Source organism: Mustela nivalis, assembly GCF_964662115.1.
Source record: "Mustela nivalis genome assembly, chromosome: 1".
Classification (NCBI taxonomy): Eukaryota; Metazoa; Chordata; class Mammalia; order Carnivora; family Mustelidae; genus Mustela; species Mustela nivalis.
Genome location: NC_139020.1, coordinates 110,546,872 through 110,618,960, shown reverse-complemented (window position 1 = coordinate 110,618,960; position 72,089 = coordinate 110,546,872). Strand labels below are relative to the sequence as shown.

Genomic DNA, 72,089 nt, shown 5'->3' with positions numbered 1-72,089 from the left:
TTTGACACAGAGAGAGAGGGACATAGAGACAGAGAGAGAGAGAGCAAAACAAACAGCAGGAGCTACAGACTCCCCACTGAGCAGGGAGCCCAATGGAGGGTTCAACCCCAAGACTCTGGGATGATGACCTGAGCTGAAAGCAGACACTTACCCTACTGACCTACCCAGGTGCCCTGTTTGGTTTCATTCTTAACTATACATATTATTGTCAAGTTTTAATTTTTGCATGATGTATATTATCTTGTTAAGTATAAATTATCCTATTTTCTAAGAAACATGAACTTTCTGTATTTTTTGACCAAATAGCTGTCCTCCGATAGGATCTTTATCATCTTCTCTTAGATTGTTTTTATTTTTCTTATAAATTTCTAAGATATAAATATATTCTGAGTAAAATATTGAGTGGCAACAAAAGCTAATAGACTTTTGGGAATAAATATACAGAAGTGTGCAAATCTTTTGTGATAAATATAAAACCTTAAATACATTAAATAAGGCAAATATATATGGAAAGATAATTCTTTGAACTGTATGAAAGACTAAGCATCATAAAAGTGTCAATTTTCTCTAGAGAATCTATCAATTCAATGTAATTCCAATCAAAATCTAAATATTACTTTTTTTAAAAATTTTTTTATTTTTTTTAAACATATATTTTTATCCCCAGGGGTACAGGTCTGTGAATCACCAGGTTTACACACTTCACAGCACTCACCAAAGCACATGCCCTCCCCAATGTCCATAACCCCACCCCCCTTCTCCCAACCCCCCTCCCCCCAGCAACCCTCAGTTTGTTTTGTAAGATTAAGAGTCACTTATTATACCACCTCTTCTTTATCCATTCATCTGTTGATGGACATCTAGGTTCTTTCCATAGTTTAGCTATTGCAGACATTGCTGCTATAAACATTCGGGTGCATGTGCCCCTTTGGATCACTACGTTTGTATCTTTAGGGTAAATACCTAGTAGTGCAATTGCTGGGTCATTTTCAACATTTTGAGGAACCTCCATGCTGTTTTCCAGAGTGGTTGCACCAGCTTACATTCCCACCAACAGTGTAGGAGGGTTCCCCTTTCTCCACATCCTCGCCAGCATCTGTCATTTCCTGACTTGTTAATTTTAGCCATTCTGACTGGTGTGAGGTGATATCTCATTGTGGTTTTGATTTGTATTTCCCTGATGCCAAGTGATATGGAGCACTTTTTCATGTGTCTGTTGGCCATCTGGATGTCTTCTTTGCAGAAATGTCTGTTCATGTCCTCTGCCCATTTCTTGATTGGATTATTTGTTCTTTGGGTGTTGAGTTTGCTAAGTTCTTTATAGATTTTGGACACTACTCCTTTATCTGATATGTTGTTTGCAAATATCTTCTCCCATTCTGTCAGTTGTCTTTTGGTTCTGTTAACTGTTTCCTTTGCTGTACAAAAGCTTTTGATCTTGATAAAATCTCAATAGTTCATTTTTGCCCTTGATTCCCTTGCCTTTGGCGATGTTCCTAGGAAGATGTTGCTGTGGCTGAGGTCGAAGAGGTTGCTGCCTGTGTTCTCCTCAAGGATTTTGATGGATTCCTTTCTCACATTGAGGTCCTTCATGCATTTTGAGTCTATTTTCATGTGTGGTGTAAGGAAATGGTCCAATTTCATTTTTCTGCATGTGGCTGTCCAATTTTCCCAACAACATTTATTGAAGAGGCTGTCTTTTTTCCATTGGACATTCTTTTCTGCTTTGTTGAAGATTAGTTGACCATAGAGTTGAGGGTCTATTTCTGGGCTTTCTATTCTATTCAATGTTCCATTGATCTATGTGTCTGTTTTTGTGCCAGTACCATGCTGTCTTGATGATGACAGCTTTGTAATAGAGCTTGAAGTCCGGAATTGTGATGCCACCTACTTTGGCTTTCTTTTTCAATATTCCTTTGGCTATTCGAGGTCTTTTCTGATTCCATATAAATTTGAGGATTATTTGTTCCATTTCTTTGAAAAAAAAAATGGATGGTACTTTGATAGGAATTGCATTAAATGTGTAGATTGCTTTAGGTAGCATAGACATTTTCACAATATTTATTCTTCCAATCCAGGAGCATGGAACATTTTCCATTTCTTTGTGTCTTCCTCAATTTCTTTCATGAGTACTTTTTAGTTTTCTGAGTATAGATTCTGTGCCTCTTTGGTTAGGTTTATTCCTAGGTATCTTATGGTTTTGGGTACAATTGAAAATGGGATGGACTCCTTAATTTCTCTTTCTTCTGTCTTGTTGTTGCTGTAGAGAAATGCAACTGATTTCTGTGCATTGATTTTATATCCTCACACTTTACTGAATTCCTGTACACGTTCTAGCAGTTTTGGAGTGGAGTCTTTTGGGTTTTCCACATATAGTATCATATCATCTTTGAAGAGTAATAGTTTGACTTCTTCTTTGCCAATTTGGATGCCTTTAATTTCCTTTTGTTGTCTGATTGCTGAGGCTAGTACGTCTAGTACTATGTTGAATAGCAGTGGTGATAATGGACATCCCTGCCGTGTTCCTGACCTTAGCAGAAAAGCTTTCAGTTTTTCTCCATTGAGAATTATATTTGCGGTGGTTTTTTCATAGATGGCTTTGATAATATTGAGGTATGTGCCCTCTATCCTTACACTTTGAAGAGTTTTGATCAGGAAGGGATGCTGTACTATGTCAAATGCTTTTTCAGCATCTATTGAGAGTATCATGTGATTATGAGGAAGTGGTGATGCAACATGGGGGCTTAAGGGGGTAGGAGAAGAATTAATGAAACAAGATGGGATTGGGAGGGAGACAAATCATAAGTGACTCAATCTCACAAAACAAACTGAGGGTTGCTGGGGGGAGGGGGTTTGGGAGAAGGGGCGTGTGGTTATGGACAGGGTATGTGCTTTGGTGAGTGCTATGAAGTGTGTAAACCTGGTGATTCACAGACCTGTACCCCTGGGGATAAAAATATATTATATGTTTATAAAAAATTAAAAATTTAAAATTAAAAAAAAAGTAGAATTCACACACACACACACACACACACACACACACACACACACACAAATGCAAACCCAAAAGAAAAGATTGATAACCTTGCCTAAATTGAAATAAATATTCTTACATTTGACTGGAATGATCAAGTTTCATTTATTTTGTTTCTCTCCATCCATATAACTTTCTGGAAGTTATATTTTAGATATATAAAATATATGTTATACATAACTAGGATTTTTACTTAAAATTTACTGAGCACAACAATCTGGGGGTTTTGGAGGGGCAGGGGTGTGGGAGGTTGTGTGAGCCTGGTGGTTGGTATTAAGGAGGGCACGTATGGCATGGAGCACTGAGTGTGGTGCATAAACAATGAATTCTGGAACACTAAAAAAAATTTTTTTTAAATAAATAAAAATTTAAAAAAGTTTATGGAGCGCTTTGATTTGATGAATTCTAAGTCAATATCAGTATCTCTCACTTTATCCTACAATAAAAGACCTTAGTAAACCATAAATCTGATTGTCTCTACCATCTTAGTACTTTTTGTTTTCTTGTATTCAATACAACCTATTTTTATATTTCTAAAGTGAATGTGCACACACACTCACACACACATTGATTTATATTTATTTACATGGCTACCAGTTTCTTTTCTCCCTAATGTCTCTTGCTTTTCCCTTTTCTGAAACCAATTTCCTTCTTCTCAAAGAACTAACTTTTTTCAGTAAGAATTATCATAGTGGGTTAAGTGTAGGGACTGGTCTCTTCTCTTTGACTCCGGGGTGGTGACTTCTTCTTTGTCAAATATGTTTTTTTTGTTTTTTTTGTTTTTTTTTTTTGCAAAACTTTCTTTTGCAATGCTATTTACCTACTCCTGAACAATGCCACACAAGTTACTGTAGCTTTAACATGTTTTGATATTGGATAGGAACTTTTCATGTGCTTGTAACGTGTATATATACAAAATATATAATATTTATTATTCTTACTGGGTTATTTTCTCAAATACATTTTGGACTTATTTGATTGATCCTGTTTGGACTTGTACTTAATAAACAAAGTTGGAGAGAGTTAACACTTTCAAATTTTAATCAGCTTTTATGTTTATTTTAAGAAAAAAATGACTTATAGTTAAAGTCATATTGATTTCAAATGATTTGTTCTTGAGTTTATTCAGATAGTTTATATATTTGATTCTTAGAGTGAATTAAATCTTCCGTTGTCTATTCTCCAACCTCTTATTGATTGGATAGAAAGTTTTGAATTTTTGAATGCTTAGTTCTAATTGTTTTATCATATAGTTCCACAAACTTTTCATGTGAACAATCAACATTTGGAAAAGGTGCTGATTTTGCCACCTCTTTTCCAATACGTAGATCTCTCCTTTTCCTTGCATTATTTATAATTGCCAGAGCAAATTTAATTAAGTGTAGACATGTCATTCTATTTGACCTCCTCCTGACTTTAAAGAAAATGCTGTGAGAAACGCATCATCAAAAGTAATGTTATATAAATTATATATATATGAATAAATATAGATTTTATAGATTATAGTTTTTTTAAAGATTTTATTTATTTATTTGGGTTTGGGTTACACACTCACCTGAATTGTATTCTGGGTATTTTTTATCTGACTTTCAAATATATATATAAATATACATATATTTAACAGTGTGGAGAGTAAGGCTCCAAAATATTTTAGATGAAATAATTGGCTAAATATGCAGAAAAAACTTATTAAATTTATGTCTCTAAAATTGGTAGATGATAGAGCATTTATCATATAATAGATTGTTACATGTACTAGTGTTACTTGTTTAGTAAGTAATTCTGTAGTTCTTGTGCCACTCCAGTCATGTGCCACACTGAGATTCATCTAAATATATTTCTGAAGTTTGGGGTGTTTGAACACTAATAATAATAATAACAACGAATATCATTGAATAGGCATTAGTTTGACTTAGATTCTGAGCTGAGTATTTTATATGTATCATCTTAAGTAATACTCAAAACAATCTTATTTATGTAGTAAGGCAGATGAGTAGAATGTGATTCAGCAATTTAAGGAATTCTCAATGGTCATTTGGCTAATAAGTGTGAAGAGTAGAATTCAAACATAGGTCTCTTAGATTCAAGGTCAAATAGAAAAGGTAACCAACCATTGCTATTCATCACTTCATAGGTTATTTAAAACATAAGAGAAAATATAGAGCATCACAGGGTTGCCTTACCTATAAAGTACAGCAAATCATAAATTTTCTTTTAATATACTTCACAATATTTTACAGCATTAATGAGGTCTTACATATTTTTTCAAAACTTTTTAGAAACATAGACATAATTTTTATGTACAAAACACATGTAGCAAGTACAGTAACACAATCCAGGCTGTTACTCGGGCATTTGCCTAAGCTCTGTCCATGGACAAGAATGAGTTTTCTATTTCTGTACTACATGCTCTGGCTTTGGTCCTATAAAATAAGAGGGGTAGGCTATATAATTTACATATCTCTCTAAACTTACACTTGGACAGCAGCTTACAAAGGAAAGAGGTGGCACAACACATCAGATAGTAAGGAACAGGCTATCGGAAACTGATCCTCAGTCAAATGGCTCTCTACATATAAAACAGTAATTCCTATTTTACACTATACACAACATTAATTCAAGAGTAAAGCCTTGAAAAGGAAGCCTTAACATTTTATAGTTTTTTTTAAGATTTTATTTATTTATTTGACAGACAGAGATCACAAGTAGGCAGAGAGGCAGGCAGAGAGGGGGAAGAAGGCTCCGCGCCGAGCAGACAGCCCAATGTGGGGCTCGATCCCAGGACCCTGGGATCATGACCTGAGCCAAAGGCAGAGACTTTAACCCTCTGAGCCACCCAGGAGCCCCAAGCTTAACATTTTAGAAGAAAATGTTTTCTATTATCTCAATAAGAGAAGAGATTTTTTAAAATGGAAATTGGAGAAATCTAGAACTTAAAAAAAGGTGGATTTGTCTAAAATTACAATTGAAAACATAATATATTAATATATTCAGATATAAATATATAAAACATTAAAGTATCTTAAATTAAATAGAATATAAATATATAAATATATTAATAGGTATCCATGGCATACATATCATACACACACACAACAAATTTTTAAAATGTCAGAGATTAGGGGAATAGACTAGTGTCAATAAATAAAAGACAAAAACCAATGCAGAATGAGAGACGTTTTTGATGGATTTCAAAAAACAACTAGGATTTGGGGTGCCTGGTTGGCTTAGTTAGCTAAGTGTATGACTCTTCATCCCAGCTCAGGTCTTATGCTCAGAGTAGCCCTGAGTTGGGCTCCACTCTGAGCATGGAGCTACTTAAAAACAATGACAATAACAACAACAACAACATCCACACACAATTTTTTTTTAATTAAGAAAATAGTTACTCTGCTTAATAAATATGAGGTTTCTTTTTGTGGTGATAAAACTGTTTGGGAACTACATAAGGATAGTTGTGGTATATCATTGTAAATGTACTAAATGCCAATGAATTGTTCACTTTAAAATGGTTAATTTGGGGGCACCTGGGTGGCTCAGCTAAGCATCTGCCTTTGGCTCAAGTCATGATCCTGGAGTCCTGGGATCCAGTCCTTCATGGAGCTCCCAGCTTAGCGGGGAGTCTGCTTCTCCCTCTCTCTCTTCCCCTCTCCCTCCCCCTGCTCAGCTCTCTCGTTCATGCTCTCTCTCTCTCAAATAATACATTTTCTAAATGGTTAATTTTATGTTATATAAAATGTTCCTCAATAAAAAATTCAAATATACTAGATGAAAAAATCCTATTGATTTGATCACTGAAACTATTATTCTCTTAAGTTAAATTCTACCACAAAACCAGAAAACAATTTGATTATAAGTTTAAATATAGGTTATGATCATTTTATTATACTAAATATGGAATGAAAATTGATGACTCTGAAATTCTGGTAAGACCAAGGACAACAAAAGTTAGAACATAGCATCTTTTGCCAGATGTCTGGCACACTAAGCAGGAGTGTTATTTGATAAAATACTATGCACACTGGAGGAAAGGTTTGATTTCCCCCAAGACAGTAGATGACTATCAAAGTGGTTCAAAACAGCTGTGTGTTCACAGTACAAGAGTTGCTCCCACTTCCTCCTCTTTTACATCTTTTCCTTTCCTTTTACCACCAATTTACCAGAATCCCTAAACCCAGTTAACTAGACAGATAATTCCATTATCTTACTTCCCCATCCTTTATCCCACTATCAGACACACAGGTGAATCAGATCAGATCATTCATAATGAGCTTCATTTAGAGAGTTGGACAAACAGCCCCATACCACAATAGTTAGAGCAGGTCCTTTATGCCCTACTCTGGGCCTCTGATCACACAATACAGATGCCATATATCTCAGTTGTCTGATTTGTATAAAAAGAATGATGATAGGGAAAGTACCTATCTCCAAGGCTATTGTGATATCATAAAAAAAAAAAGCTAGTCTTATCACACTGTAAGGACATAGTAAATTTTAGCTATTGTTATGATCACCATTATTAGCCACAGCCTCAAAGAAAAGACTCCTGCCCATTAAAGTACAGTATCTGTTTGTATGAATCTAACAGTGTTTGAGTCATAAATCAGTGCAGTTTGAAGAAGAAACTGTACCACCAGGAATCTCATTCACACACACGCACACATGCGCAAATTGACTGATGGTAAGTATATAAGTATTTCATAGTATATAAACTTGTGGGAGCTGATTCAATGTGCATGGAAGGCTGTCTGTCACCTTTGTGTTGGGGCCAGAGCCTAAGCTGGGAAAGGGAAGTGATGCAAGAGACATATTTGTTAGACTGGGAAGGTTGGCACAGGGCCCCCATGTAGGTTTGAAGCTGGCTCACACTGCTGCTGATGGCCAGTCCTACCTTGTAAATATAGGTCAGGAGCTGGCCAACGGCTGCCATCGTTCTCACCAGGTCCTCCTGCAGTTTTTCTGATTTCTGTCTCAGGTACTGTTTACTTACCTGGGAAAGAACAGCCGTATCACTCGGCTTGGAAATTGGAAGGTAGTAAGAGACCAGACCAGTGCAGTCTCAGTCCATCCTAGATCCAGTCACTACTCATGGTTTGCCCTCACTGTCACCACTTCCCATCCATCTTCCATTGCCAACTGCCTGTTGATTCACTAAGTTTAATACAAATAACTTTTTTGTCCCACTAACTTGGAATTCTACAGTGAAGGGGATTCTTGGAAATGAAATTTCAGCTTTGCTAAATTGAAAGAATACACAAATCTGCCATAGTCCGCCCCTGGTCAAGTTGGCATCCATTTACAGTTCTTTTAGCCATACTGAACTGAACTTACAAACAAAGACAATCATGCTTCCACCTAACATAATGCAACAATTCCACACAAAGCCAAAAACATGCTAACTATCTCCTTAAAATAGACTATAAATTGCCTTAATCTATTTTGGAGTGATGCTTATCCATACCTCTTCTAGCTGAGTCACATTCCCCCTTTGATATTCTGAAATGTAAACACTGAGATATAAAATTTACTACTACTAATACATTTTACCATAGATGGTAGGGAAATGGAGCAGGTGAAGAGAAAAAACAGTTAATATGTATACAAATCTGTATCAAAGTAAAGAAGAAATGTGCATGGGTAATACAGTGACCATTTCTATAACTGGTCACATCATCCTAACTGGTATCTACAACTGCCTTTTTCCACTAGCTGTTCCATGTTCCCTTTATCCTCAGCAAGCATGTCAGCTGGTCACAGTTACTTGCTGGATAGGTCCCATACCTTCATTCTCAAAGGGTCTGAACCATTAGCAGAACTGCCTGTGTCAGGAAATCAAAGTTTTTCAGAATTTAATCACAGGATATGCAAGTATAGAGAGGCATCCCAGCAGATTGCTCTAGATTATTATAGACATATTCTTCTCATCCCCATGGTGTAGTAGCAACATATAAAATCATATATGTGTATATATAATTTTATCATATATAATGAATACACATGCATACATACATACATGCCATCAAACAAAGGATTAGGTATAGGAATTTGTGGGAGTTGGTTAAATAGTCAATGAAAGGGCTGTTTATACAATAGGCAGCAAGGAAGGGCAGGTGGATGTGAGGTTAGTGAAAACAGCGACAAAGTGGAACCCACGAACACAAGCTAGATCCCATGAGGATAAAGGGGAACTCACATTAGCCCCTCACCATCTCCTAGCCACCAGCGTTGACACTGCAGGTCTTCTCCAAGACATGCAGATGCCCTTCAAACTGGAGCTAAATACACACCTGACTGAGGAGTTAAAGAAACCAAAGGATGATCCAGGTGAGCTGTGCTAGCTGGGAACTATGCATAGAAGGGAATTCTGGAAAACATACTCTGGGCTTAACTAAACTGGTACATATGAATTCACCACATATTCTAAGGCAGGCAGAAAAGAAAAATTCATTCTGGATTAGAATGTAAGAGATTTCTTATCTTCTAGAATTCTATCCCAGTGTTGTTTTTTCCTCCCAAATCAGAGATAGTCTTCCTATTTAGAAAGGAAGGACACTTTCTTAGAAGTGAAAATTTGGCACTCTGGACTTAGCTTTGCAAGTCAGTGAGTTTGTGAAATTTAGTAACTTACTTCAGAACTCTAAGGTTCTGCTTCTCTACCTGTAATTGGGACAAGTAAATGTAATCTCTCTTCATTCACTGATTTGTTGATATAAGTGAGATAATCAGATATCTCTAATGAGATAACAGATGTTGAAATATTCTCTAATTTATAAAGAGTAACATACACAGAAAATAATTCTTAGCTATGTTTTCATTTTTGTGAATAAAGACAGATGATGTCATCAGAACTGCAGATTATACAATTGTTCTTAATTCCTATGTAGCCTCAATCCATGTCCTTACAACATTTTTCCAACATTTCAACAAGCTGTTGGCTTTACTTGTGAGGCACTTTCTTTCCATGTGACAAGCAGGAGAAAATGAAATCCATTATAGCCCCATGTAGGTGGCTAATTTGTTTGAACTGTCATTTAGCTGGGCCTTTGCTACCCTCTTAATGATCTCCCTGGTGCAATGCAGTGTGACTCTTGCATGTTACCTGTCACCAAAGCAGCTGTTTCCAAAGAGGCTATTTGCTTTTATTTTATTGATTAGTATCCTCCTATACTTTAATGAAAAAAATCATAAAATAAAGAAAAATCCTAGGAAAAAACATACAGGAGGTAAACTCCTTGATATCAATCTTGGCAATTATTTTTTGGATTTATACCAAAAGCAAAGACAACAATAGCAAAAACAAACAAGTGGGACTACATCAAACTAAAAATCATCCATGCAACAAAGGAAAGCCTCAACGAAGTGAAAAAGCAACCTATAAAGGGGGAAATATTTGTAAATCAAAAATCTGAAAAGAAGTTAATATCCAAAATGTATAAAAAATACATAACTCAATAGCAAAACAAACAAACAAAAAAAGAAATACAAAAAATGTTAAAAAATGGGCAGAGGAACCAAATAGACACTTCCCCAAAGAAGACATGTGGTCAACAGGTACACAAAAAGATGTTTGACATCACTAATCATCAAGGAAATGCAAATCAAAACCACAGTGAGATATCACTTTATCCCTGTCAGGATAGCTATCATCAAAAAGACAAGAGACAACCCAGTGTTGGTGAGGATGTAGAAGAAAGAACTCTCGGGCACTGCTGGTAGGAATGTAAATTGGTGGCCACTATGGAAAACAGTATGCAGGTTCCTCAAAATATTAAAAAAAGAACTACCATGTGATCTAGCAATCCCACTTTTGGAGCACTCTCATGTTCAATAGCCAAGACATGGAAACAACCTGAGTATCTGTCAACAGGTGAATGGATAAAGAAGATTCAGGGTGTGTGTGTGTGTGGAGAGAGAGAGAGGGAGACAGGGACAGAGACAGGGAGAGTATTCATCCTTGAGAAAAAAGAAAATACTGATCTTTAAGACAATAGGAGTGGACCTTGAAGGCATTATGCTAAGTGAAATAAGTCAGAGAAAGACAAATACTGTCTTGTGTCACTAGCATGTGGAATCTTTAAAAAAAAAAAAGAAAGAAAGAAAGAAGTCAAGCTCATAGAAAGGGAATAGAAAAAATGGGTTGCCAGGGAGGCGGGGGGTGCAAGGGAGAGGTTAGCAAAAGTTAAAAACTTTCAGCTTTAAGATTAATTAAGTCTTGAGAATCTAATTTATAATGTGGTGACTATAGTTGACAATATTTTATTATATAATTGAAATTTGCTAAAAGAGTAAAACTTAAATATACTTACTAAAAATATATATGAGGGGCACCTGGGTGGCTCAGTGGGTTAAGCCTCTGCCTTCAGCTCAGGTCATGATCCCAGGGTCCTGGGATCGAGCCCCTCATCAGGCTCTCTGCTTGACGAGGAGCCTGCTTCCCCCTATCTCTCTGCCTGCCTCTCTGCCTACTTGTGGTCTCTGTCAAATAAATAAATAAAATCTTAAAAAAATATATATATATATATATATGAGGTGATATATATTAATTAACTAGATGAGGGTGTGGAGGGAATTCTTTCACAAATTTGAAAGCATACACACACACACCAGGCACTAGGCCAACCACTGTGGATGAAGTCTGAAGTGAAGATGACTGTCGTTATGAGAAGAAACAAAGAGGGCCACATAATTTGCTGTCTATAAAACTCAGAGTCTAGTAAGAAAAAAACACACAATACCACAAATGAGATAAGAGAAAGAAATTGTTACTAGAGCCTATACCATGCTGTCTTGGTGATCACAGCTTTATAGTAAAGCTTAACATTTCCTTAGCAATTCAGGGTCTCTTCTGGTTCCATCCAAATTTTAGGAATGCAAGTTGGTGCAGTCAACAGTGTGGAGATTCCTTAAGAAATTAAAAATAGAGGTACCCTATGACCCTGAAATTGCACTACTGAGTATTTGCCCCAAAGATACAGATGTAGTGAAAGGAAGGGCGATCTGTACCCCAATGTTCATAGCAGCAAGTTGCCAAACTGTGGAAAGAACCAAGATGCTCTTCAAGAGACAAATAGATAAGATATGGTCCATATATACAATGGAATATTATGCCTCTGTCAGAAAGAATGAATACCCAACTTTAGTATCAAAATGGATGAGACTGAAGGAGATTATGCTGAGTGAAATAAGTCAAGCAGAGAGAGTCAATTATCATATGGTTTCACTTACTTGTGGAGCATAAGGAAATAACGCAGAGGACATTGGGAGTTGGAGAGGAGAAGTGAGTTGGGGAAAATTGGAGGAGGAGATGAACCATGAGAGACTCAGAAACAAACAGGGTTTTGGAGGGGTGGGGACGGGAGGTTGGGTAAGCCTGGTGGTGGGTACTAAGGAGGGCATGTACTGAATGGAGCACGGGGTATGGTGCATAAAAAATGGATCTTGGAGCACTGAAAAAACAAAACAAACAAACAAACAAAAAATTGTTATTGAACCCAAAATAATGAGGATTTTGGTTCCAGGGCAATGAGGATTAAAGGCATGATGAAGAAAGATAAGCTTTACCTGGACCTTGAAAAATGTTCAGAATTTCATTAAGTAGGAGTGAGATATGTGTGTTAGAGATATGACACAGGGCAGAGGAGAGAGATTATGTCTGAAAGAACCCTGAGATTAGGGACCAGGATAGCTTTAGAACTTGGCTTGTGGACATCCCAGGTAGTGCAAGGCTGTCAATGTCCACCTACTCAGTGAAAACTTACCTAATGAGCAAAAGTGAGTCATGTGACCAGGACTAATGATACAGAGTAGAGCTTAAAGGATTGTTCTATCAACCATGGGGCCAGAGGAAGACACCTGGCTTGTGGTAATGCCATACAAGGGGAAAAGACTCACCTTGGGTGGAAACCATGGCCCAATAAAGGAATGGATGTGAGATGCAGACAACATAGAATAAAATAAAGACACTGTTGTCGGGCCTCTGTCCTTCTTAAATCATTACTGGTTCCCATCTGACCGGAAGTATGTTTCCCTGCCCCCCCCCCCCAAAAAAAAAAGAAGAAGTAAGGTGTCAGGAATATTTGTGTGGCAGCATCTTTTTGAAATATTGCTGCTGAGAAAAAATGTTTAAGGCAACCACAAAAGAAATGGGATTCTGTAAGTACCCTTTGAGCCTTAGCCCCATCATTTCGGCTCCAAAGGATTTGCATTTGGAGGATCACTTCCTGATCCTCACACAGAGTACACACAGCTCTGCTGGGAATACCTTCCTTTTATCCACAGGTGAGCACAGCTGAACCATCAGCTCACCTCTCTGGCCAACAGTCAACATGACAGCATACTTAAAAATTGAATGAGTAACAACATCTCCTCCTCAAAAAACAACGGAACCACCATCCAAAACTGTGTTCACTGAGGTGCTCCATAACCTGTGTTTTTCTGACACCAAATTAATGCAGCATAAGAACTGGCTGGAAGCCATCCTTCCATTTTACCCTCATCACTGGCTTCTCCCATTTCATTTTTATCCTTATAATTTCCCAAACGTCCCATGCTGTTTTAATTATGCATGCTTCTATAATTTTGCACATGCCACATGCTCTTCTCTTTGCCTAGAGTACTGGTAATCCCCCACTCAATCTGTCTGAACAATTATTATTCCTCCTCAGGAATTCAGGCTTTCCATTAATTCTAGGGCATCTTCTCTGATTCATCAAAATCTCCTGAGAAATATTTAGACAGTTGTTCATTCCCTTATCTGTTAAAACTGTACCATGTACATACTTACAGTGTACACTTATTCACACACTGAGTCATAATTATCCATTCATATACATCCCTCAGCAAGGATATAATATTCCATAGCCATATTTTATTGTCCTCTCCTTATTTATTCTTCATCTTATATTTCTGTCATGCTTCCAACTCCTATTGTTTCGTAGCATATAACCATTTTTTTATAAGATTTTATTTATTTATTTGTCAGAAAGAGAGAACAAGCACAAGCATGGGGGATATAAGGCAGAGGGACAAGGAAAAGAAGCTCCCTGCTGAGCAAGGAGCCTGATGTAGGACTCGGTTCCAAGACCCTGGGTTTATGACCTGAGCTGAAGGCAGACCTTAACCAACTGATCTACCCAGGCATCCCAGCATTTAACCTTTTATAGATTAGCGTAAATCATTTTCATAGCAAGATGAAGTATATATAAATCAATAAATGTGTGAATAAACAAAGAAATAATCTCTCACGTTGTTCTGTGCAATCCTTGAGAGAGCCCCCATCATGGGGTGACCTCTGCTGTCCCAGAAGGTAGCAGAAGAGATGGCATATGGCAAGTGCTCAATCCAGCTCAGTTTAAAAATCAAACTGTAGGGGCGCCTGGGTGGTTCAGTGGGTTAAAGCCTCTGCCTTTGGCTCAGATCATGATCCCAAGGTCCTGGGATCGAGCCCCACATCGGGCTCTCTGCTCAGCAGGGAACCTGCTTCCTCCTCTCTCTCTCTGCCTGCTTCTCTGACTACTTGTGATCTCTGTCTATCAAATAAATAAATAAAATCTTTAAAATAAATAAATAAAATAAATAAAAAATAAAAATCAAACTGTAACTTTTCTTTCAGAGTACTTTTCGACACTCTGACACAACTAAATTGGCATTTCCATCTTAACTGAAACACTTATTGAAAAGAAAATTTATATGCATTTCAATATCAATAAAATGTTATTCTGACTATACAGATAAACAAGAACATTTCTCAAGGTTCTTCTCAGTGTCATCAAATAGACCAACTGCAGGTATTCTATATATCAAATATATTATAAGTTCTCATGCTAGAGAAAAAGGGTAAAAATAAGAGGAGCATGTTATGCTAATGGCAACTGACCATCTCTTGCTCTAAAACCACTTCCCTGAATACTGTTGCCCTCCTGTCTCCATTTCTTTGTCACTAAAAACAAAACAAAACAAAACAAACAACATATTTTAAATTTATTAAATTTATTAATTAAATTTAAATATAATAAATTAAATTAATTGAATTGAAATAAAGTTAGATAAAGGATGTTGTTTTCCAATTGACTTCTTGGCTTAACCATGTTGTATTGTTTGTTTTTTTATAACTTGTTACTTGTGCAAATATATCTGATGAACTAGAGTATATACTTGTACAAATGTGCTGGAACTTCAAGAAAGACGGAAGATTGGATATTCATCATGATGGTGTAATCACAAAGTGCATAGTCCTAAAATAAAATAATCCTTTGTACAGGACCCATATTTTACTAATTAATAATTTCAACAAATAATTACTGAGAACCTGCTTTGTGCCAGACCTCTGTCTTAGGCTCTGAGAATAGAGCCATGAACAAAAGGGATGACATCCTTGCCCTCATTTAATTAATGTGCTAAGTAGATAATCTACAGAGAAATGTATGACTCATATGTAGGTGACAATGATTATGATGAAAAATAGATCAATGCAAGGGAAGAAAGAGAACTACTGTGCTACTTTAGATCAGTTAGCCAAAAGAAAAATGTCTCTGAAGAGGTAACACAAGAGCAGAGGAACATCTGGGGAAGAGCTTTCCTGGCAAAGGGAATAGCCCACGTAAAGACTTTTATACTGTTTTACCAGAAATTCCCTACAAATTACCTCAATTCACCTGATGGGGAAAAATTGTCAAAAGAGTTGGTGCACAATAACAGCTTCTGTCTCAAGTAATCAGAATCTCCATGTTTTCATCATGAAAGAAACCCTTTCTTTTTTCTTTTTTTCTTTTTTTGTTTGTTTGTTGGTTGTTGCTGTTGTTCTGAAAGTCTCCAAGAAGACATTTGTTGAGACCAGTAATACTGTACTGTTAGTAAGAGCTTTGAAAAGAGTAAACTTCCTTTTTGGCATCTTGCTCACTCACTGTTAGCTATCTTCCTCTTAAACAATATAGCAGTCTAACGTGAAATTGTAGAAAAATGAAATAATAAAATAAAAAAAGAACCAAGTGCTATATGATGAGAGAGTTAATAGTGGCCCAGAACACTGATTATTTGCCAGTTCCAAGTGAGCAAATCCTCCCTTAAGTGAGGGATGAAACTAGTTAATGGAGTCAGGCCAGTAGCTGTCCCTCAGAATCAAACTCCTGCCTGCCTCAAACTCCAGCAAGCGGCATCCAAAATTACTGATTTTAAAGGAGTCAGTGCTGAATAGGGTTTCACTATTTACGAGGATGATGGCAAAGTTAAAATAATAAAGAAACTGAAAGTTGCACCTTTGATGGGAAAATATGCAGGATTAAAACTGTCATCGTATTAGGACTAACTGGAAACAAAAATCATTTTGGAGATTGATGACATTCTTTATAGGCTTGAAATATCTGCCTTGTTCCTTTAAATTTATATTTTGATCAGCCACTTAGGCTGGTGATATATTAAAGTCTATTAACCTCAGTTATTTTGTCCTCTAAGTAACTTTGGGTAATGCAAGAACAAATTTAAAATTGAATGAATTTCTTCAGCAATTTAAAATATGCTATTTGACCTTATATGTTTTTAACAGAAATGCTTAGTTACTCTAAAAGTGGTTTGCTATGCCATTATATTGGTCATAAAATATTTCTGCCTGTAATGTCCCTTTTGCCCTTTCTTTTCATCATTAGCATATATTTTATACTTTCAGTTCAATGCCTGAGATCATTTCCATGGAGAGATACTCCTAGATCATTTGTGAAATTGAAATTGAAATACTATGCCCAGGATAAATTCATTGATAAGAAAAACATTTAAAAACTTGAAACATCTTTTTATTGATCTTCCCAAGCTCAAGGTACAGATATAAATAATGGGGGGGATAGGAAGGGAAAGGCATTAGAGGCACAGGGAAAACGTAACTGCAGACCTACTGACTAGAAAAGACAGTGAGAAGAAAAGCCCGGTACTGTGATGTGTAACTGGGTTGCAGGACAGAGACAGAGAACAGGAGCCAGAGTAAGCCCCGGGGTGGCAGGTGGGCAGCCATGCTTTTGGCCAGTGTGAGCCTTCTCTGTGTCTCACCAACTGAATGGGTATCACATCACATTACCTAGAAAAAGAATTTTAAAAGATCCCTTAACAAGAAAGTGAACAATTGTTTCTTACTTCTCTGTGGCTACACTTGTTGCTACTTCTGAAGGCAGGAGGTCAACTAATGAGCCTTGAAAGCTAACTATCAAATAAATGTCAGGAGAGACAAGAAAACCAGTTTTCTAACTAGTCCAAAGAACAAGTGCTAAAGGCCTGAAGGATGGCAGAGACAAAAGGGAAGAAAAAAGTAGGATTGAAGAATCCTGGGTACGTACATACAGACAAAAAGCTTGAGAATGAATATCTGAAATTCAAAGTCCCACTGGTAACAGAAAGGTCACATAACGTGAGATTGGCAGGTTGAACTGCAGAGCACATACCTCAGCAAAACCTCAGCTACTGCTTCTGTTCAGACACAGGAAACAAGCACCCAGAAAACAAGGTCTTATGTAAAAACTCCCATTTTTTTAATTTAATAATTTGAATGAATTAACACTTATTTAACATTTAATACAAATATATATGTATTTTTTTTATTTTTTGAGGATGTCATTTCCTAGCTTTATGGAAGTATACTTCATATGCAAAAAATTATACCTTTTTACTGTATATGCCTTTTGATGGGTTTGGATGTATTCATATACCTGTCATACCATCACCACACTCAAGGTTATAAATGCACCCATCATCTCCAAAGGATTTATGTCTCCTTGCTTCTTTTTCCTTTTCCTTTTTTTTTTCTTCTAAAGAATACTTAACATGAGATCTACCCTCTTAAAAAGTTCTTAAGTGCACAACATTGCATCCTACACTATGTTGTAGAGCGGATGCAAGGCTGTATAGCGAATCCTTGTCGATATGAGATCAGACTTCAATGTGAGGTAAGTCTATATTTGTAAAATTCATCCCTTTACATCAGGAAGGATTAAGATAAAATTATCAGGTGGGAGAAGGTCATGAAAACTGTATTTTTAATTCTAGTAAGACTATCTTTAAACTGCCCTGTGACCTTGAACAATTTAACTCCCGTTTCCTCACTTCAGTGTCCTTATCCATAAAATAGAAGGTAGACTAGGTGATCTCTAAGGTCCCATAAAGTTCTCACATTTTATTATTTATATGGGCTCAGCAGATCTTTCACTTTGGAATTGAAGAACAAAAAGTTGATATCAATTGTGTACCAAAGCTGGGAACATAGTAAGCAATAAATAAATATTTATTATATTATTATTATTATTATTATTATTTCACTTTGGCTCATTGCTTTCTTTCTCTCAAACAGTCTAAAATGATCACTGCTTTAGCTATTTGTCTGTCATTTCTCTTAGGTAAAATGTTGTTAAAGATTAAAATTAAATTTACTCAGTCATTTCTCTGAATTAGGAAATGGAAAAATAGTGTGTGCATTTTTGTCTATGTTTCATTTAGCCTACAGTACACTTTGCATATAAATTTCAGGAAGGAAAATAACCTTCAAGACCTTCAATGCATGTGTGAAAGTGTATCTCTGTAGGACTATTTAAAGAAATTTTCAGGGGTGCCTGAGTGGCTCAGTCATTAAGCGTCTGCCTTCAGCTCAGGGCATGATCCCAGTGTCCTGGGATGGAGCCCAGCATCAGGCTTGCTGCTCAGCACAAAGCCTGCTTCTCCCTCTCTCTCTCCCCCTGCTTGTGTTCCCTCTCTTGTGTCTCTTTCTGTCAAATAAATATATAAAATCTTTTTAAAAAAATAAAGAAATTTTCAGATGGCAAAGACCCTTGCAAAGCACTAAGCTCAGGTCCTTGCCTTTGGAGAAATAACAGCCAAGACTGCAGAGTCAGATAATAACTTATGACATAATCAAAAGGAGTGATGTGACTTCTGATTTAATGTGAAACTTATTCATAAACAATGTCTTACAGGACCACGTAGCTTGAAAATAACAGATTCCTTATTGATTTATGTCTCTTTTTCCATACTTAGGAGAATTGACTACTTGTTAAGCAATGTTCAGAGTACACTGTTACTCTAAAGAACTAAAATTTATATGGTTACATTTTTCTACTTTTGAAAATATTTAAGAAATTAGGTTTAAAATTTTATCTATGTATATGGTTAAAATTGCTTATCAACTACAATTATTTGGTACATTTTACCATTTTAAAGTAGTCTGGTGGTGGCAACACTGAGAAATATAAAACAAGTCCTGTTCCAGTCATGAGCACAGGAAGAGAAAGTGGTGCATATGTCTGCGTGCTCAAGTGCACAGACATTATACAGTAAGTACAAAGGGCTAAATGGTATGAAACTAACAATCTATGCAGTCAGAGGTTAGAACAGAAAAATAGTGAAAATTAGGGACTTCTCCTGTAAAATAGGCAGGACTTGAACTAAAGCCTGAAAGATGGCTAGGATTTGGAGAGGCAGAAGAGAGAGTGGAAGGACGTTCTTGGGAAAAACAAGCAGAATATGCTCGGATCATTTGTTGCCTGGATTAAGTACTTATTAATAATTATTAAATACTGGGAAGAGGATCCATCAGGAAAATTAATTTTACTCTTGATGACAGAGTATAGCAAATGCACTGAACAATAAAGCATGTGTCAGAGGGCCATCATAGTGGGTAAGGGGCTTCACCCAAGAAATAATATGGACTTAGGAGTACAGGAATAATCCATTAATTGTAAAATATGGCAATGCCATGAAGGCTGGACTCACTGTGAAGAAGAGCTAGAGGCCAGGAGACCAGCTAGAAGGATCTTACAGAAATCCCACCACAAAGTGAAGATGGTCCAAAAAAATGACTAAACATAGCATTTTAAGAGAAACACTGTTGACATTTAATTGCAGAACTACTGGAAAAGGGTAAAGTAGAGAGAACCATCAACGTTTATTATAAGGTGTGTACCTTGAAAGACTAAGGGGAAAATAATACCACAGAGAAAAAATACAGTCTTTAGAAAGAGAAGCCAATTTGGGGCAGGTGTTGAGACAGGAGATATGAAAGGATTAGCGGTATTACATAAGGGGGAGAGTGTATACACCATATTGCACATAATTTTAGGAGATGCTCAGACTTCATTGATTCTATCTAAACTGAGGGAAGCAAAACTTACTTTGGATAACTAATGGCATGAAGAAATGCCAGTAGAAAAAAAGCGTGGGTGGCTCAATGGCTTAAAGCCTCTGCCTTCGGCTCATGTCATGATCTTAGGGTCCTGGGATCGAGCCCCACATCGGGTTCTCTGCTCAACAAGGAGCCTGCTTCCCCTTCTCTCTCTTCCTGCCTCTCTTCCTACTTGTGATCTCTCTCTGTCAAATAAATAAATAAAATCTTTAAAAAAAAAAAGATGGTATCTACTACTTATTTCACATCTATTATATGCCTAGCATTATTTTAATATTTTGCATAATCACTTTCATACAGTATTTCCTTTAATCTCCATAATAATCCATGTTATTAAAAAATGTCTTCTTTTGCAGAAAAACTGCCAAAGAACAGGAGGAAAGTAAATGAACTAAGGGTGCTTATATCTCAGCCTTCATAGTATATTTACTCTTGTTAAAGACAAATTATTCTGACACTTGTTCAAATGTTAACCATTTTACTTGAGACTGTTGCAGTGAGGGACAGAGGTTAAACTTAATCCCAAACCCAGCAAAGACAGCTGTGGATTTATATCCAATGAGCAGAGAAGGGGGAGGAGGAGAGGTCAGTGAAGGAAAAATTAAGAGGAATTTGATTATTTATCAAGGATAGGAGGATTCCTGCTAAATTGGATTCCTGATAAAGACAAGTTAAGATCATTAGATACCAAGGATAGGGGTATTCTCAATAAACTGGCTTTTTCTTGCTAAAACTGCACTCAGTAAGCCAAGTGCTAGGCCCATGGATGAAGCCTAGCCAAAAAGAGAGGGCTCAAGGGAACCTGAATCAAGTTTGATCAAAGAAGGAGTCTCTCTCAACTTCTTCACTTTGCATTCATCTCTTCATTCAAAAATATTTACAGAATTCTAAATATATGGCAACACTCTGTTAAGATCAATTAGACATGTCTGTCCCTGCCATTATGGAACTTGGATGACTGCTACTCCTCCTTTATGATTCATCTCAGAGATCTCCCTTATGAAGACTTCTCTGGATCCACTTCACCTGGGTCTACATCCCCCATCATAGACTTACCTCCCTAAGTGATAGCTTCCTGTTTAATTGAGTGTCTTGTTAAACTACAAGCCCTGTGATGATGTTAACTATGCCAGTCTGCTACACTCATCCCCAGTAACTTGCACTAAACCTAACCAAGTAGTAATTCAGAAAATAGTTAACAAGGTTTGGTTTACAAAATATAGATAATAAAAGCAAGAAATAGATACGTGATGCCAAAAGCTAACCAGGAGAGATGCCAAGGATATGTGGTTTCCCAGAAACAAGACTAAAGAAAAAGTCAAGTGAATAAGAAATTGGAAAAAAAAAAAAAACAACACTATCAAAAGTAGAAGTTCCGAAATCCTTTTGAGTTTCTGAAATCTGGAATTCTCAGAGATCCAAACAGCAAAAGAGGTGGGATTTCAGATACAGTTCACTAGAACACAGAACATGGATGTGATCTTGGAGCAAAGGACACTTGACTCTGTGAGTGGCTGTAACACTTTAAGCTAATAGAAGCTCCTAGAGCTCTGTTTAATTTACAATTTGGTACATTTCTTTCTCTGGACCTTATTTTCCTCATTAGTAACATGTGGACCAGGGATGGGGTGAGGGATTGGCAGCAAAATATGTGAATCAAGAAAGGATAGTGTGTTTACTGGAAAGCATCTGGACTCTAGAGACCCAGGGACTGCCTGGGCTCAAGTCCTAGCTCTGTCACCTGTTAGCTATGTGACTATAGGCAAATGCTTAAACACTGTACTTGAATTTCCCCATAAAATAAATGGAAATGATTATATGTTCTTCATGTAGTTTTTATAACTATCACACAAACCAATACCTCTGAAGAGCTAAGAGCATTACCTGGCACATAATAAAAGCTCAAAAATGCTTGACCTATTACTATAGGGAAAGAATCCCAAAATGGGTTGCATAACAAGTGTCAAGCACAATGCAATGGATTTTTACGCAAATTATATCATTTGATTCTATCTAGAAAATGGTTGTAGATCAGAAGTCTAACGTTCAAGTCTTTTCTCATACCCCTGATTGGGCACCTCAGTGATTCCAGTCATTTGAGTAAATGTGGGCTATACAGTATGTCATTCTTATTCTGACTATCCTTTGAATCTTATAATTAGCAGAATAAGAAAAGTGTTGAATCAAAAGCAAAAAGAAATTAAGAAGACTCTCCACCATGAATCTGTAGCATCTTTCCCACATTTTATATTGTTTTTCTATGAATTCAATGTCATGAGTGACTTTTCTACGTCTGACTAAGCAGTTGAAATGACAACTTAGTACATAATTACCTACTATGGATAATTCAAGTGCATACCTTTATTTCTTTTAGTCGCTCTGAGACTTTATAATGATATTTCAAGGTTAAATACTTCTTATGTTTGTTAAATCTGAGTCCAGATGGATTTCCTAGTCAGTCTGTGTCGACATTCATAAACAACTTAGGATTTAAGTTTTAACCTACCTATTCAGTATAAATAGCACAGATTTGCTCTTGCTAACCCATGTTTGAATAATAACTTCAGTTTTTTATTATTAATGACACAATGATGTCCTATAGCCCTAAAAATAACATCATCTTATGTTGTCTAAAAAATAAAGTTGGATCAGGACAGGAATTTTTTTCCCAACTTTTCTTTTTTGTTTCTCATTTCCTCCCAAATGATCATTTCATGTTGAGAACTGTTCATCAAACCCCAAACAAACATTGAGAGTTTTAAGTGCCAATACAGAGCACCTGCATGCTTGAGAGCAATAATTCCAGGGGGAAAAAGAATTGAACAACACGAATGTTATTCATCCTTATTCCTGTGGTTCTGGAGATATTGTGCCTTTCATTATTGACATTTGGTTGTACATTTCAGTTTACAGCAAAATACTTGTGTTATTACGGCCTTATAATAACCCCATAAATAGGTATCAGTTTTTTCCAGTCGGTGAACTGTGAAGCTGAGGTGCTCATAACAGAGCCAGTAATAGGGCTAGGGCCAAACCCTCTGAGTCCCCTTCTGCACATTTTTACCCTTCCCCCTCTCTGCCTAGTCCTGTCCTGCTAATCAAACACCACTTTTGTTTCACCACTTTACAGTGATTTTATGTGTCTCTTCTGAGTTTTCAGTGAGACTATCTGGAGCCATGTGTTAATAATGCAGACCTGCACAGTCAGAGACCCCTGCACTAAGCCCACTGGCTCTTGACAAAGTAATGGGCTCAACTCCTCATTGTTCTATTTATTCCTCAACATTTTTCATTTCAGAAAAAATCAGCTTTGTTTCTTCACCCCCAAACTAAGATCTCTAGACAACTGGTCTTATTTGCATTAATGAGCTACATACAGATGGTAAATACTTGATAGATTTAACAACAGATTATCATGTGCTCTTTGCTCTATAAACAGCAACAGAGGCTCAGGCTTCTGGCCAGGGATAGAGGAGAGAAATTCCTATATTCCTCCAGGTCATTCATTGATTTTGAACCTTGTGCACCTCAGAATCACCTAGGGAGCTTTGGGAAAGTACCAATGCCCAGGTCCCTCCCCCAGAGAGTCAGATTTAATTGGTCTGGCGTCCTGCCTGAATACTGGGATTTTTAAAACCTCCTTGGGTGATTCTAATGTGCAGCCAGGGTTGAGAAACCCTAACTTAAGATGTAGCCTAGAGCAGTACTCCTCAATAGAGGCCTCACATTAGAATTCCCTGGAGGACTTTTAACAATACTGAAGCCAAGACCCCATCTAAGACCCAATTAAATCAGAATCTTTGTAAGTAGGGCCCAGGCATTGGGTAGTTTTTAAGGCTCCACAGGTGATTTTGCTGTGTAGCCCAGTTTGGGTGTTCACTGGTCTGAAATCTTCACAACTCGATATGTGGTCTATAGAGTTGCCTCCTCCCCACAAGAAACAAAAACAAAACAAAAACTGAACAGATCCTAATACCTGAAAGTTTGCTAAAATTTAGTTTCAGACTCCATACATATACCATTCCAAAATCCACATTTTAACAAGATTTCAGGTAATCAGCATGTGCACCAAAGTGTGAGGAGCCTGGTTGTAGATTGCTCTTCTAAAGACTGGAGGGCATTGTTAACTATCCCCAATTCTTCATTTCTTCATTGCTCTCAAGTTTCACGTGAAAAGCACCAGAGTAAAACCAGAGTAAATTGCCTACCATGTATGCTTAATTGTTACACAGAGAGAAAAAAAAAAAAATTGTTTTTTTAGACCTAATTTTCATTAAATTACTTTCTCCTAAGCCAACTCCTGAGCTTGAAATTTAGGACTCTTTGCATAAAATTGAAAATAATATAACCACTTTCTTGCTAACACTTCACCATCTATTTCCACCCCCAACCATGGTCCAAGCCTTCTAGCCTCCTACCTCTGTACTCATTCCCACATTCCATTTTAAAGTACATCCTTTAATGCTATCAGTTAAGGCCATTGCTCCATGAAGATTTCTGTAATTCCATTCTATCCCCAGGTAGTAATAATCTCTACTAGCACAGAATATCCATAGTATCCTGTACCTCTCTTGTGGCCCATTTTACACACTTCGTGTCCCTTTCCAGACATGTTTTATATCTTCTATTAGATGATAAGTTATGTAAGAAAAGACTGCATGTATAATTCACTTCCATAAAATTCACACTACCTTTCTCAGAGCTATATGTATAGTAGGAACTTTTTTTGTCTTTCTCCTGACAATTTTTTTATGCTTAACCAATTCAGGCCAGTTTTCTAGTACAGACAGTGTCATCTGCCTTTCCCTCTGAACTTAAAAAGCATTTGCTTCACTTTGCTCACCAGGTCTGCCGTGAATGGATTAGCATTTCACAGTGCGGTCTTTGCAGAATGTGAATTTGGATTTATGAATCTCTACGAAAGATAATGTATAAGGGCGGTCTGAGAATTTTATTCACTCAACCACCTTTCTAAAAAAAAAAAAAAAAAGATTTTAGTTATTTGTCAGAGAGAGAGTCAGGCTGAGGGAGAAGCAGGCTTCCTGCTGAGCAAGTAGCCCTGCACTGGGTCTGTCCCAGGACCCCGAGATCATGACCCAAGCTGAAGGCAGATGCTTAACCAACTGAGCCACCCAGGCATATGCACCCAAACATCTTCTTTAAGGAACTTCTTCTTATGAGCATTCTTTGCTCTACACGACACATTATGGGATATATTTTATATTTTTAAAATTTTTTTATAAATATATAGGGTATTTTTATCCCCAGGGGTACAGGTCTGTGTACATTATGGGATATTTTTAATAACAGCGAATGAATCCTGTGCCATCCAAGATAAATTTAGGACTATTCAGGCTTTCAATGTTTACGTAGACATAGCAATATTTCTTCCTTTCCAGGGAGAACATGGAAGTCCTGGCCAGAAGATCAGAATATCACAACAGTATGACCTCAGGATGATTGGGTGAAAATTTGAGACCAGACATCATCACAGGAAGAAAACAAGAAAATAACAACAAAAAGGCTGGAATACATATTACTCAGGAGGCTCCTGTGCTCCAGGTGGATTAACTAAGAAGTTAAGGAGCATACTATCAGTTATATCTGAGAAATAAAAAAGAAATAAAAGAAATAAAAAAGTACTTATTGAATTTAAACTATCCTAGGAAAAACTTGCATTCATCATGGTCTTGAATGTAATGTATCTTACTCTTCTTCCTTGAGAAATATGAAATAAAAGAGAAAAGAGGAAGTAATTAGAAAAATACTTTCATCACCTCCAAAGTCTTAGAAGCTTCTGTTTATGAGAAACAACAACAAAGAAAGCTGCAGAGCTTGCAGTAACAGATGGTACTAATTAGTGTCTCAGAATTCATTAGAAACCATGTCAAAGTTGACTGGCTATTTGCAAAGATACTTCTGATCAGTTGTTCTAAAACTACTTTCATAAATATGTTAGGATATTCCATACTATTTTAATAAATGTTGAAAAATCCAAAAGAAAAAGACATAGAGATGTAGACACTATTTTGTTATTATTTCCCAGCAATGACAGGCCTTTGTCAAAGCTATTGAAAAAGTGTCCCTCCATTTCCTATTAGATGACTTTAGAATGGAGGACAAAGGGAATGGAGGGAATAAGCAGCTTAGTCTCTATAGCTAAAGGTTATGAAAAAGAGGTCAGATATATTTATGTCTTTCTGATATCTACATTTATCTCTATTGACTGCATATTCCAGACAATCCCAATGACTATATCCTTTGTTCCTGCTCCCCATGAAAGGCTAAAAAGATATTTCTGGAAGCTTTTATATTGATGATTCCAGAAACACATGGACTAAAATGATAAAGATTCTTAGTATAGAAATGTTTCATACTGTCTTACTTTGTCTTTTCAGATGTTTTTGAAATAAGACTTCACTACCTCTAAATCATTGGTTACAATGACACTGAAAAATTTCACCTATCATACAACTTTCACTAGCCATAAGCCTTTATTTTTCATTTGTTTTAATTACTCATAAATATCTTTGCCAATTGAACTGTCAGAGGATTTAACAACATTTTTGTTATCATTTAGACCAGCGTTTCAAGATATACACTGAAATTACCTTATAAAATATCAATGCCTAGATCCCACTGTCAAAGATGTAATTAGTCTTGTATGTCACCTGGGAATCAATAATTTTTTTAAATTTTCTTACGTATTTTTAAGATGCAGACAAGGTTGAACAATAGCAATTTCAGTCAAATGGCTCAACAATGAATTTCAATATACCTTTTAAACCTTGGTGTACTATTGTCACAAAGCCTAATCTCTGCTTCACCATTTTTTTTTTTATTTCAGGTTTTTCTATTAGATATTCTCCAAGTTCAGGAAATTCTCCTGGACATCAGACACTAAATCTTCATACAGATGACCTACTTAACAGGGCACTGATACATAATAGTTAATAAATGTCCTATAAAAGCCCATTCCAGGGATGCCTGGGTGGCTCAGTCAGCTAAGCATCTGCCTTTGGCTCAGGTCATGATCCCAGGGTCCTGAAATAGAGTCCCACATTGGGTTCTCTGCTCAGGAGGGAGCCTGCTTCTCCATCTGTCTGCCACTCCCCCTGCTTATGCTTGCTCTCTCTCTCTCTCTCTGGCAAATTAAAACAAACAAAACATTTCAAGAAGGGAAGGAAACAAATACACAGTTACCACCACTTAAGGTGCTACCCCCATTACCTCTTACAGCCATCTGGAATGCTGACTGTTTGTTCCCTGCCTCAGTGAATACAGTTATTTTATTTTATTTTATTTTATTTTATTTTATTTTATTTTATTTGTCAGAGAAAGAGCACAAGCAGGCAGAGAGGCAGGCAGAGGTAGAGGGAGAAGTGGACTCCCCACTGAGCAAGGAGCCCAATGTGGGACTTGATTCCAGGACCCTGGGATCACGACCTGAGCTAAAGGCAGCGGCTTAACCAACTGAATCACCCAGGTGTCTGAATACAGTTCTAATAGCCACTTTTACCCTCCACTAATTGCAGACACTACTACTTGTCCTATAACATACAAAGACTGATTCACATTTTCTTTTTTCTTTGTCATGGTTTATTTCTATGGAAGTCACAATAATAGCTGATTTTAAATAAATTATGATCAATGAGAGCATGAGCTTGTGACTCAAATTGTAAAAACTTTTTAGAAGTCTTATGAATAAAAATTACTGTATAAGCAATGTAAATTAATGCCAACATTGATTTGTTCAATGTGACATTCATGTAGCTTCTCCTTTTGGACTCCATGTGCTCTCCAATGAAATATTGGCTGTATTATATACTACATGGAAAATATCTAAGGTGGATAGCCTTATAAGAAACAATTGTATTTGCCAGGAAATAACTTTCAATTGTTGAAAAACATCTCAAAAAGGGAGAAAAGCCATCAATCAGGGATAGGTTCTGTACTGAAATAGATACATAATTATGAACTATGGTAATCACTGCTGCCAATATAGATCCTCTATTCCTATGCTTAATTGTCCCCTCTTTCTAGCTGTACAAGATGCTTTTTGTGCAGTATCCTAAGGCTGTCACACCTAAGTCCAGGTAGGTGAGGAGATGGAACTTAAATGATGACCAATGGGTATTGTATGGAAGTGTTGAATCACTAGATTGCATACTTGAAAGTAATATACACTGTACATTAACTAACTGAAATTTAAATAAAAACTCAAAAAATTATGACTTGATATTTTTGTCCAACAAAAGGGAAAATCTAGGCAGAACTGGTCATTAAGTTCTCGGTAGCCATCAGACTTCAGAAATTAAATGATCATTCTGTCATATTTTTTTAAAGAAAAAACACTGCAAGTGACCTACATGAATCAACAAGCCAGTACAGAACACATTTTCTACACCAAGACCATACAGCTGTCACCACTAACAAACAGCTCCATGGTAATCTCAAATTCCAGGCACTTATTTTGTGAGAGAAAAGATAAATGGGAAAGAGGCAATCATCATTACTCATCTACCTTGCTGGGATTTCCATCTTATTTGCTCCAGTTTCTTCCTCACAGGCAAGGCGGAAGATAGATGGGAGGTGGTTTGCCAGACTCATTTTGAGAAATCACTGATTGGGAGATTAAAACTGACATTTATTTTTGCCTCCATAAAGGCTCTGAATCCTGAGATACCTAATCATTAAAGTATTTTAAGAGTGAATAAGTCTTAAAAGCCCCTGACAATTTGTGAAGCTAATTGTACCTCCCACAGTTTTGTCCATCATCTGGACTGGGTAGATTTCTCTCTCAGCAGAGAGCCTGTTCCTTGGAAACACTATAGATGGACACAGAGTGTGGATCATTAAATCCCCCTGTGTGGTTATCAGAGTTTGTCCATGGGCTGGAGTTGTTAGGCAAAGGATGTGGGCCGGGTTTTGACGCTGCAGTTCCTGCAGTCTCTAGATATATTTCCTGTTAAAGCAGTTTTTTTTTTTTTCCTTCAGAGTTGGATTTCAAAGTCACCTTCTCAGCGATGTACACTGTTTTGTCTCCCCTGAAGAAGAATGCACTGACTACAGAAAAAGACATTATTTTCTGGCTCAGTTCTTGCATTGTTTTACATCTTGAAATTCGGGCTACTAGATCTATCCTTGAAGGATGAATGAGCCAAATTTCCACTGTGAGTAAATACACAGGCAACTTAACAGCTAGATAAGTTAACAAAATGATGAAAACTATCCAATTTATGAAATTTTTAATTTTTCTGGAGTTTTGAATCATTCCGCTGTACTAAAGAGAAAGGTTTCAGCTTTTGTGTAAGGAACAATACCTTTGACTGGATGTGAGTCTCTGGTAAATTCTCAATGCCTGATTGACCTTCCTGGATAATCTTCCATCTACCGACTTTTGAATACTATGAAATGAAGGTTACTATGTAGGAGACTATAAGAGGAAAAGTGATAAAATAAATAGGTTCTTCCTATAGGGAGAATGAATATAAAGAAGAGGTGGTTGACCTAAGCAGTTGTAATAATATGTAGAAAAAACAAAACATTTAAAATAGGGAAATTTTTAAAAGTTCACAATTAATGCGAGTGTGTTAACCATGGAGGAAACATCCTCAAATATGATTATAAGAATTAGAAAAGGAAAGAGATCTTACTGGATAATCAAAGTAATTACTAGAATGTTCTAAAAAGAATAATAGAGGGAAGTGAGTAAACCATTAAAGCAGCTTTCAACCACTGAGTCTTGACACATTCCTGATTTTTGATCAGTTGTGAAGTACATTACAAATAATTTAGGCACAATAATAAAGTATAAGTAGTCTTTAATGATGTGCTTCTTTTTTTTATATATATACAAATTGGAACAGATATCAAGTGCTCCTTTCAATAACCCAGTCACACTTTCTAGCCTTTCTGCTTATTCTGTTGTGTAGGAGACAAATTGCTTCCTAGGAGTCACACAGGCTCATCTATCAGATGTACCAGAGCAAAACCCAGGAAGCAAACAAACCAATGATCCAACAGAAAAGATGAAGAACTTTTCCATGATCAACATGCATGGAGATAGAGGGTTCCTGGGTGGCTCAGCTGGTTAAACATCTGCCTTCAGCTCAGGTCCTGATCCTGCGGACCTGGGATCAAACCTCTTGTCAGGCTCCCTGCTTAGTGGGAAGTCTTCTACTCTCTATGCTCCCCACCCCCCCAACTTGTGCTCACTTGCTCACTCTCTCAAATAAATAAATAAAATCTTTAACCATAATACTCATGGAGACAGAGAGAGTAGATGTCATAGAGGGCAGTTAACAAGTTCTTTTTATAATGTGTGCCTATGATTCAGGAATGTTCTTTTACGAAACCGTGTCAGTATTATTTCTTCACTTTCTCCAATATTATTGTGCAGAAAAAGATTGACTCTCAAGAAGCTAAAAGTCAGTAAAAGAAATAAGAAAAGTGTATGCTTACAGTTCATTGAGCATGTACTCCTTTTCAGGTCTCCGCTAAACACTTTCCGTATATTGTTTTATGTAATCCTCATGAAAACATAGGAGTTCTGGTATCTCTATTTTATTAATGAGAAATATTCTGATTTTATATGATTTCACATAATATAAATATTAATCAGAGGATTGAGGCCATATGATATCCAACTATTAGCAAAGTTGATGTCTTCCCTATTGCCTTGCACAAGAATAATGGCAGTCAGAACATGATAAGCACCATAAGAATGTGGAAAATTAAGAACTGTTGGATCACAAGATGAGAGAGACCTCTTTGGTACAGATTCATAGAAGTCTTTAAAAACAAGTAGTATCTCAGACGATGTAAACCAAACTATTATAAAAGTACCATCAAGTCCCTGTGTCTTAGGGGTTTTTTGGTCAATCTCCTCAAGCTCTCTCTTATGCTAGTCAAATTACCAATTGAATTATGAGTGTGGCACTGCCTTTGGGACTTACACACACTTAGTGAGAAGAAAAGAAGTTACTGTGGGAATTGCCATCCTCTCATTTTCTCCAAGAACTGCAAAAATCTGCAGATTCCAGCGGAAACTCGAGACATCATTTATAGTGTGCTATCTTCCTACTCTCGAGCTTGAAAAGAAACACTTGATTTGCATTATTGATTAAAAATGCAATTTAAATTGCCTTTGTGCTGAAGTGGTTTGTGAGATGAGAATCATCTCACAAGAGATGATTTCATGAGAAATCTTTTTTTAAGGACATCTTGAAAGAAACAAAACAAAAGTTCCAGGTCTCATTAGCTTCATCCAACAACACAACAGTTCAAGTATTCTACATCCATCTTGAGGTCTTCTTTAGTTCTCCAGAAGCTAAAGGGATAGGGGCATGTGGGGCTTCCAAACCCATGTGTGTCATCAGAGCACCTCAGGGTAGCTTCATCCACACACTGTGAATCTCAAGGATGCTCTCGGTCCAGAAGAATTCTAAAACCCTTATATTTTTGTTGTTGTTGCTGTTTTAACTCTTATGATTTTAATAGCTTCTTTTATTCAGAGATTGCCACTTACCTAATGACTAAAATAAAACCAGAGCTGTTTCCTGTATATTCTTAGTTTCTAGAGGGCAAAGCTGAAGTTTATTTATTACATATACATAGTTATGACAGAAATTAGGAAAAACCTATTGTAGTTTTATTTCCTCAGTTCTGAAATTCCTCTTTTTTCTTTGTTTTCTATATCTTGCCTAACAAAGATGATCTTAACTTAGTTATAATTAAAGTACACAAACTGTTTTGTAATTTGCATGTCAGTCATAGCAAAAGCATTTTCCATATTACTTCAAAGCCTTCATAATTAGGATTTTAATGACAAAAATAATTATTTATTATTACCATTTATTATTATCCATGAAGCTTGCCCTTAAATTTTAATCAAAAGAAAATATAATATACAGTTTTAAAACCACTGTACCACAGATTATGGGAGTATTTACTATTTTGTTTTATTTCTCTGCATGAATTCTGAAAACTATATTGATATCTATACCTCATTCTTATTAATATGTGCTAATTTAAGTATTAAGATAATTAAGTATTATCCCTCAAAGTATGGAGGATGCATATAATTAAATGAGATAAGCAAGCAAATGGACATATCCTAAAGATCACATGCTTGGAGTTTGTTCTAGGTGAGGGACAAAGGCGGTGACAGGCAGAAATGAGTGAATCATTATTCATTCTATTGTCCTTATCTGACGGTGGTACACCTCCCTGTTCTCCCATACTTTCATTTTATTCTAGTGACATGTGCTTTGCTCTCAAAATATGCATGGTCTTTGGTGGTACACCATCCTGTTCTACCTTATTCTCATTTTATTCTAGTGACATGTGCTTTGCTTTCAAAATATGGTACAAAAGAAAGCAGCTTTTTAGAGTTACTTTCTTTTTTTTTTTAAAGATTTTATTTTATTATTTATTTGACACACAGAGAGAGAGATCACAAGTAGACAGAGAGGCAGGCAGAGAAAGAGAGGGAAGCAGGCTCCCTGCTGAGCAGAGAGCCAGATGCGGGCAGATCCCAAGACCCTGAGATCATGACCTGAGGCAAAGGAGCCCCTAGAATTATTTTGCTAATGGTGACATTTCCAACAGTGGATTTCATTAGGAAACACTCAAGAATTTCTTCTACCATTGAAATTGGGCTACAACTTTGTCCGCACTGTTTTGTAGGCATACTGGAGTAAGTCTGAGAGGTTTTATAGTTACTAGGTCTTCTAGGCATTTCTGAAAACATAATTCTCAAGTCTACTCTGCTCTGTTCTCATCTAGTCTACTCTGTTCTCATCGTATTTTGGGTCTGTCCCCCACTACAGGATGAAGTGCATAATGACTAGTTCAAGAATCTCCATTGGTCCTTTCTTAGAACTTCTTTTTCTCCACTGAGATATCCTATCTTTTCATTTATTATGAGTATATTTTCCTACATTTCATTAAGCATAGTTTATTAATTGACAGAAGGACTTATCTACTTATAACATTCGGGTCTTCTCAGATTTGGCCTCCATTGCTTTTTCTCTTGACAATGGGTCACATTTGTTCTTATAAAGAATGGTGAGTAGGCAATATTTTTGGTTAGTAGGCAATAATTTGTTGACTACAAACAGCAACCTTGTCTCCTAGGCAGTAGGTCAAATTTCAGTTTGGTTTTTTGTTTGTTTATTTATTTTGTCCTATCTAGATAAGGTTGCTTAGAGTTTTCCCACATGTAAACAGTTCAGGGCCAGCCAGAGATTTGAGAAAAGTTTATACAAAGATTTGGGGTCCTCTTCTCTGGCTGTATCTGTTTCAAGGTTCAGTCCTTACCGTTTTGAACCAGTAATCACCTTGAACTCTCTTCTCTAATTCTTCAGGTCAGAAAGTCTGCAAATTATTAGAGCTTTATTTCTGATGAGTGACACCAAATGTCAGCTGCCCTGTTCTCAAGTTAAACTAGCAAAAACTCACCAAGTGCAAACCCCTTCCTCCAAGTTTTGATTCTCCTCATTCTCACTCTCCTTTAAGTTGTTACATTTTTGTATTTTTTTTCCAGATTTTGTAGTTGCTATCTCTGGAAAAGTAAATCTGTTAATGCACTCAGTTGGCCACAGAAGCAAAATCATGCCGATAAATCTCTTTAAAACTAATAATAGAAACAAATTAAAATACTCAGAAAATGCCACAAGTCTATCAATCACATGAAGAACCTTGGATCTGTGCCCAACTTTGACCTGATGAATAAAGAGCAAACTTCTGAGGGTACCTTCAGATTCTTTCAGGAGTCAGCCATCCATAGCCTGGCCATGCTAGAGGTTTTTCTAGAACAGCTCGAATACAGATCTCATCCACAAAAACCTTGACTTTTGTAATGGCTTTCTAAATCATTTCTTCTATTATTTCTCTCTTTTTTTCCAATTTTGCCTGAACCTAGCTTTGAGCATCTTTCTGTTCAAAAATTTTAATGCCTCATTCATGGTCTGATTTATTTCCAGTTTCTGAGCCTAACTTTTTTTTTTTCCACTTTCTCCCCTCAGAAATGGTAAGAAGTAAACAGTAAATACAGACTGGGAAAGCCAGTGCTCAGTTTATGATGAGTAGGTCTGTAACTCTGGATAAATTTTTTAACTTCTCTGTATCTAAGCTCCCCAGCAGTAAAGGGAAGTTACTAGAGCACTACCTCATAAGGCTGTTTTACAGATGAAGTGAAGGAACCCTTGGAAAGCGTCTGAGAACAGTGTCTGGCACATGATGCCCCAGCAGAGTGTTAATTACAGTTTTTAATATCTGCATTGTCAGTTCCACTTTCTGTGAAATGGGGAATATAGTTCTATTTGAAAGATGAATGGTTTCCATGCAACAATTTTTTTTAAACTCTTCCAATTTGAAGGTTTCAGCTATATAGAACTATATGCCATGTCTTGCTCTGTACATTATACCTTCCCCAGTCAAGCTGACTTTCATGAATATGAAATGACCTTCTCTCCCATCTCTATCTGTTGAAATTCTTACCATCTTTTAAGGCTGAGCAGACTTAATACAATTCACCCAAAACTATTCCTGATATCACTCAACTAACCATCTCTCCATCCTCTTACCTTCCAAAGAGGCACTTCATGCATTTCTTATACAGTTTTTTCCATTCATGCCATATTCCTTCCCAAGAACTGTGGGATGCTGGGAAATGGTAACTGTAACTTTCCCATCACAGAATCCTTAGTAGTTCTTTAAGCATTACCTATATATAGTAAGATATCCACAAATATCTAATGGGTTGAAATAAAACACATTACTCGAGAATTACATTAGCAAATAAGAAAAAGAAATTTTAAAAATATTCATATTTCTACCAAGAGAATTAAAATGTGTAAGTTGTCATATTTTTTATATGATAAGCCAAGTTGGTGATATCATCTTTAAAAAAGAGCAAAATTTCTCCCTGGAGCATATTTTAGGAGTTTGGTTAACATGCAGTTTAATTTCATGGTATAAGTAATGACGTTATTTTACATTCCAAAGTCCAGCCACATGGCCTCTTTGGCTCAATGCAATTCACAGCTAGCAAAAACTGCTTAGTGCTGGATTTCACACCTGGTCTCCTGGGACCGGATGGAGGAGCAGTAAATAGTATGGAGAAAGATCATATAGATGCCTGAGAGCCATCTGTGCACAGTGGCATAAATGACAAACCAAAGCATTTCATCTGTCATCCCCAAAGTTAAGCTTCTACCTAGGGGACTAAAACATAAACAGAGGCAGAGTTTTGTTCTGTTGGGCTGACAGAAACTTCGCCTTCTCATCTGATTGAAAGCAAATGCAGAGTGTGCAGGCAAATAAAGCCTGTCCCATTATCAAGTGCTTGTTCCTGCTGCAGAGGTGTGATTCTATAAGGCTGCCCTTCAAGCTGTTTTCCTGAGATCCATCTGGAATTGTTTACACAGTGCATCTTATTTGTTTACTTCTAGACATCACTTTTTGTCCTCTACCTAGCCTAAGTGCTGCTTTGTAGATTCAGATATTAAAAGGCAGACTGATTTGGTGGGTTATAGAAAAGTCAGATAATTTGTTTGTACTCCTTATAAACTCCCATATTAAAGTAGAGGTGCTTCGAGAGACTGCACATCCCTGTCTCTGTTTTGCAAGTATGGAAACAAGCTTCTACGCTATATCAATAGCAAAAGTTCAAAATAATAAATGGCCAACATTGTGGGATGCATAGCCTGATTCTCCTATAGCCTGCCAGCAAATGGTGGCTTTACAGCCTCGTGCCCTGATTGTCTTCTGTTAAACAAGCAGGTTGTATTTTCAAGTTTGGAAAGACTGCTCTAATTCTGACTCTCTAAATTAAGTCACCTGTGATTGTTTCAAGATTATACAGGTTGTTGGTAGAATTCATTTCCTTGGGGTTTTAGGCCTTATGTTTCCATTCTCCTGCTGGTTGTTGGTGCTGGACAGTTTGCAGCTCCTTAAGGCTGCCCCTCTCTACTGACAGTCCATAGCATGTGTGTTTGTTTATATTATTTCAGGTCATGTAGAGTGTGATTCTCTAACTTTCTCTTCCCCTACCACCTGGAGAAAACTCTACTTTTACGGGGCTCATAGGATTAGATCAAGCCCACCCAGACCAGATCAGCTGTGCCATATTACCTTATCTAATTACAAAAGTAAAATTTTAAATTTTCATGGTCTGGGCATGTATACTGGAGTAGGAAAATACGGGGGGACGTCTTAGAATCCTGACCAACACAGCATTTCATATTTTCTATAGGTATGGTGAATATTAACTTTTATTTTCTGTGAAGGTTTCTAATTGGTTGTCCCTAATATATAGAGGCATTATTTTTAAGAGTTAGACCACCAACAGAATCCGGGCAAGACTATGTGAATGATGATTTCAAGTCCAGAATTAGGTTGTTATATGCAGAGGTTAAGGAATTTTACTGCTGTAATTAAGTTCCCAAATCAGCTGACTTTGAGTTAATCAAAAGGGGGATTATCCTGACTTGAGACTCTCCTGACCTAATCCTTAAAAGGGACTGGGCCCTTCCTGAACAAAGAGACGGGAAGGATGAGAGACTTTAATGCTGACCTGGAAACAGCAAACTGCCAAGCTGTAGAGAAGGCCAACTGTCAGGGTATTAAATGGTGGCTTCTAAGAGCAACAACTCTCAGTTGACAACCAGAAAGAGATGGAAATTCTTGGCCCTATAATTATGAAGAACTGAATTCTACCAATGACTGTTGAGTTTGGAAGAGAACTCAGCATCAGATGAAATCTCAGCTCTGGTCAATATTTTAATTTCAATCTAATAAGACCCTGAGCAGAAAACCTAGTTTGTATATTTATTTGTATTTCTATTTATCTTATTTGGCTGTTATTGTCCTTTAAACCTCATGAATCATAGGTTTCTTCAATCCTCAGAAATTCTCAGCCAGAATCTCAATCTCTCTTTAAAGTGGCTTCAGTAATATTTTCTTTATTCTTTTGGAACTTTGATTAAATATATATTGGATCCTCTCAATCTATCATCAATCACTCTTTTTTTTTTTTTTTTACCTTTCTTAATCAGCTCTATTTTGAATGAATGTATTAGTACTATCATAATGAATTTTTAGAACTAAATAGGATGCTTATGTTAGCCTTTGTCAAAAATGCTTGATAAAATTAATTTCATGTAGAGCAAATTAATAATCAAATTTTTAAAATTTCCTTGCTGTAATTCTTAGCATTAAATAACTTAATGCAATTAGAAACTCCAGGTTCATTTTAAGGGAAATGGTTGGTTTATTTTTCTATGACTTCCCTATTATCCCTCTGAACTCACATCTCACTATCCAGCAATTTCTTCTTGTATCTTCTATCACATCAGTCTAGAACCACATTATGATAGCATGTCCCAGATCCAAGCCTGCAAGGATATAGGTACCCTGCAGAACATTCAGACACAAAGTGGCTTGATTCAGTTCCTATTCTCACAGTGATATATGTAATCCACCCTTCACCACCCAGGTTTGGATTCCATATAAGATATGGACCCAGGCAGCCATGGATAATTGTTAGATACAACATACTTAGATAAGGAAAGAATATCACACCCCATCTCTGGGTTCCAAATAGCAAGATGGCTCCAAATTCCCAATTTGCATGGAAGACTTATTCCTTTTTACCATTCAGGAACCACGCCTTCAGTTACTGTTTGCTTTTATATAAGATACTATTTGCTATAGCTGCTCTACCGCTAATTTTGCATATCTCTGAGTCTGATCCATGAGATAGTGATGTTATTTCCATTGTTCTGTGTGTCTTATTTTCTTTCTTCTCTCTCTGTCTCTATCTCTATGTCTCTCTCTCTCATGTCTTTCTGTCCCTATCACTTATCTATCTACCTATCTATCTATCTACCTATTATATACAATTCTGTTGCTAAATGTTTGGAGCCCAGGAGGTTTGAATTATGAATGTACTATATCTTTTGGCCCAAATATATCAAGAATTATTATAATCAGGAATTACATAGAAGGGATTTTTCTTATTGCTTATTTAACTTTTGGTAATTTTATTATCAAATTATTAATAAGGATTTTTTGCTTTGTTCCATTTATCTTTACTTTGACAGTTACATTTGTCATTCCTAGGATTCCTATTAGGCTTACTCAAATTTATTTCATAAGTCCATTCACTCCTTGAAATCTTTATGATTCATGGATTCCCTTCTTTTTTTCTTTAATTTTTCAATATTTAAACCTACTTAATTAAAATTCCTGTCAGATCAATCCATATTCTCTGGTCCTTTGCATATTAATATACCTGTTATATACACTGGCTGCTTTTCACAACTATGTATGGTCTCTTTATGTTAAAATGTTTGCCTATAATGTTATTTGTAGTGATCATTCTCTTCCACATTGAAGGGTGGTTTGTAATTGTTTCTAACCATCCCTAGTTCTATAACATCTTTTAAATTTTCAATTTCTATTTTTCTCTCTGTTGTTCTCATCATGTATAGTTAGTGGAATTCTTGCCCTATATCTTCATTCAATGCAAGCTTGAGGCTCCAAATACCCCTCAAATAATTATTTTTGATTATTTGACAGGGCAGGAATCTATCTTTAGCCCATTTGGCAAAGTTTTTCTAGTACCAGTAAATAATAATGATATACTACTAGTAACAATTGTAGTAGTAATAATAATAATAATAATAATAATTGTTATTATGTTTACTATAATAATTTAATTATATATAAATTATATTAATATAATTCAATATAATAATAATTATTATTATTATAGGCATCTTTTATAGATTCCTGATATATGAAGGGAGCCCAGTTTGAAACTTTCTAATGGGTATGGCTGTGGTCTCTGTGCGGACTTTAATATGCTACTAGTCACGTGGTTGTGATCCTGTATACTTCGTGAAATGAAGTTACTATCCCCACTCATTTTAGAGCTATGCATTCAATCTTCCTCCCTGACACTTGAAAATTTCCCTTTCTTGCCAGGCTCCCAGTGTCATTTTGAACAGTACAATATTTTATTTTTATTGCTTCTAAGTACGTGGAGGTGGGAAGGGGTTGAACAAGTAAAAAATAACTTTTACCATTTAAAGCTGTCTAATTGTGAAAGTGGTCTAGAAAAGTAGTAAGTTCCCCTCCACTGTACATGATAAATCATAAGATAGGTGCTATCCACTGCAGGTGCCTGAAGCAATTTATTCTTGTATAAGAAGTTAAACAAATGCAATTTTCTTAAGTTTAACAAACTAAAGGTATAGATTTTACCTTAAGACATTGTAAAAGTCCATATAAGTTGTCCTCAGAGCCTCAGCTCTCCCAGCTAGGAACTGTAGAATTTGGGGCAAGTTACTTTCCTTCTAAAGGTTATGCTGTCATCATCTGCAGAGTGAGACATGGATAATATTAACCCTAAGCTTTAAAGTTGTTATGGTTCTATGACTATCACTTTCCTTCAGATTGCTTTATTTAAGGAAAATTTTTAACAGAAGTTTGACTCTTGAACTGCTAAGTAAAACACTTTTATGACTCCCCCTGCTCATAAAATACATTAAAAGTCTCGGGGAAATGGTTTTCTCTGACCATGGGATTATATGTTACACTCATTTAGTGCTAATATAAATTCAGAGCCTCTACAGAACTCCTCTTTGAAAGTTTAGACTGCTGTTAAACTGATGGGCAGAAAACCAGGTATCTTCCTTATCCGACTGATCAGCTTATATTGGCAAGCATATATGAGACTGGCAGCTAAAGAGAAAATGCTTGTTGTCAGCAAACCACTTAAACACAGACCTATCGCAATGGAACCCAACTGTCTCTGGTCTTCTCTGTCCTCTCAACCAAACTGCAAGATCCTGGAGGACACTAGTTGCTATTTTTATACCAATATATCCCTGGCATGTGACACAATGAAAATAAAATCTGTTCCATGAATTATCTTGTTTAAAATTATACCTTAAATATTACCAGGATTATCTGACAACCACCTTTGAGAGAGGTACAATCATTATCCCATTTTTACAAATGAGAAAATTAAGGAAAAGAGAGACTGCATGATTGATTCAAGTAATTTGAGTTGTAGAGGTAAGATTTTTATTGTATTTTGTCTAATTCCAAAGCCTGAGTTCTTAATAACCTACAACACTATCTTTTGTGGTAAATAATATATACTTACTTTTATTTATTAGCCTGTTAAGTGAACCATCCCTTAAGTTCAAAATGGAGATAGATTTCATTAGAATTATACTTAATTCAATGCAAAAAAAAATATTCACTTTTCACTTTTGAGCACCTGCCAGGATCCAGGTATTCTGCTAGGCAACTGAGAAGATACAGAAAGACATAGAAGAAGTAGGAGATAGCTTCTGCACATAAAGTTCAGGGCCTAGAAGAATGAAGAAAGCCAAACATAAGTGACTTTAATGCAAGTCAGAGAAATGCAAGGTATACAGAAAATACTGAGTGCTTTACAGGCTCAACTGAAGGGAGATTGGATCCTAATCAGAATGGACTTTAAAAGGAGATGACATTTGGAAAATGTCTTTAAAATAGATAAGATTTTAATAAGAAGTTAAGAATTTGATAAGAATACATATTATGGGGGTGAAGAAGGAAGATGGCATAGATCTGTAAGTAAGAGTTTGGTTCAAGCACTGGGCATCTACACCAAAGTGGGTAGACAATAAGCCTTCAAAAAGATAGCTAAAGACTTTCCTTTTTATATTTCTCCTCTTCCTCCAACTCAGAGCCTCACTGGTAACCATTCCTCTTGGGACAGGACTATCAAACAATGTCAGCTGAAGTTCTATTCTAGCTGTGTCCTTTCCAGGGTTGAAATTCGGCCTTTGTTGCAAGACAGCATTACATGTCATAACAACTGGCAAAGAATATTGTGAACAAATCATATCATTTTCAAAAGGTTCACCTTCATAAAGATTTGCCAAGGAAAAAAATTCTGTTTCTATCCACATAGTAGTATTCTATTAGCTCACAGATTCATGGAACTATAGAGGAGACTTAAAGAAACCACAAACATGTAAGGTTGAAAAGTGGTTTGAATGTCTTCCAGCCAGTTCCATTTCCCCGTCTTCCAGTGAATTTTGTATCTACATTAAAAGTCTACATAGTCTCTTTGTATAGCTCCCCACAGGAAAATATGTTCTACAGTATCTCTACATCATATATTCCTTCATTTTCGAGTATGGAAATGATTTTATTGCCTTAATTTAGAGTCATGCATTAATGCTTTCCCTCTATCAAGAAGGGTCAGGTGACTCCACAGGTGTCAAGTAGGGTGGACTGTGGCCTTGTGATTTTATGATAAATAAAGTGTGTTATTTAGACTGGCAAATGATGGGAAAGTGAATGAAAACTTGAGGCCTAAATCTCAGGAAATTTCTTCTCTTCATCATTGATAAGGCAATTTATTCAATTTGTTAACACCTGAAATTTCCCAGTCCCCAAAATGGGAATACTAGTTTCAAATTATAAAATTCTTTGAGATCCTTTCATAACTGAAGGCAATAGTAAAAATTAAAATCATATAGCAAGGAAATTTACATTATATGCATAAAATTATATTTTATGAGAACTGTAACTTATGAGTTTAGCCTTCTCTCTTATGTGTTTATTTTTCATTACCCAAGCAGGGCAGGAGTTCCATGTCGTTACCTCATGGAAGTCTGTTTCCTCTCCACTTCCAGCACAAGCTCTGGCCTTCTCCAAAAACATTTTAATAGATTTTTTTTTTTTGGCATTTTTTTTTTTAAAGATTTTATTTATTTATCAGAGAGAGAGGGGGAGAGAGCGAGCACAGGCAGACAGAATGGCAGGCAGAGGCAGAGGGAGAAGCAGGCTCCCTGCTGAGCAAGGAGCCCGATGTGGGACTCGATCCCAGGACGCCAGGATCATGACCTGAGCCGAAGGCAGCTGCTTAACCAACTGAGCCACCCAGGCGTCCCTTTTTTGGCATTTTTAACTTGCCAGAATTACCATTTAGAAATATCTTATTAAATTTGTGGTTACTTTACTTCGTTTTCCTTTTTTCTTATGTAACTCACAATGACTGCATCATCACTTGGCAGTAAGAATTATGATTTAATTAGAGAATAAATGCCAGAAGTTTGTCTACTTGCATATAATTAAAAAAAAAAAAGATTCTACCTCTCAGATTATTTAGAAATTTACAGAAAGCTAAAGTGAAAAGGATTATATTAGGATTCTACACATACATACACTCTACACACACATACACACACACTGAATTTATTCCACAGAATTCAGTAGTATCTCCTCAAAAACAGGTTGTATAATAAACTAGTAAAAGACAATGTGTGAATCACAAATATCACAATTTCAGCAAAGAAATTTGATTTGTAATGTTTAGGCCACGTGTATTTTCTTGGACTCCAAAAGATTTTGGCATTTGAAATCAGAACTCTCTTTCCCCTTTTTACTTCCTCATGAGATTATACATATTTATATTACATTCTTTCCTGAGACAAAAAGAAAAAAAAGCACAATAAATTTTGTTTGTGTGCCCCAAAACTTTCTCCTTAGTGACACAATGACGCAAGGCCACTGAATATTGGTAAGGAAGCCCACACTTAACATTCAGAAGCTCAAGCCAGATCCTAGAAATGCCTGTTTCCTGCATAACTAAGAATTGATGTTATTCTGAGCTCCTTTGATTCCCATCAACAGATACCTTACTGAGCTAACTCAGAAGAGTGAGCCTAACGTGTTTGAAGCTGCTTGTGTTATATTATTAGAAAAGGCTGTCTATGTTTTAAATGCTTCCTTTTCGACTTACTATCACCATGATATCAGTTAACAATGACATTACTGCTAATGTACGGAAAGCCACTTTGATTACAAATTCTAGAGAACTTTATGTTTGTCAACATCAGACACATTAATTTAGGGTGTCCCCAGCTCTGACGCATCAATCCCCACCTGCCTTTATCCTAAGTAATGGTTGAAGGGGGACAAGGTAATAGGAAGCTTCCATGTATCTAGTGGTAAGGACTTCATTTAGGAGGCCCACTTCCATCTGTACTGTCAGCACACCAAAGGGGCCAGAAGCACTTCGGTGTGGGGCTAAGGTAAGAGGAAGTAAGCCTTCAAACTGAAGCTCCTTATGGTGCCCAAACCCATCTGAGGCAGCCTTGCTCCGAGATATATTAACAATTTAATGACAAGAACTCAAAAGGAGCTTCAAGCATTCAATTATAGGGCTGCTGAAATGTATTACCTCATATCTTCCTGTCCCTTGATTTGCTGTGGAGTATTGTTAACAGCAATTACATCTGGGGGGTAGGATAGAATGAACTTTATTTTCTTTGTACTTTTTTTTGTATTTTTTTTTTAATTTTTTATTTTTTATAAACATATATTTTTATCCCCAGGGGTACAGGTCTGTGAATCACCAGGTTTACACACTTCACAGCACTCACCAAAGCACATACCCTCCCCAATGCCCATAATCCCACCCCCTTCTCCCAAACCCCCTCCCCCCAGCAACCCTCAGTTTGTTTTGTGAGATTAAGAGTCACTTTTTTTTGTATTTTAAATATTTCCTAACAACAGAAAGAGAAGAAGGAAAGAAAGAAAGAAAAAGAGAGAAAACATTTCTATTGAGAGACAGCAGGGCATAGTGGGAAGGAGCAGAGCTACTGGGGCCAGACCACCTGGTTCTAACTCTAGTTTAAGCTGCTGCCAGCTGTGTGACCTTACCCAGATTACTTACCCCCTGTGGTAAGTTTCCTCATTTGGAAAGTAGGGATGATGACAATAATAGTAATTGCCATAAGATGGTTGTGAGGATAAGGTAAAGTAGGTAAAGGAATTAAAACAATGCTGGCATAAATGCATCACTTTATAACAGATAGTGATTATCTTTCAAAGATGCATCTTCAGTTCTGATGCTGCTTACCCAGAGCGTGACACAGTGCTCTCATCTATATGGTGATCTTCAGTCCCTGTATCACAAACAAACTGTTCCAATTCTGATAATAGATCAAATAATTTCTTTATTCCCAGCTATTTCTAAGAAAAGGATCATGTGAACACTAGACACAGCATGCTAAGTAGAGGCTTGAAACTACTTCAGATAAATAGGGTAGCATAGAGCAAAGAACTTCACAACTGGAAGGAGACTACCTTATGGCCGGTGTCAGTTCTATGATTGATTTTGTGGATGACCTCACGCAAATTACTGGCTCTCTCTGGGTCTTCTCATCTTCTCTATCTACAATACTAACTATTCCAATTCTCTCCTGTTTGTCTCTTTTGCCCCCACACAATGGGGAGAAAATACTCACCTGCTGAATAAACAAGAAGTAGTAGAACATTCAAAATAAGGGCATTTCCAAGTTCAGTACTTCAGAATCTTGCACTTATAAATGCTGCTCCTCAAAATATTTCTGTCATGGGAGTGATACTTCCCCCCACCTTGTAAGTTAAATAACTGACACATTGGAGATTTAAATTTAGACATCATGCAACCCTCATCAAAGTCAGAGCACAAAGAAGGGCAACTGAGCATCTGCTAAGTGGATGTGGAAGGGAGCTGCCTTCCCCTGGTGAGGGAATTTAAAAATTTAAATGACTCATTGTCTTTGCCAATTCATCTAGCGCTAGATATCCCAGATCTTCATCGTTCCTATTCTTTTCTAGGTAAGGCAAGTGTCTAATAAATCACTAAGAAGAGATTTATGCATCAAGTTATATGTCTCTTTAATGATCGACACTACTGAAAGGGGGACATTCAGAGATGATCCTGCCCTTGAGGAACCTGGGGTCCAGTAGCAGGGACTGGTGAGTACAAAAAAGATAAATTACTTTAGTCAAATATGGCAGGTGTCCTCTGACATTCCAGACTTGGGGAAGCCTGAAAGGCTGTACTAAGAAGAAACATCATTTGTTTAAATTTACATGAACTCAAAATAATGCTGGTTCATTATCATCTAGAATAATGGTCTCAATGAATCTACAGTGAAGCCAGCATTTGTAAGGGTTTCTCAAGAATCAAAGATTGATACTTTTATAAAATGTAATACAAACGAGTTCCCTTGGAATGAAAGAAAGCAAAGACATATCAAAACCTATGTACTATAGTCATCTGTGTTTCCAGAGTGGGTGACACTTCCAACCAAATCATCTGACATTTCCAACTAAACCATTTCATACACATGAAGCCCAAGAACCAGAAATGTAAAGAGATTTGGGGAACCTGGGTGACTTAGTGGGTTAAGAATCATGCCTTCTGCTCAGGTCATGATCCCAGGGCCCTGGGATTGAGCCCCTGTGTCAGGGCGGGGAGCCTGCTTCTCCCTCTCCCTCTATTTGCAGCTCCTCCTGCTTGTGCTCTCTCTCTCCCTCTCTCACTCTAATAAATAAATAAAATATTAAAAAGAAAGAGAGAGATGTAAAGAGATCTTACCCAAGTTCATATAGCTCAACTTGAACAGATAAGGGACAAAAACTCAGGTGTTCACACTTCTATCTGAGGACTTCGGAGATTTGTACTACATCCCCCAGGTGGCTGCTTTAGTCTCTGCGCTCTACTCTTCCCTTCAGAGAAGCTGATGCTAAAAGATGGTCTTGTATGAGTTTCTTGTTATAAAAATGGTAGATAAAATCAAAATGCTGGGACACCTTGGTGGCTCAGTCAGTTAGGCATCTGCCTTCAGCTTGGGTCATGATCCCAGAATCCTCAGATCCAACCCCACATCAGGCTCCCTGCACAGTAGGGAGCCTGCTTCTTCCTCTCCTTCTGACTGCAGCTCACCTGTGCTTGTGTTATCTCTCTCTTTCCCTTTGTAAAATAAATAAATAAAATATTTTTAAAAATCAAATTGCTGACTTACTGACAAAATACTTTTTTTTCCCAAGCTGCCTTCATAAACCCCCATTGTGCATACTTACTAACATTGGTTCATCTTCTTTTGTACTTTCAAATGACCTCTAAACTGGAATAAAGGAGGGGAAAAATGAGGGAAAGATTTCAATGCTTCAAATTATCGCCATTTCTTATCTACTACTCTTTACTCACATAAGTCAATACCTACATCCACAATAATTCTACATATAGGAATATTTTTAAAAGATATTGACTGTACCCTCAGAAGAGAAGCCCAGTCTCTGAACTCTATTATTATTCTATCCTGATCCCTCGTTTGGTTTTCCTTTTTGAATCCAGGTCATGACTTTAATCTAGAAAATAGATAAGCAACAATCTTCTCATGTGATAAGACCAAGGGCTTGCCATCTAATCATTGAAACTGGTATGATCATTATCACCTGATGATTCTCGTTGATCCAAAATCCAGAATCTTTATCATATTTATAAATGCTAAGTCAAATTTACTGGGGACCTATTTTTAGTCCCAGAAATTGTATTAGTTCACGATGACTCTGCAGCCTATCCGTGACTGCAATATTCTTAAAATAAGAACCCCAAGTGAAATTAATCCTTCAATATTAAAATTATTCTGTTTCTTACCTGTTGTCCCAGCATGTTTCTAAAAGTTGCTGAATAGGGGTGCTAGGTGGTACAGTCAGTTGAGTATCAGACTCTTGGTTTTGTCTCAGTTCATGATCTCAGAGCCTGCTTGGGGCTTCTCTCTCACTCTGCCCCCTTCCGCCCCCATGCTCACATGCTCTGTCTCTCTAAAAATAAATAGCATGAATCTTTAAAAAATAAACTAGTATAAAACATATTGAATAGGGGCACCTGAGTGGCTCAGTAGGTTAACCATCTGACTCTTGATTTCATGATCTCAGGGTCATAGGATTGAGCCCCACTTCAGGCTTTGTGCTCAGTGTGGAGTCTGATCTTTGCTCTCTCTCTGCTACTTCCCCTGCCCCCAGCTCGCTCGCGTGCTTTCTTTCTCTCTCTCTCTCTAAAATAAGTAAATAGAATGTAAAAAAAAAAAAAAAAAACCTACTGAATAATGAGTTCAACATGGGAGGTTGATGACAAATTAAATCTTTTGTGTTCTTCAATTCTTCAAATGAAGAATTCTCAAAATTTCTAAGGAAAACTTTATACAAAGGATGAGCATGTCTATGAGGAAAGCAGGAAATATCCTGCTATCAGTTTTGCTGCCCACTCCTCTGGGAATCCTCGAAAACCAGGAGGGAGAAAAAGAGAATCATGGTAGCGAAAACATAGGGAATTACTGGGTAAATCTTACAGACCAAGTAAGGAGGAACCATTTTGCTAAACTGTTTCTTTATTTAAAAAGAAAATTTAGAAGAAAATCTTTACATGTGTTGAAGAAGTCATACTTGACTGTTTTGCAGACCCTAGGTACTTAGTATGAAATAAGAACCCTAATAAATTCCCAACAGACTGCACTTATTTATGGTCACAAAAATGCCATGTTCATGACAAAACATATCACTTAAATTCAAATTCCAAGTTTAGAAATAAATGGTATACATGTGTTGATTGTTCTTTCCTTTTCTGAAAATTAGCCACCATATTTTCTTAGCTTTAGGATTTTTTTTAGCCACAATTCAGTTCTGAATATTGTATCTTCAATTACTTACATTAATGATCTCTGAACTAACCAGGCAGAAATATCCTGAACTATAGCCCCAGAAATAGGCAAAATGAAATCAATGTTACTAAATCTGCATGTAGTGATTATAGATGGAAAAAAATCCCATCGTTGCCATGACAATGCCACACATGCCTTTGATGTTTTCTTCACAGAATAACAAAATGTACATTTAATAGAGTTGTCTAATTGTCTTTCACTCTGGTTTTTGCTCACCAACATAGAAACATGTTTTTTACTAAACATCACAGTATTGAAGTTGCTCTGCCTCCAGCTTCCATTAACATATTTTGTATTCATGCTTTGTATAAATTCTGGAAAATGTTTTCAGCTTAGCTTCCCAACTATGCATTTAATTTATATCTAATGAGACAGGGAATATTAAGTAAATGTGAACTGATTAACTGCAAATAGATGTATTGGCATTTATTAACCTAACAGTAGATAATTTTATTGACTATCTCCTAAAGTTGTTAAACCATAAGACCTAACAACTTTTTTTAGTTGAATTTTGAAGGTAAATTTAAGCACAAACAGATGATTAAGGATAAGGACCAGTCTTTTCCTATCATTCAAGTCTTACTAGCAACTCAGTTTCCTCAAGCTATTCATGAAAAGGTCCTTAGAAGTCTATTAGTCCTTCTTTTACTAAATACACACTTTCTTTTACAACCAAACCAGCAAATGAACTAAATGTGAGTCAGTATCTTTTTAGACATTTCATTCTAAGTCTGGGAAGCTGCCATAGTTAGATTTTTTTGTTCAATCAAGGCATCATTTGTTAGAACTCTTGCTATTAGTCTTAAATTGTGACACTCATGTGATAAAGCTATTACATCAGTCCCAAGTACCTGAACAATGTTCATTTGAACAAATACCCATATGAACAAATACCCAGCTCTCTATAAATACCAGGTTCCTTCTTAAATTATGAACCTAGTATCCATATTTCGTAAGAGCAGTCTATGAGTCAGTAATAACTTTGCACCACATTCCAATTCCTCCAACACACACATTATCTCCAGGTTCCAACAACAAAGGCTTCAATGAAGTATTTCAGCATTTTAGTAAATGTATCAAACCATCAGCCTGATTTTCATTAACTCTGATTTCTTTAGGTGCCATGATTAGACAATGTTTTCTCACATGGGTCACTTTTGGTAAAAGTAGTTATCAGCTATAAGGCTGCTCCAGGGAAGATAGTCTTATAGCAAGACCATCTTGGCATCTCAAGAACATATCCTTTGGAAACAAAATGCAGGGAAAAAAGCCCACATGCAATAAAAGCCTGACTAAAAACAAAAACAAAACATTCTACCTAAAGTCTACTGTACTTAAGACTGAAGATTGTCAATATCTTGTGAAATAAATGGAGAAAGACATCATATGCAGTAAACTCTTAAGAGCCTTGGCTCACATACTTTCTTTGATTTTCTCATAGTCACACCACAACTGAGTAGCAGGTCCAAGATTCAAACTCAGGTCCATGACTCGAAAGCACATGCACTTTTTATTAGTTTCATTAGTACTAAGACCTGCCTGCGAGGTAGAACAAACAATGAATTCCATCCCAAGTCAATGAATTTTCTCACTAAATTTACCATTTGGGTTGCAGTATGATCTAATTATGCAACCCAGAACACAAGGTCGTGTCTCAAAAACTGGTTACAGTCTTTTTAAAATTACTTACTCAGTAGAAAGGGTCTCAGGACAAGATGGAACATCAGCAAGTTACCAGGGGTCTTTGTTTTTAGTGGATTTGCCATTTTACCCTCAGATGAGCACCTTGTCATGATTTCTGCCTTTCTCTGGTTGCTATCACCATCCAGAGATTCCAGAGAGGCCCCTCCCTCTCTAAATACCATAAATTGGGCAGCCTGCGTAGGCAGTGTCTCTGTAAGATTGGGTCCTCCTGATCCACTCTCTTTCTCATGTCCGGTCCAGAGCCAAAGTATTATTACCTAAGTAAATACTTTACTTTTACATAAGTAAAACACCCTCTGTGGTTTCACTGTCTTATTCTGGCTTCTCCATTTCTAGGGCAGCCTGCAGAGTGTACTAAACTAATCTATTTAGCATTCCCTCTGAATATGTCAACTGCCTACTCAAAAACTCTTGGATTCCCCATTATCTATAAGATAGTCATTTCCTTGTATTTTACAGAACTCAGCAATATCTCATTTCTATCTTTTCATTCTCGTTTCACACAATTCTGAACTGGTACCACAATCAATTTTTGGAACATGCCCCAAATTTTCTCACCTTCAGGCCATTACCATAAGGCTACAATGATTTTCCCAATCCAGGGTTATCCTATTTAACTTCAGTGAATCACATAAGACCCACCTCAAGTGAATCTTCAGTCCCGAAGCTGCTGATTTCTTATTTTGCAACAACTACCATATTGAGATCTTTATCTCTTTTAAATTCCTTATAGGAGATTACTTAAAATATTGCCATATTATGTATCTCTCTCTCTCTCTTTCTCTCTCTCTCTCTCTCTCTCTCTCTCTCACACACACACACACACACACACACATACACACGCCCTGCATATCTCTTCTAGATTCAATTACTCATTTCCACATTCCTCATAGAATGGGGTTTTAATAATAACAAGTACTCAATAAGTGTTGCTTCAAAACCTCTATAAAACCTTAAAAAGATGCCTCAGTATTTTCATACCAATACACTTAGGAGCATATGCTACAGTGCTTTTCTACAGTAATAAAACTGCCTGACTTCATTAATGCAAGGTCAGAAATATGGGCCAGCTTGGTGCAGTGAATACTTTCATTCACATCACCCTCATTCCCACCCCACCATATACCTAGGGACTTTTTTTTTTCTTTTCTTTTTACCAAGTCACAGATGGCATAGGAGAGAAAATGGAAGAACAGCTGGTAGTTCCACAGTGGTACCTTGGGCTCTCTCAGAAGCTCAGTTCAAACTGTCCCCATAGCCAGAACAAAGCAGTGAAAGAAACAAAATTGCCTGGCAATAAAACACTTTATTTCATTTGAATTGCCTGAATAATAGCCTCTACCCTCTGTTTAGCTTTAACTTAGGTGACCCGGCAGGTACAATTGCAGTGTGTGGGCTCCTTCAGTAACAGCAACAAAGGCATAGTCCTTGAAAGCTTCCAGGAGTGATAGCCTCTAGGTGTCACTGGCCAACCTGAGCTGTGGTGGGAGGGGTGGGCAGGATGAGATGAATGGAAGGAGAATCAGGAAGCTGGGAGAAAGCAACCCAGAGGTAGAACAGAGCACAGCAAGCCCACTCCTCCACTGAACACTTAGTTGTGAAATCAGCAACAATTCCTTCAAAGGTTTAAAAGATGTCCTATTTGAACAGACTCTTTTACATCTCAAGCAGAAGAAAGTAAAATAATGAGAAGCCAAAGTGGAAAACTTACTTTATACTTAGGTGGCTTGTTTACCGGAAAAGGGGATTTCCGTCCCAGATTTGGGGATTAGATGAATAATGTCCTAAGAATATCTAATTTTAAATTCAATATACAAGGCGAACTCTTTTTCTTCTTGGAAGCCTCTCTGGCTGGAACATGTTTTCAAAATGTTACCTCCTAATTAAAACTTTCCCCCAACCCTCCTAGGAAAAATATGTATTTATAAAATACACATCAAGCACTTACTATGTGCCAGGCAGAACTTGGAACACTGGGGATACAACTGTCAATATAAGATGTTTTGTCCTCAAATCCTGTGGAGCTTTTATTTCAGTAAAGGGAGCAAGGACCAGTTGGTAAAGTGTGGGGAGGAAAGAAATGAATAAATATAAATAATGCAGATAATTTTAGAGAATGGTAAGTGATATAAAGAAAATAAAGTGATGCAATAGAAGACTTTCAGGTTTGCAGGGTACTGTAATTAAGGTCATTGGGGAGGAGTTCTCTGAAAAAAGGATTTTGAATTGTGACCTGAATGACAAAAATAAATTGAGAGAAGAGAGACAGAGTAAGAGAGAGAACACAATTGGGCAAAAATATGAACCCAGAGCATTCCAAAGCAAATGGCCCAGAATATTTCTGGCACAGAGGCTCTAAGATGGAAATTAGTTGGAATAAGCTTGTTATATTTGACAAGTGCAAAGAAAGCCAATGTGGCTGGATCATAGTGAACAGAGTAGAAAGTGCTAATATAGAAAGCTGGAATGAGAAGCAGAGGTCAGATATTACAGGATATTGTAGGTTCCAGAAAGGGGGTTGAATTTTATTCCAAATTCAGTAATGGGAAGCCTTTTAAGGATTTTAAATAGAGGACTGACACAATCTAATTTACATTTTAGAGGATGACTCCAATTTCTGTAAGGAGAATGGAGAGTGGCAGAGCCACAGCAAAGAAAGGGAAAGAGACAGAAAGTTAGGCTAGTAGCTCAGGTACCAGCTCCTGGGGGCTTGAATCAAACTGAAACAGAGCCACTGTCACGTTGTTCCTGCAGCCCTCTGAATGAACCTCTACCACAGAATTATCACACTGTATGAGATTCTACTATTATACGGGTCAGTGACCTACACTGAACAACAAACCATTTGAAGAATGAGACTACATCTTACTCATCTCCCTAGCCCCCACCATCCAGTGCAGAGCTGACTCAGGAAATGCTGATGGTATGAATTATAATACTACGGTGGAGGATTCAAAGCTCTTCACCTTGGGTAGACTGTTTCACTAAACATCCCCCAGGCCTCAGTTTCCTCAAAGTAGATGCCACTCATTCATCTCATGGTTTTCTTAATAACAAAGTAGGTAATGGATAACATAGAGCCTCATAAAATTACATTTCTTGAATCATTAGGCATTTTTGTCAGTTCCTATCTTCTCTCTCTCTCTCTTTTTTTTTTTAAAGATTTTATTTATTTATTTGACAGAGAGAGATCACAAGTAGATGGAGAGGCAGGCAGAGAGAGAGAGAGAGAGAGAGAGAGAGGGAAGCAGGCTCCCCGCCGAGCAGAGAGCCCGATGCGGGACTCAATCCCAGGACCCTGAGATCATGACCTGAGGCCGAAGGCAGCGGCTTAACCCACTGAGCCACCCAGGCACCCAGTTCCTCTCTTTTCTTAAACTCTTGCCTTTTTTTATAAGAGAGCATCCTCCCCTCCCAAATTAGAACTCACTAGAAGTTTCTTTGAGAATCCTAGGAGATCTGCTGATAATTTGGGGATCCAGAATAACCATTTGATTCTTTCAAACTGTTGTCATAGGTGGTTTAAAAAGTAGAGATCATTCCTTCCGCCTTATAAATTTCCCAATTATCTTAACTCTTACCTCCTGTAGAAGCCTGGGCGCTACTGATGTATCAAAGTAGATACAGAAATAAGTGTGTAGGAGAGAGAGGTAGTTTGATGTACAGGAAAGATCACTGCACCCACAGGTGGCAGACCTAGAGGCTCCTGTTGGTTTTGCCACTTCCCAGTGCAGTCTGCAGCATGAATTCAGGTGCCACCCACCATGTCTTGGTTTGAAGCATTCCACTATCATTGATGAGACTAGAAAAAAGGTGCTTGGTTTTCCAACAACAAATATTTCTCTGATACCAACTGTATGCCCCACAGTCCAGTTCAGTGTTGGAACTGACTACCTGGAGCTAGTGCTGACCCCACAGGTAAAGGGCTTGGTCCCAAAGACTGCCTGTACTTCAGATGCTAGCTACAGAGAGGGTCCCTAGATTACCTGCATTTCATCATAGCTAACTATAAATTCAGGAGGGTTCCTATAATGCACTCATCAGAGTTCAAAAATTTCCTAGAATGACTCAACAAAATTTAGGAAAACACTATATGTTTGGTCATTGAACAACATGGGTTTGGCCTGTGTGGATCTGAACACAGATATATATTTTTTTAACAGTACAGTACTATAAATGTTTTTCCTCTTCCTTATGATTTTCTTACCCTATTCTTTTCTCTAGCTTATATTATTGGAAAAATACAGTATATAATACATCTACCATAGAAAATATGGTAGATTGATTGACTATGTTATTGGTAAGGTTTCCTATCCATAGTAGGCTATTAGTAGTTCAGTTTTGGAGGAATCAAAAGTTGTATGCCAATTCTTAGCTGTGCAGGGGGTTGGTCCCGCAAACCCCTGCAATTTTTCAAGAGTCACTGCAATTTTTCAAGAGTCACTGCAGGCTACAATTCAGGAACCAGCCACAAGGAAGAGATGCAAAGGGGAAAGTATTAGTAAAGTAGGGGTATGCAGAGTTTCCATGTTGTCTCCAACATACCAGCCTTCCAGCACATCTGTGTGTTCTCTAGGAAGTTCCCGTAGCCTCGTTGTTTCAAAGTTTTTATCCAAGTTTCATTATGTAGACATGATTGATCAAATCATTGGCCAATGATGATTCATCTCAATCTCTAGCCCCTCTTCCCTCCTGAGAGGTTGGAGGTGGACCTCAAAGTTCTAATCCTCTATTCTAGTGGTTGGCTTTTCTTTCAGCAACCAGCCCCATCCTGAAGATCTGTGAGTGCCTCCCAAGACTCACTTCATCAGCATAAACTCAGATATGGTCAGAAGCTGTTCCTTATACATAATAAGAAACTCCTATCACTAGGGAATTCCAAGTGTTTTAGGAGCTCTGTGCCAGGACCCAGGGACAAAATATAAATACATGTATTTTTGTTGTATCAGAAAGGGCAATCAATTTGATTATCTCTATGTTCCTTTTAGTTCTAAACATTCTGCTATTGCTTAAGTTTTATTTATACTTCAGTTTCTGTATCTTTTTAAAGAAGAATTTACTTATTTATTTAACTGAGACAAAGATAGTGAGAGAGGGAACACAAGCGGGAGGGGTTTCCTGCTGAGCACAGAGCCCAATGCTGGGGCTCGGTCCCAGGACCCTGACCTGAGCCAAAGGCAGATGCTTAACAACTGAGCTACCCAGGCACCCTTTATACTTCAGTTTTTAAAGTCAAGTTCTGTACCACTGAATACAAAACTACTTTGGTATAGATGTTTGAGGGCTATATGAATCTCAACACAAAAATGACATAAAAATGGTTAGGCTCCATTCCTTACCATTATCACAAAAAGAAAAGATTCTCAATGTTAATGCAATTTCCCAATATTAGGTAGAAAGAAAGAGAAATAGAAACAAAAATAACTATAAATCTCATTAATTCTGACTTCTCTGTAGATTTTACTCTATCTTAAACTGCAAATAATAGCAAATGTTTTCCCATGGGTAATTCAAATAAATAGAATAAACATATTTTTTGAGAGGACTAACAAAAATGCATTGAAGGTAATTAAACAATCAGAAATATATATACATATTCATGAGCAAAAAGTATATAATGATATACTATCACAACAATTTAGTCACAACTACAAACACAAATTCCCAAAGCACCACATTAAGCTAGATTTTTACAAATCTAACACAATATTAGCCTTCGGTTCTGAGAGATTTTATATATTTTTATTATAATATTCAAAACTATAGAAAGGAGAAGAAAAAAAGACAAGAAACAATCTGGCTTTGGTCCTGATGAGTCAAGCACAGTGAGGATTTCTGTCCTCATGTTTGTGCCACACTGTTGTGCTTGCGGGAATTGTAACTAGAGAGTTGTCACTTCAGGATACACAGACATCGACAGTAAGGATTTCACTCCCTGTCTTTTGAGTAAAATAGATGTCATATTTTTCTCATTTCCCACACATTCTGTTGTGGTAAATAACAAGTGATCAGAAAGTCACCGACAAATACTTTATTGTTAATTGGCAAGTAACCAAAGGGTTTGGCAGCTAAATTTGCAATTATTCCAAAATTTACCAAAGGCACCTTGTATTTCAAGCAGTAAAGGGAAGTCACATTTTACAGCACCATCTTGTGAGAGAATAGGGAACTGGCTTGCCAAAGTAACAAGCATAAAACAAGGTTTTTTAAGCTCGTTAAAGAAAATTGTTTTAAAAATTAATTTCTTTTTAGTAGATCGTTCCTTCACAATATATATGTATGTTTATAGGCAACTCAATTTGGAGAATTTTTCTTCTCATTTTCAATATTTTCCTCTCAGCATAATTAAATCATCTTGATATTAATCATGAAGGCCACATGAAACAGAAATCTATGTATTATACTTAAATATAATTTTATATTCAGACAAAATATTTATCTTCTTTTTCTATCTCTCAGTATTCTTTTAAGCTCTTGTCTTGCCTCTTCTAAGATACAAGGATAGTGTTTTTTTCTGCAAATGAATGGAGAAAATGAAGGTCAGGGAATTCATTTCTAATAGTCTCCCATAGTCAGGCATAAATCAAAGCAACATAAATCGTTCATGTATTATCTAGTATCCCAATCAATACTTGTTCTACAAATTGAAAGTGGAAAATTTACGGATGTTGTGTTACTTATTTTGAAGTTGGTTTTCTGTATTTTAGGAGTAAGACTCATCAATGCTAATTATATTCTGCCAAATGTCATTTCTTGTTCTAATTATTTGCAATATGTACAATTACCTACTCCAGCAGTTTTCAGAGTGTAGTGTGCATGAGAAACATCTAAGTATTTGCTATTTGTTACCAACCAGATTATCTTTCCCAACCCCAGATTCTGATTCCAGAGAAAAGCTAGATTCTTGCAACATGCATTTCAACCAGCCCCTCGATAATTCTAAAGTAGCTAATCTATGGCCACACTCTGAGAACACTGGCCTGACTGTACCATTTCATTTTACCATTTGAGTATTTTGGCCTCCATGAGACCTTTGATGTGTGCTTATACCCAGCTCCATTTAATCAGTTAATTTTCCTCTTTTATCATATTTTCCCTGTAACATCTTGGCCCTGGATCTGCTGTTCTTTTATTTGTATGTTGCTCAGTCTTCTGAATACCTCAGTACAATATTCATTTATTACCCACTGTCTGACTTTAGATGAGAGGACAGTCTGTTAGTGTCTAGAACAAAAGGAACACTTAAAAGCATAACAATTAAGAATATCCTGACAAGACTTTTGAGTTCCTAATGGAATTTTATGTTCTATCCTCCACAGTATTCCCATGACCTAGCATAGTATCTCCCACATATTAGACAGTCAATAAATATTTATTAAACAAATAAACACAGTGAAAAAAAATTCAGCTTGAAATGACTATACTAGTAGTTAGTTCTTGACATTGGCCCATAAAATCATTGATGCCAACGTCCTCATTTTACAAATGGGTACACAGAAGCCCTTCTAAGGCATCTGCCTCCAACAAGTCACTTAAGGAAATAAGACCCAAGTCTTCTGACTCCCAGTGAAATTCTCCCCCTACTACTAAAGCAGATTATCCTGGTGTCTTCTCAAAACAACCTCATGGTAATTTAGTTGTTGTTGGTAACTAATGTTCAGTTCCAACCAGACTGCTTTTCCTAAAATGCTTAGGAGTTCTGAGGGTTGATATCTCTCCTCTCCTCTTCGCTGACCTTCAACCTCCAAAATTTAATTATCTCCAACTTCAAAATCTCCTTGGGTAAAATCCTTAATGGGGAAAAAACAGGCACAGCTGCACTCTAAGCACAGCTTTATTGACTACAATCATTATAACTTTTCTAATTAAAGTTTCTACAGTAGAGCGTTTGCAGAGTATGTGTGGTAATTTTGTTTTTACCACATTCAAGCATTCAAGGTAGGTGTAAAATCACCATAGTTTGTGAAATAAATGTGCGGGTGGTGAGGGGAATAAGTGTGTGTGTGTGTGTGTGTGTGTGTGTGTGTGTGTGTGTATACACACATGTATATGTACGATGTATGTATACATTGTAAGTGTACATAAATATACAATATACATACACACATATAAAATATGAAAAGGAAAACTCATGTTGTGGTACCCAGAACTTTACAATAGTTTTTGGCAACATGAATCTAGGTCTTGACTCTGCCATTAACTTTTGCAGTGTTCCCTTCCTTCTCTGGGCTCAGTCCTCATCTTTCAAATCAAATGCTTGAATTTGGAGGTCTAAGATTCCCTCCAGACACAATATCTTAGAGGGCTTAAGTCCCAGAGTAGGCAAATCACTCACTTTCTAAATGATTTAATCAGAAAATCTTAAAGCTAGGAAGTGATTTGCACCCAAGGAAAGATGAAACCACAATTCTACTGCCAGACCACTGCTAGTCAGCCCTGACAGGTTCTGTCCTGGCAGCGGAAAGTTGGAAGGAGGCGGTGGCTTCTGTCATTACTCACTCAGCCAAGCCTATTCCTCTCATCTCCCACACTCATTCTCAGCCCGAGATGCCAGATCAGTGAAGACTGCTTGGATGTTTCCAGAGCTGATCTAGTTCCCACACACACGGGGGGCATCCCTTGGTGTCACGGCAGTTGCTGCCATACCTGCTCTGTTCCCAACAGAGACCCACCATCCCACCTTCAAGAACTCAGCATGGACACCTATTACAACACCTCATTCTGCCATCCTTGAAGGTGAACTGCCAAAGGCTCATGAGTCTGTTAAAAAGATACAGTTGGGGGCACCTGTCAGTCCCTCATTTGGTTCAGCATCTGCCTTCAGCTCAGGTCATGATCCCAAGGTCCTGAGACCCAGTCCCCCATCAGGCTCCTTGCTCAGTGGGGAGTCTGCTTCTCCCTCTCCTTCTGCTGCCCGTCCCCCTGCTTCTTCATGCTCTTACCCTCTCTCTTTCTCCCAAGTAAATAAATAAAATCTTAAAAAAGAAAGAAAGAAACAAACAAAAATACAGCTGGTTGAAGTCTCTCCCTCCCAAACTTCCCATCTTTAAGCTCTTGAGGAAGCTCCCCAATCTTACTGAGCCTCTGTAAAGGAAGACTGTAAGGTCCACCCCACACACATGTGGGCAGATGATGAGGTACCCAGTATCTACCCCAGAGCATGGACTATCACAAGTGCCAAGAAACTGTTAAAATGTCCAGGAGGCCCTTTCCATTCCTCAAATTTCAAAGAGATGGGTGAGAGATAAATCCCATTTTACATGATTTGAAGTATGTAAAAATATAATGTTATTGTCATTCTTTTAGAAACAAAGTTAAGCACTGTGCAAAGAATACATAGGAAGCTGCCCACGCACATCCTGTCCCTGTCATTTAGGAAGCAGTTTTAATTCCACAAAATAATGCAAAGAGACAAAGCTATGCAGCTGTACCTGATTTCTACCTGAGTTCTGACTTGGTATGTGGGGCAATCAGCTTGCCCCTCTGGGTGTCGTCCCCGGGCTGTGCAGGGTGGGGATGAAGCTGGGCGACCTCTAACTGTCCTTCCCGTTCAGCGACAGCAGCAGTGCAGCCCGAGGGAGGCTGTGCCCTCGCAGCCCGGTGGGCTGGGCGCCAGCAGGACTCCCTCCTCCCGCGCAGGGCTTCCCTCGCCGGCCGCAGCGCCGGGGAGGCTGCGGGAGGGAGAGCGGGAGAGGGGGCGGCTTTCCCGCAGCTCGCGGGAGACGAGGCGGTGCTGTCCTCCCACCATCCATAATGCAGTCTTTTGTCGGCAATAAATTCCCTCCAAAATTAATGAAACAGCCATTCTAAATTCTCATGTCACTGCCTCATACAGCAGGAGCTGGGCGAGGCTTCCTGCTCTCTAAATAAATAGGAAAGCCATATAAATGGGTCTGGAGGCCATACCCAGCTTGCTGGGACACAATCTAATCTCCTCATCCGCCTACAGAAACAAGGAGAAAGATGGAAACCCAGGATCAATATTTGATCTCTATTGCAAAAGGCACCCACTCCATCGCCCAGGTAGAAGCCCACACACACAGAGTGATACTCGACTGGCATCCCTCTCCCAGGTCACTGCCTCTTTGCAGCAGTCTGTCCTATGACCTGGAGGGTGTCATGAAGGAATATGAGAGCCCAGGCCCATCCTCCTTTTATAAGTGAAGAAACCAAAGCCCAGAAGAAGACACAGAAGGCCACAGCCTACTATAGAGTGTCCAAAGATTCTACCTCAGTGTTTCTTCAATTTTAATGAGCACGAGATTCAGTAGGTCTGAGGTGGGGCCCAAGCGTATGCATTTCTGAAAAGTTCCCAAGTGCAGCTGGGCTGCTGGTGGTTATCAGCATTTCCAGTAGCAAGGGTCTAGAAGACCATCAGCTCCATTAGGGCAGACCAAGACTCATTTTTTTGCTATGTTCCCAGCATTTAACACAACATCAGTGCAGTAGGTTTTTAATAAAGTTTTGTGGAAATAATGAATTGGTCCATAAATAAGACAGCATTACACAATGGTTAGAAATTTGGATCCTGGAACCATCCTAGCTAGGGTGACATCCTGGCAATGCCACTAAGTGATGTGCCTTGGGCAAGTTGTTTAACTTCTCTGTACCTCAGTTTTCTCAACTGTAAAATTGCATTAGGAACACTATATGTCTTACAGGGTTGTTGAGACAGAAGGAAATTAGCTAAAATATATAAAGCACTTAGAACAATATCTGGCAAGTGGTGGGTAATACAAAAAAGTGACTTTCTCAAGGTCACACAGGTAATTAGAAGATCTAAACCACAACTCATATCTCTTGACACTTTATTTCAGTATCATTATGCAATACCCAGCAGAAGGACATTCTATTTATTTAGTTATAAAGGATGATATTTCCACCAAACAAACCCTCCGAGTTGTGAAATGTGAATGCAAGATCACAAAAAGAAATGGTCTGGTTGAAGTTAGGAAATAATCAAACATGCAAATTTAAGCCTACAAGAAAAACACATATGACTTACTAAAGAGAAAGAACCCAAGCCTGGTAGTGACACAGACCTGAGTCTAAATCCCAGGTCACGTAAATACAATCAGTAGAAAGGTGAGCCAGTTATTCTCTCAAAATGATAACCAGCCCATGAATAAACTAAATATCCATCTAACTTAGAGGGTTGATATGCAGAATAAATGAGTTAATGTAAGTAAAGCATATAATGCTGCTTTATACATGGCATGAGCTCAAGAAATAATAGCTTGTAACAGTCATGGTAGTAAAGCCATAAAACATTTATAAGAGCCAGATTGGAAAAGCAGCTGATTCTTTTCCAAGTGGTATCCTTGAAGGACAGGGTTCTTGAGTCTCCCAAAGGAATATGGACTGGAAGATTGTTCAGGCTTCCTCCAGCTCAGTGGGAAATAATACCATTGTCTGACTCCAAAGCAATAGAAACCTGTCCCTTGAAGCTGGACTGGATGTTGTTCCTGGCCAGTAAAAAGCCTGATGGTGAAGGACCAGAATAGGGCCTGGTCTATACCTGAAAATTCTGGGCAGAACCAAACATTAGAGAGAAACAATGAATTATCATATGACTTTGAGTCTTCAGAGGAGAATTCTGAATCTGAGGATTTAATATGTAAGACAAGAGCCCCCTTAATGGTGGAAATGAGGACTCAGAGACATTGTTTTCCCTCTGAGAATAATTTAAACACGAATGGATCAGTAACATTAATCATTGGCATACCCTAAAGCCCTGCTCACTCTCAAATAGCAACTCTATTAGTTGATGACCAAGAGTTCCAAAAATATACTAGAGAGATCATCTGGGATCAGCTTTGACATGCTAAGCCTTTAGAAGCTGTCAATAAGAAAAAAGCTGGACAAACTGAAAAAATAAAAAAAAAGACTTCTCTTGAAATTTATCAGATAACTGACGTTATAGAGCAAATTGCTACCCCTAAAATCTGGAGAGATGGCAAATCCATAAAGTAATAGCAACCAATTCTGCTTACTTGGAACCAAAGCCACTGGACCCTAAGCTGGTAGAAAGCCCTAAATGGTCATGTTGATAAACGACTGGAAGCTGACTGTGAACCAACATGACAGTGAGGAAATCTGAGGAATGCAGTCCTATGGGAGCTCCATGCTGTCTTGGGCTTTTCCTCCAGGAAAGCCAGAAAGTTCTAACAGTGAGGATTCCAGAAAATATTGGGTCTTGGTAGGGGAAAGGGAGAAGAACCATTAGGAACCATACCCATAGTTATCTCTGTAACAAAGTCCTACATGTCAGGAGAATTTATTTTGCCTAAGCACAGTTCTGAAACCATATCCAAGCTGGGGAAATGGACTTTCTCTCCACTCAAATCCTCTCTAGAATTCCTACCCAATCCAAGGAGGGCAGAAATCAGTCAGTAATGACAGGCTTCAAAGGAATAGATTGTAAACTCTGCAGCCAAGGAAAGGAGTTGAAGTTGGAGGAAAAAAAAAGCCCAACTGAAAAATCACCTATAGAGGTCATAACCAAGTGCATAGGCCAACTAAAAAAGTGTATCTAAATTGGATCATTATAGGACACTCCCCCACCACCATACCTTACTGCCACACGAACAAGGCTCTGTATAATAATAGTGGTCACAACAGAAAAACCTATGAAACACAAGCTCTCCCTTTAGAGGAGTGCACGGGGAAACCACAAAGTAAGGAGGAGAGACAAACACAAGGACACATGAGGCATTTGAAACCTCTGGTACCTACAACAAAAACAAACATTAAACACAGCTCAACTCCTGGCCAGTTTTAAATAAATCCTCATACTAATCTGTGAACTAATCCTCACAGATTAATGGAGTTCTAGATATCAACAAACTGACTCTGAAGAAGCAAAAGACCCGGGAGAGCTAGCACGATATTAGAGAACAAAGCTGGAGGACTGACACTCCTGGATTTTTTTTTTTTAAGACTCTATTTATTTATTTGACAGAGAAAGAGATAACAAGTAGGCAAGAGGCAGGCAGAGAGAGAGGGGAAAAGCAGACTCCCTGCTGAGCAGAGAGTCTGATGCGGGCCTCGATTCCAGGACCCTGAGATCATGACCTGAGCTAAAGACAGAGGCTTAACCCACTGAGCCACCCAGGCTCTCCATCCTGGATTTTAAGGCTTACTATAAAGCTACCGTAATCAAGACAATGTAGTACTGGCAAAAGAATAGAAAATGAGATCATTGGAAGAGAATAGAGAGCCCAGAAATAGACCCCCATAAATACAGTTGACTGATCTTTGACAGAGGCACCAAAGGCACCAATGAAGCACAGACTTTCTTTGACAAAGGTGCCAGAACAACTGGACAATCACATGTAAAAAAATAAATCTAGATATTACACCCTTCACAAAAATTAGCACACAATAGATCATAGACTTAGTAAAAATGCAAAACTACAGAACTTCTAGAAGATAATAGAGGAAACAGTTATTTGACCTTGGTTATGGCAATGAGTTTTTAGATAGAGCACCAACAGCATGATCCATGAAGAAAACAATTGATAAATTAGAACTTCATTAAAACAAAATCTCCTGCTCTGTGAAAGACAATGTCAAGGTAATGAGAAAACTAGTCACTGACTGGGAGAAAATATTTGTAATAGACACATTTGATAAAGGGCTATTATCCAAAACATGCAAAGAACTCTTAAAACTCAACAGTAACAAACAACCCAATTAAAAAACTGGGCAAAAACTTCAGCAGATACCTCACCAAAGAGGAGATATACACATGGAAATTATACATATAAAGAGCTGCATAAATAATTCCTCCTCAGGGAAATGCAAATTAAAACAACTAAGAGATACAATTACATCCTATTAAAATAGCTAACACCTAAAAAATGACAATGCCAATTGCTGGCAAAGTAATAGGAACTCTCATTCATTGCTGATAGGAATGCAAAAGGGTACAGCCACTTTGTAAGACAGTTTGTCAGGTTCCTACAGAGCTAAATATAGTCTTAAGATATTATTCAGCAATTTCACTCTGAAGCATTTACCCAACTGATTTAGAAACTTATGCTCATACAAAGACCTGCACACAAATGTTTATAGCAGCATTATTCGTAATTGCCAAGAGCTGGAAGCAACTAAGATGTCCTTCAAAAGGCAAAAGAATAAACAAACTGTGGTACATCCATACAATGGAATACTACACAGTGATTAAAAAAATGACCTATCAAGCCATGCAAAAACACAGATGAATTTAAAATGTCTATTTCTAAGTGGGAGAAGCCAGTCTGAAAAGTCTACATTTTTTATGATTCTAACTACATGACATTCTGGAAAAAAAAAAGTAAAACTAGAAGATGTTTGTAAAAGATCAGTGGTTGACAGGGTTTTGTAGAGTGGCAAGATGAAGAAGATTGAGTAGGTAAAGCAGAAGCAATTTTTTAAGGTAATGAAAATATTCTGTAGGATATTGTAACGGTGGATACATGGCATTATGCATTTGTCAAAACCAAAGGAAATTTAGAAAGTGTGAATCAATGTGTGAAATTTCAAGAAAAGCATTTATGAGGTTGAAGAATCCCAAGACAGAGTGCAGACTCTGACTAAAATCTAACTGGGCTACAAATTTATGAAATAACCTCACTGAAGGGGCTGGAGGAAAGGTGCTGACCTGAGTAACTCTGGAAATGAGTGTGCTCTGTAAGAAAAAGTCAGAAGGAACTGTCCATAAGCACTGTACTCTATTCCAAAAGTCATTTCTTACATGGGTTGGATTAGCAGTTCTGAAACCATCACACATATATACTGCAATTTAACAATTAAGTATATGGATAATGGGTGGTGAGAGCCAAGTGTCTTACTCTTAGAGTGGGAAGTTATAGATAATCAGGAGTAGGAGGCTAGAATGATCCATTGACAGTAGAATAGAGTTGGAGACAATGCTATGAACTCATGTTTAGCTTTATATAGACACAGCTGGTTATACACAGTAATATTTATAAAGATGTATATTGGTTAGCACACACATACATATTTCCTTGCTTTGTCAGGTAAGAGAACCTAGAATCAATGATGGCCTCGTAGCAATAAACACAATTAGTGCACAGACCTTGGTTTTAATATCAAGTCTTATGGGTGTCTGGCTGGCTCAGTCAACAGAGCATGTGACTCTTGATCTTAAGGTCATGAATTCAAGCCTCATGTTGGGCACAGAATCTACTTAAAAGTAAATAAATAAATGAATACATAAATAAGTAAATAAATACAAAATTTTAAATAATTTAAATGGTCTTAAATATTATTTAAATGACAAATTTAAAAGGTTTTAAATGCCATTTTCCAATAAAAGATACCTTCAAGAAATCATTGATTCTAGGACTGGGAAGGGGGATACATAAGATGAACTTGGAGCAACTACTTTTGCCAGAAAATAAGGAAATGCTCAAAATACACAATAATGGGAGAATGTCAAATGTACCCAGAAGCCAACAGAACTCCCAGTGGCCAATTCTGGGATAATCTGAACAACAAAATTAGTGAAGTTCAATTATACCCCATGAGTCTATATGACACAATAAATGAATAATGAATGAGTGAATGAGGAAATCTGTGTGCAGACTTATGCTGATACTCTATCTTAAGGGAGATGAGGCATGTGCCTATTACTTAAATGTGCATTGCACATAGTGATTTCCTTGCAAAGGGTACTGTGTGGAAACAAAGGGTAACAATACAGTGGAGGAACCTGATAAAAACTACTTTAGCAAGTGCTCAAGTTTAATGTCAATGGTGATGTCAAATTAAGAATATATATCCTTGCTATGATGTGATGAGGATGACACTTTACCTCTGCATTCTTCCTCCCCAAACCCATTACTTCAGTCTAATCTTGAGAAAAACAACATGACAAACAGCAATTAAGAGATGTTTTAGAAAGTACCTGACTACTAATCCTCAAAACTATAATAGCCCTCAAAAACAAAGTTTGAGAAACTCTTAACCAGTAAGAATCTAAGAAGACATGCCACAGAAGTGTAGCATATTATCCAGCATGGAATTTTGGAACAGAAAAAAAGGGGGGGGGGGATTAGGTAAAATCTAAGCAAATAAAAATAAAGAATAGACTTCAGTTTATAATAACATATTGGTATTGATTTATTAATTTTGATAAATGCACTATACCAATGGAAGGGACTAACAATAGAAGGGAGTGGGTGTGGAGGTATGAGAACTCTCTATTATCTTCATAATGTATCTGTAAATCTAAAACCCTTCTAAAATAAAAAGTTTATTAGTAAAATCTAAAGGTCTCTCAAATATCTATGAAAATCCAAATGCTTCTTAGAAGGTGTATTCCTTTATCTGTTACCAGTCACTTATATCTTAAGTCATTTAAATCTAAGCAGAGAGGAGTGTGATCAAATTTTCACATGAAGTTTGCTGAAAAGAAAAGGTGAGACAGGTGGCTCTTCAGTATAAACAGGTAAAAAAAAAAAAAAAAGTAAGGCATATGGGGTATGCAAGGTGGATGAGAATGCTTTTTAGTTTTATGTTGCTGTTATCAAAAAAGCCAATTCCATAAGTCCGAAAAGGTCCAGGGACTGAGTGGGAAGAGCAGCATGACTCTTCCTATACTATTTTGGTCAAGTCGTTTGCTAGCTTTGAGTCTGTTTTTCCAAATACTTAATCAAAAAATTCAATTATAACACCTAAAAGGTGACTCAGCTCTGGCCTTCTAGGATGCATAAGTATGGTTCTGTCATGGGCTACACGACAAAGGAAATTAAGAAGAAACCAATAGTTTTAGTTAAATTAATTCATTTTAACTTTTGTGAGTGTCAAATTCATAATCAAGGAAAATGGCCCATTGCATATTGTTACAGTATTTCCTACTTTTAAAAAAGAAGGAACAAAATGAAATCCAATGCCATTTCATTCATCTTTTTTTTTTTAAAGATTTTATTTATTTATTTGACAGATAGAGATCACAAGTAGGCAGAGAGGCAGGCAGAGAGAGAGGAGGAAGCAGGCTCTCCACCGAGCAGAGAGCCCGATGCGGGGCTCAATCCCAGGACCCTGAGATCATGACCCAAACCAAAGGCAGTGGCTTAATGCACTGAGCCACCCAGGCACTCCCATTTCATTCATCTTTTGATAATGGAAAATCTGTCTTTTATTTTTTTTAATTTTTTAAATTTATTTATTTTCAGAAAAACAGTATTCATTATTTTTTCACCACACCCAGTGCTCCATGCAATCCATGCCCTCAACAATACCCACCACCTGGTACCCCAACCTCCCACAGCCCCGCCACTTCAAACCCCTCAGATTGTTTTTCAGAGTCCATAGTCTCTCATGATTCACCTCCCCTTCCAATTTACCCCAACTCCCTTCTCCTCTCCAACACCCCTTGTCCTCCATGATATTTGTTATGCTCCACAAATAAGTGAAACCATATGATAATTGACTCTCTCTGCTTGACTTATTTCACTCAGCATAATCTCTTCCAGTCCGTCCATGTTTCTACAAAAGTTGGGTATTCATCCTTTCTGATGGAGGCATAATACTCCATAGTATATATGGGCCACATCTTCCTTATCCATTCATCCGTTGAAGGGCATCTTGGTTCTTTCCATACTTTGTCGACTGTGGCCATTGCTGCTATAAATATTGAGGTACAGATGGCCCTTCTTTTCACGACATCTGTATCTTTGGGGTAAATACCCAGGAGTGCAATTGCAGGGCAGGAGTGCAATTGCAGGGTCATAGGGAAGTTCTATTTTTAATTTCTTGAGGAATCTCCACACTGTTCTCCAAAGAGGCTGCACCAACTTGCATTCCCACCAACAGTGTAAGAGGGTTCCCCTTTCTCCACATCCCCTCCAACACATGTTGTTTCCAGTTTTGTTAATTTTGGCCATTCTAACTGGTGTAAGGTGATATCTCAATGTGGTTTTAATTTGAATCTCCCTGATGGCTAATGATGATGAACATTTTTTCATGTGTCTGATAGCCATTTGTATGTCTTGATGGAAGAATTGTCTGTTCATATCTTCTTCCCATTTTTTTATATGTTTGCCTGTTTCGTGTGTGTTGAGTTTGAGGAGTTCATTATAGATCCTGGATATCAACCTTTTGTCTGTACTGTCATTTGCAAATATCTTCTCCCATTCCGTGGGTTGCCTCTTTGTTTTTTTGACTGTTTCCTTTGCTGTGCAGAAGCTTTTGATTTTGATGAAGTCCCAAAAGTTTATTTTCGCTTTTGTTTCCTTTGCCTTTGGAGACATATCTTAAAAGAAGTTGCTGTGGCTGATATCGAAGAGATTACTGCCTATGTTCTCCTCTAGGATTCTGATGGATTCCTGTCTCATGTTGAGGTCTTTTATCCATTTTGAGTTTATCTTTGTGTACGGTGTAAGAGAATGGTTGAGTTTCATTCTTCTACTTATAGCTGTCCAGTTTTCTCAGCACCGTTTATTGAAGAGACTTTTTTCCACTGTATATTTTTTCCCGTTTTGTCGAAGATTAATTGACCATAGAGTTGAGGGTCCATATCTGGGCTCTCTACTCTGTTCCACTGGTCTATGTGTCTGTTTTTATGCCAGTACCATGCTGTCTTGGTGATCACAGCTTTGAAGTAAAGCTTGAAATCAGATAAACGTGGTGCCCCCAGCTTTATTTTTGTTTTTCAACATTTCCTTAGCAATTCGGGGTCTCTCCTGAAAAATTGTCTTTTAAGCAGAAAATTTATATTTGACCAGAAAGAGGGTACATATAGTTGGCTTATTCCTTTGGCTTCATTATACTTCACCCAAAAAAAAAGGCTTTAGGGTAATATCTGAATGTCATGGATGCCAGCAATTTATGGCATAAAGAATAGGAGCATATGTCTATTTAGATAAAACAGCATAAAAAAGTACATTCTTCACTTCCTACACTGATTGCCACTTCATGAAATCTCACAGATGTGACATCATCAAACTCATGCTGCATTGCCAAAATACCACAGAGATCAAATCAAGAAAAAATTGGCCATTTTTAGAAACAGATTAATTATATAAAAATTAGTGGTACAGGAATGTTTTATTTACTGGAGAAAGCACAAATGATGAAGGAAAAAACAAACTAATAAAAACGAGGAATTGTTTCAACCTAACTTAACAGTTGTTTCAGAGAAGAATGCAGACTCAAAATTGAATCTGTAATAGACAAAACAATAGAAAAAGAAAACTCATTTATAGCAATTCAATTTTAAATTTTTACTACATTTTCCTGATAGTATCAGTATTTAATGCTTGCACAGGGAGTCATTGTGATTGATGAGGGGAACACTTTCTGAATATTTAAAAATTGACTCTCACACGGGCGACTGGGTGGCTCAGTGGGTTAAGCCGCTGCCTTCAGCTCAGGTCATGATCCCAGGGTCCTGGGATCAAGTCCCGCATTGGGCTCTCTGCTCAGCAGGGAGCCTGCTTCCCTCTCTCTCTCTCTGCCTGCCTCTCTGTCTACTTGTAATCTCTGTCTGTCAAATAAACAAATAAAATCTTTAAAAAAAAAAATTGACTCTCACAAATCAGTATAAGACCACTCCAGCACACCATGGCCAGGTTCTGGGTCTTTTTCTACAAGTAAAGCAGTACTGAAATGGGAATGTCATGATGTGGGATTTTGTTCTGGCCCTGGCATAAGTTTCCCATGTGACTTCAGCTTAGCTACTTCAGGTCTCTCAAGTTTCCAGCTTCTCAACTATAGAACATAACGGGTGAGTTGATGATCTCCAAGGTGTAGTATGGTGTAGCTGTAGCAGTCAAAGGCTCTACGACAGTGTTTTCCTACCTCATCACTAGTGATGGCTTGGACTGCCTCATTCTGTGTTGGAAGTGGTAGATAAGGGGGTATCCTGTGTCTTGAGGGAAGCTTAGCAGCATCTCTGTCCTCAACCCACTAGATGCCATAGCATCCCCCTCTCCTGCTCACCAAAAATGTCTCTAGACATAGCCAAATGTCTAGGAATAAAGTACAGACTCAAGAAATAGATTTGGGGATCACCTTTTAGGTAATTGTAAAATCTTAACAGTGGAAAACCATGTTTAAAGTTACAAAAAAAAAAAAAAAAAAGAAAAAAGAAAGAAAAAGAAAAGAGAGAGAGAGAGAAAGACAAACTCAATGGATGAGTTAGCAATTGTTCTGTTACAAATGACAGTTAACCTAAATCAAACTAAAGAAATAAGGGAATTTATAGAACCTCTAGAAATGAGATCCTATTAACACCAACATTTAAGGGGCCCGAAAGGAAACAAGAAAACAGGCAATAATGTAAAAAGAACTCCAGAAGTAAATGGTATAAAAAACTCCAAGAGATTCATTATCTTCTTTGATTCAACACCCACCCACTCACCCCCCAGGCCTTCTTGTCTTTAAAATCCAGCTCAGCTCTCCCATTTTCTTTGAAATCATGACTCTTGGTCATTACCATCATTCTTGTCTCTGATCCCTTTTCTTAGTAACTATCCTAGATAAGCTTGCAATTAAGTGAATTCTTCTCATCAGTATCTGTTGCTGATTTATAAATTCTATTCTTCCAACTAGATATCAATTTCTGGAAGGATAAGGACCTGCCATGGTGTCATAGCCCATCAGAGCCTCTGGCCAGGCTCAGTGTCCTCAGAAAGGCAATAGATGATTTCAGTATTAACTATTAATTGACTCCATCATTTCAGTAAACATAAGTGAGTAACTTCCACGTGCTATGGTTTGTTCTAAGCACCATAAGAAAAAGAAAGACGCCACCAGCCAAATATCACTCTCCAACAGTGCCCCCTGTTTCCACCATCTGGCAAGATGCTAGTTACCACCCACCTAAAAGGGAGGTAAACCTAATTTCTTCCTCAGCCAAATTCAAACTTAGTTTCCCATTTGAACATTCTAGAACATGCTTATAATCGTTTTCCTTTAACCCAATCTTATGTTTCCAAAGGGAATGTGGTATGTTATTTAGAAATCCTATGAAACAAGGAATTGGAAGACTTATTGCTAGTCTTGCATTACCACTAACTTTTCCTATGAAATTTCATGAAAACATTGCCCTTTCTGGTCCCCAGTTTCCCAGTCCATAAAATAAGGTGGTTTGATAAATGATTTTGAGTATCTTTCTCATTCTGATGTAGGATTTAATGTTTTAGTCAAGTAAGGCACTCTAATTAATGTTTGTGGCATCTGTGAATGAATTAATATCAGTAGATATTAATACACAAACACACACACACATTTTGATGATTAGAAAAGCTAATTTAATAAAAACTCCAAATGAGTACGTAGCTTTAGAATAAATCATGCCAACTAATAACATCTCCTTTTTTTTAGGCAAACAGATCTAGTTCATCTTGGCAATAAGATAGAGGTGGATACACCTATAGGTATTATTGCAACTAATTCTGCTTCCAGCTACCTTGAGAGAATGCTGAGGTTGGCAAGACAGTGAGGTGGCCAATAAATTGCTTTTCAGAGAGATGGATATATTTTACTTTCTATCACAAGACTGCCTAATAAGTGAGTCCCTTGAATACAAGTTGGCTTGTATGAAACATTATTTAATCTTTGCATTTCATCCCTTTAATTTAAATAATAACCCATATTTTACTTATTCTGCAGATAGCTAAGCTTTGTCATCACAATGTCCTGCTGCAAAATCAGTCCTTCCTATCAGATGGTTGCCTCTTAGATAAGTCTTTTTCTGTGGGTAGGAACACCTTGCATATATATTTCATGCCTCCTTTCAAATGCTAATAATTATGAGAAGGGAAAAGAGACCTGTTGACTGTCTTTGTTTTGCAAAGTTCCTAGAAATTAAAGATGGAACAATGACCACCAAGTTTAATGTGGAAGTTATTTCTATTTTAAGCTATGTATATGCATACCAAACCCTCACATTTGCAAAATATAACCCTCCACAAACTACTTGCATGCATTTCTAAGTATTGCTCACATAATAATAATTAAAAAAGAAGAAAAATTAACTGGAACATTTTTACCCTAATATCACCTATTAATAAATGTTGGTGTGGTTGGTATTTCTTTCCAGCCTTTGCTCATGTGCAGACATAATTTACAAAGCTGAAGTTGCAGCTCAGATATAATTTTACATTTGGCTTTTTTACATTGCATAATAGGAAACATTTCTCATTCTGCCTCATAGTCATTATAATGTAAAATGGCCGCTTAACATTCAATTTCTCAGGCTCAAACTAAGCCAAATGGTACTTATTCACCATTTCTTACACCCAGGCCGTGATTTTTGGCCTCAGAATCTTTGCATGTGCTATTCCTGTGACTTCAAATGTAGCCCCATCTTTGCATGTTCAAATTCTACGTATTCTTAAAGGTTGAGTTCTAAAAGTATGACTTCAGTGGAAGTTTTTCTAATCATCTCTTCTTCTGCCCTCCCCCAGACAGGGATCTCTTCCCCTTTCTCCGAATTTCCAAGGAGCTTTCATTTGCTATCTTTTCACACTTGGATTTCCCCCTACCCTTGAATCACAGTTTTGCATAATATGCATGTCTTCTGCTTAACTAAAGATCCTTGGGCATGTCTGAACCTTCACCAGGTCCTCTACAGCACCTAGTACATATTGGAGCTAAATAGATGCTAATAACA

General features: G+C 37.3%; 1 long non-coding RNA gene across 1 annotated transcript; it reads right to left on the bottom strand.

Annotated features, from left to right (window-relative positions):
* Window positions 1-25,430: 25,430 nt before the first annotated feature.
* LOC309846150 lies at window positions 25,431-59,191 on the bottom strand. Its single transcript, XR_014301746.1, has 4 exons — window positions 58,894-59,191; window positions 39,459-39,572; window positions 34,775-34,914; window positions 25,431-25,901 (listed from the first exon to the last, which is right to left on the bottom strand). It is a non-coding gene; the product is annotated as an uncharacterized lncRNA (long non-coding RNA).
* Window positions 59,192-72,089: the final 12,898 nt, after the last annotated feature.